At 49.4% G+C, this 70,932-nt stretch overlaps 1 protein-coding gene across 1 annotated transcript; it reads right to left on the bottom strand.

Annotated features, from left to right (window-relative positions):
- Positions 1–14,350: 14,350 nt before the first annotated feature.
- Positions 14,351–38,667, bottom strand: Loxl1 (lysyl oxidase like 1). Its single transcript, XM_026387770.2, has 7 exons — positions 37,202–38,667; positions 22,558–22,666; positions 19,511–19,648; positions 18,881–19,037; positions 18,438–18,533; positions 16,782–16,897; positions 14,351–14,658 (listed from the first exon to the last, which is right to left on the bottom strand). Exons 1-7 carry the CDS (start codon positions 38,361–38,363, stop codon positions 14,652–14,654), a joined length of 1,785 nt encoding a protein of 594 aa, XP_026243555.1. The 5' UTR covers positions 38,364–38,667; the 3' UTR covers positions 14,351–14,651.
- Positions 38,668–70,932: the final 32,265 nt, after the last annotated feature.

Raw genomic sequence — 70,932 nt, 5'->3', positions numbered from 1 at the left:
AGGATGGTGAGTTCAAAGCCAGCCTAAGCAAAAGCAAGGCGCTAAGCAACTCAGTGAGACCCTTTCTCTAAATAAAACACAAAAAAGGGCTGGAGATGTGGCTCAGTGGTCAAGTGCCCTGAGTTTAATCCCTGGTATACCCCACCCAAACCCTTCATCTACAGTAAATAGTCCACCCCAAAAAATTATTGTGCTGGGGCTGTAACTCAGTAGCAGAGCACTTGCCTAGCATGTGCAAAGCCCTGGGTTCAATCCCCAGCACTGAAAAACAAAACAAAACAAAAAAAGAAGGGTTAGGGGTTAGGTACTCACTCTGTGCCAGACAAGGCAATGATCTAGGTGGTAGTTCTGTAGCAGTGAACACACTCAATCTAAACAACTACTCTGGGGACTTTACATTCTAGTTGGGAGAACTAGACATAAACAATAAACATTAAAAATAAGAAAGCTCACACAGTATGTTAGGAGGTCATAAGAGTCTTGGGAGAGGGCCTGGCATGTTCCAGAACAGCCAGGAGTCCAGTGTGGTTAGAGCTGCAAAAGGTGGAGAGTGGCAGGTGAGGCCAGGGTTCGGTTGGGGGGATGGGGCCCTCTTCCTGTGAGGCCTTGTAGGCTATTATAAAGACTCTGTCCAATGGGGATTCACTGGAGGGTCCTGAGCAGAGGAATGTGAGAGGTTGAACATATGAAGGGAAAATATATAAAACAGAACCCACCACCTGCCACCACCTGCCTAGGAAACCAAACCCTTCATCTACAATAAAGAGTCCAGGAATCCAGGATGCTGTAAGTCAGACTCACAGAGGAAGCCAGATGCTGTCTCTAGCAATAATCTAGGGAGCAAAAAAACTTCTGTAGCATATAGTCCCAAATAGTAAGGACTTTATTAATAACTGGCAGCTTCCCTAATGTTTGTCCCTAATTCCAAGTTAGGACGAACCAGAGAAAGCCAAATTTGTACCCCCAATCCCATAAGGTACCACTCATAATTACCCTCTTCAGCTTCCCGATACCAATAGCCTCCTTCACACCTGAAACCCTCCTGTTTTTCCACTGTAAGATTTCCCACCCTTCTGTCTGTCTTCCAGTCGCTGTCAAAATGCAAGCTCTGGTGGTCAAGTCCCTTATGGCAATTTCTGAATAAATAGGTTTTATGTTTCTCATTTGATTGGTTTTTAGTTATTTCTGCAAATGAAAAACTCTGTCTTACATTTTTAAAATCTGCTCTCTTGAGAATAGATTGTAAAAACAGAAAGACCCACTGAGAATCTGTTACAATAGTTTAGACAAGAGACAAGAGGCAAGGGACAGGCTTGAAACAGGACAGGCTTTGTATTCTGGTTACACTTTTTTTTTTTACATGTGTGAGAGTCTCACTAAGTTGCTTAGGGCCTTGTTGAATTGCTGAGGCTGGCCTTGAATTTGTAATCCTTCTGCCTTAGCCTCCAAATTGGCTGGGATTATGTGCCACTGTGCCTGCCTCATTAAACATGTTTTAAATTTCTTACTTTGAAGTAATTATAGCTTCATGAAAGTTTGCAAAGGAATGCACAGAGAAGTCCCACTTGCTGGCTCATGCCAACATTCCTACAACCACAGTACAACAGCAAAACCACGGAATCAACATTGGCATAATCCACAGAGTTTATTCAGATTCATCAGTTGAATATGCACTGATTTGTGTGTGTTGTGATAAGCATGGAATATAAACCATACTTTGGATTTTGAATTTTGATCTTTTCCTGAGCTATTGATCTGCAGCCTGATAGTCTTATGATGCTGGACAATGGCAGCAAACCACAGCTCAGTCAGCCACCGGATCCTGAGAGGACAAGATTGATCCTCTACGGAGCACTCTGTGGCTAGGCAAGGATATTCAGTAGGTAGGATAATACACACATTTTCAATTTAATAATTTTTTATTTACAGTAAGTTTATTAGGATGAAACCCCCTTTGTTAGTAGAGAAATGTCTGGATATATTTGGTCTTTATCCTGGTTCCTGGCAGAGAGCTCCAAAACCCCTCCTAAAATTTCCTGAGTGATAGCGAAGTATCTTTAGTTCTTCACAAGCCCCTTTCAAACCCTCTGAGTTTATGCCAATGGTGTGTATTGCAGAACCCTAGATAGCACCAGGAGGCAGGCAGGTCACCAGGAAGACTAAGTCATAATGGTTAGAGCTAGAGGTTTCAGCCCAGTTCTACAGCCTCCCAGAGGGAGAGGAGCTGGAAATGAGTTCAATAGCCAATGACCAATGCTTTAATTAATCAAGCCTACATAAAGGAATTTCTGTAAATTCCTAACAATGGGTTTTGGAGTGTTTCTGGATTGGTGACCACATGGGGATGCTGGAAAGGGTTGTGGCTGGAGTAGGCAAGGAAGCCCCTCCTTGCCTTTGCATCTCTTACATTGGCTACTTCTGAGTGGTACCCTTTATAACAAGCCAGTGATAACAAGTTAAACGTTTTCTTGAATTCTGTGAATAATTCTGGTCAATAATCAAATCTGAGGAACAGGGATCATGGGAACCTCCAAATTTGTAGTTAGCCTGGAAGAAGTAGAGGTGATCTGTGTGCATGGTACTACTTGTGACTGACTTCTGAAATGGGAGCAGTCTTGCGGGGCATACATGAACTCTAGGTAGCTAGTAGTCAGAATAGAGATAAATCATCGAACATTCAGTTGGTGTCTGGGAAGCAGAAAACCGATTGGAGTTGGAAATGATACCACTTGCTTGGTGTCAGGCAAAGAGCACAGGGTCACTTTTGTGCAGCCTTGAGTTGCCTTCACAACAATCCAGTTTTCATTTGAACCATGACCACAAAATTCCCTGGCACTAACCCTTTAAACCATGCCCTCCCCTCCCATCCTTTGCCCTTGAAAATCACTTACCTGTTCTGTCTACAATTACATCATCTCACAATTGATACACAGATGGAATCATACAGCATGCATCCCTTTGAAATTGGCTTTTGTGGATACAGCATGTTCGTTACTTGGATCAACAGTTCATTTGTTTTCATTGCTAAGAAGCAGTCTATGGTATGCACAACAGTTTGTTTAACCGTTCACTTTTTTGAAGGGCATCTAAGTGTTTTCTGATTTGGGGCTGTTACAAATAAAGTTGCTCTGAAAATAAGTGTTTCATAAATTGCAGGAAAATAGTGTTTATTTCTCGGTGCAACAGTGCAATTTCTGGGTCCTATGAGTAAGTTCATTTTTTGTTTTGAAATGAACTGGTTCTGTTGAAGATAGAGTCTACCATGATCAGCTGCTAGATTGGATGTGGGTGAAAAAAAAAAAAAAGAAGTGTGTGTTTGTCTTGGGGGAAGATTCCAACCGTAGATGAACAAACATACTTGGAACCATGCTTGAGCCTGGTAAGGACTTGGTGAGCACCAGCCACACCAGAAGAAGCAAATGTGACTCAACATGGAGGAATGAGAAAAGCCAATAAATAAGACACTGTAAGCTGTGAACATTGCCCTGGAGGGTGTTAAGGGTCACTCAAAGGACACCTAGTGTATGGAAACTCCTTTGATTATTTGCATATGTTAAAAGTGAAAGGCACACATTGGCTTCCTCTAAGGATGTAGAAAGCCACAGGAGAATGTCACTCCCATTTTAACAATAAGATAATTTGCAAAACCCATAATTTCTTAAAGCTGGCAGAGAGCTGAGATCCAGACAACTAGAGAACTCAATTCCAGAGGGACAAGCCCCTCCCAGGAATGACTGGCAGGACCTGCTGTTTTGCCATGGTGGGCATGTGAGGGCAGGAGTGTGCCTCCCCAGTGGACTCTCTTGCATAGGTTTTCACTGAATGTAAAGGAGAAAGCCTGGGAGACAGTCAAGCCCCTGTGGTGGTGGGAAGAAGAGGTAAGAAGTGCTGCAGGGCAGGAGGACGGGCTCCACACCCCACCAGCTTCCCTAGCACGGAGCTCTCAAGCAAAGCCACAGCACACTGGCTGGCCCCAGGGCTGCAGGAAGAGAGGCAGAAACGAAGACCCACGGCTTCTGGGGCCGACGTAACACTATACACCACCCTGTGGAAGTGGCAGGAAAATTCTTGTCAGGTCTATCAGAGGTGGAGGGCACCAGCGACAGGGGTAGGCAAGCTGTGAATATCCCAACTTCCGAGACCCAGAACATACACTCCGCAGAACTGGGACTAGGAGAACCACGCAACACCCCACCAACCCAAACACGACCCACACGCGATGCAAACTGCCTCCATCGCCCACTTAACAGGGAGTATCAGCAACATCACTTACCACTAGGGGGCGAGCAAAAGCGCAGAGAATGCCCCGCCACAGAAGAGGCAGGCTGGGCGTTGAAAACAGGATGGAGCTGTAACCCAGCCTATGACAAACTCACCTTAAATTCAAAGATCTAGGCAGGCTAAAAGAAAAGGAAAGCGGGTGGGAGGAACATGTCATGCAAACACTAATCAAAAGAAAGCTCGAAGCTGGGCACGGCAGGGCATGCCTATAATCCCAATGACTTGGGAGGCTGAGGCAGGAGGAGGATCCCCAGTTCAAAGCCAGCCTCAGCAACTTAGCAAGGCCCTACACAACTCAGTGAGACCCTGTCTCTAATAAAATATTTTTTAAAAGGGCTGGGGATGTAGCTCATAGGTTTAGTGCCCCTGGGTTTAATCCCTGGTACCCCACTCCCACCCCCACCCCCCCAAAAAAAGAAAAGAAAACAAACCTCAAGTGCCTATATTAATTTCAGCCCAAGTAGTCTTCAGAGCTCAGAATATTCCCGGGAGTAAAGGACTTTACATAAAGGGGTCAGTTCATCAAGGAGATTTAACAATTCTCAATGGGTGTGCTCTGGAGAACAGAGTCTCAGGATTCAGACTGATAGAACAAGGGAAAGAAATGGACAAATCCACTTCTCAAAATCACACAGAACAAGCACATAAAATGCATCAGGAGGTTTCGGGTATAAGTCAGTAGTAGAGTGCTTGCTAGCGTGCGTTTGGCCTGGGGTTCTATCCCCAGGACCCAGGAGTCCGGGACAGGATGTAGGGAGAAGAGAAAAAGAAAAAAAAATCAGGCCTTATGTGGGACACTTGTACAATACCATTAGCCAACATGATCCTATTGACATTTATAGGATGCTCCACCCAACAACAGCAAAATTTACATTCTTTTCAAGTACACGAGGAACTTTACCAAGATAGACCACATTCTGCTCCACAAATCAAATCTTAACAAATTAAAAATAATTGAAATCATACAAAATACATTCTATCATCCTAATGAAATTAAATAATAAATCAGTAACAGAAAGATACCTGAAAAAATCTTCAAGTATTTAGAAACCAAACAACACACTTTTAAATAATTTATGGTTTTCAAAAAAGAAACCAGGAGGATAATGAGAGATATTTTATTTTTTTATTTTTTTTTAAGAGAGAGTGAGAGACGAGAGACAGAGAGAGAGAATTTTTAATATTTATTTTTTAGTTCTTGGTGGACACAACATCTTTGTTGGTATGTGGTGCTGAAGATCGAACCCGGGCCGCACGCATGCCAGGCGAGTGCGATACCACTTGAGCCACATCCCCAGCCCAATGAGAGATATTTTAATGAAATTAAAATAAAAACACAGAGCATCAAAATTGGTGAGACACAATTTAAAGCAGTGCTTACAGAAAATCTTGTGATCTTGTTTAGGTAAGGATTTTTTAGATGAGTTGAAAAGCATAAGCCATAAAAGAAAAAACTGATATATCAGCTCTCACCAAAATTAAAAACTTCTGCTCAAAAAGGGCTAGTAAGAAAATGAAAAGACAAACAACAGATTGGGAGAAACTATTTGCAAAATACATAACTGATAAAGAACTTGTATACAGAATAGATAAAGAACTCTTCCAACTCAATAATAAGACAAACAAGCCAATTAAAACTGGGCAAAGGATTTGAACAGAAACCTTGTTGGAGGACAGATGTGATAGCCATAAGCCCATAAACAGAGGCTCCATTTTATTATTCACTAAGGAAATGAAAATTAAAACCACAATGAAATACTACTACACACCTACTAGAAACTTAGAAAAGATGAGACAGTGATGCTGGAGAGCACAGTCATTGTATTTTGGAAAACAATTTTGCAGTTTCTTATGCAGTTAAACATATGCATATTGTGTGACTCAGTGACCTCATTTCTGGCTATTAAGCCAAGAAAAATAAAAACATATATGTCCACCACCCAGAGACCTGAGTGTGAATGTTTAGAGTGTTGTTGTTGTTTTCTGTGATGGCCTCAGACTGGGAACAACCCACATATTCATCTACTGGTAAATGGGAAAACAAACTGTGGTATGTCCAAGGCAGTGGGATAAAGGGACAAAGTACTGGTATGGCAACATGAACGAATCTTGAATGCATTATATCAGACAGGAGATATATACAAAAGCTTTGTGTTGCTGTGACCAAAATACCTGACAACAACTTAGAGGAGGAAAAGCTTATTTTGAATCACAGTATCTGAGATTCAGTACATGATGGGCAAGTTCCATTGCTCTGGGCCCCAGGTGAGGCAGAACATCATGGCGTAAGGGCATGGTGCAGGAAGGCTGCTCAGCACACGGCAGCAGAGAAGCAGAGAGCAATGTCAGGGATAAAATATAAACCCCACAGGCATACCATCAATGACCCACCTCCTCTAGTCACATCTTACCTGCCTTTAGTTATCACCCAAACAGTCCTTTCAAACTGGGTTGGACTGATTAGGTTACAGCTCTCACAATCCAGTCACCTCTGAATATTCTTGTATTAACACACAGGAGTTTGGAGGGACCAAACCACAACACATTGTCTCCTAAGCTTTTTTCTTTGAGGTAGCACAGCATAGAGAATAGAATAAATAATGTATGGTATGTTTCAAAATTCCAAGATAGTAAATTTCAAAAGTGCTTACCACACACACACACAAAAAAAATATTTGAGGTGAAGGTTATGTTAATTAGCTTGATTTAATTATTTCACATTATACCCATATATCATAATGTCACTTTGTACCCCATAAATATATATAACTATAATTTGTCAATTTCCAATTTAAAAATTAAAAGTTTAAATTAGAAAAAAAAGCATTGTGTTCAGTGAAAGAAGAGAGATACAAAAGATTACACCCTCTGTGATTCCATTTATGTGAAATTATGGAAAAGGCAAAACTACAGGGATAATAAACAGCTTTGTGGTTGCTAAGAGCCAGGGGTAGTGGATAGGAATTTGACTATGAAGAAGCATGAGGGGACTGCTAAGGGTGATGGGATTTTTCTCTACATCTTGATTGTGGGGCGATTTGTGTATTTCTAGCTTTGCATATATTTTTCAAAACATCACACTGTATACCTACAAGGGTGAATTTTGCTATATGGAAATTCTTCCTTCGTATACCTAAATTGTATTGAAAAAATGAAGGAGACAATGGCTGTGAATCAGAGATGAGATGGCCTCTGAAGTTACATAGCCTGGAAATAATCATGTATCCCTGAAATAGTCCAGGGGAACCAGAGACCTGCTCCCCCTGGTGGCCTTCCAGGAACAGCGACAGTTTGCTTCAGGCTGAGAAGCTCCCAGGCTGCTGGCATGGGTGCACTGACAGCTGGATCAGGTCCTCTGGGCTCAGAGTTTGGTTGCCCAGGGCACTTCAGGCTCTGTCGCCAAGTTTTGGGGGAGTATGACTACTGAGACAGCAAAGAGGGGCTTCTATTAGGATTTTATTTTGCAGCGTTGGGGCAGTGAGGACAAGGTCTCCCTGCTTCAGCCTTCCTGAGTAGCTGGAACCACAGGCACCTCATGTCTGGCTAAATGGACTTGATTTTTCAAAAATTTTTTTTGGGGGGATCAAGGGCTTTGTGCATGCTCTACAACTGAGCCACATCTCCAGCCCAAGAACTTAATTTTTAAAATCAGATGTTATCCAGTCCTGCGCAAGGAAGAGCACAAACTATTAAAAAGAAAAACAAACAAGCAAATAAGCAAAACCCCCACTTAAGTACTTCTCCAAAATAAGATAAATGTCAAATTATCATGCTCACAGGATATTCCAGCTAGCTACAGTTGTGAGCAAGCAGCAGCCATCCACCTGGTAGTCATTGCATGCAGTATTTTTGCTAGCCTTGCAGATTGGCTTCTTACTCTCTCTGCTTCCTGAGAGGGACACTTAGGACCACACAAAGTAGATGTTATGTCCAAATTACAAGGACCCAGATCTCAGCTCCCAGTTGTCCTAGCACAGATCCAAGTTACAGGAGACCCAAATGCCAGCTGGACCAGGCAATAGAGTGGTGTGGGTTCAGGTTGCCAACCTTTAATCCAGCACTTTCATATCCATGGCCAGAAGTAAGATTGGTCTATGGTCGTCAATGTGAAGGTGGGTGGGCTAAGATGGCTTATCTTCACCAGATTTGGTGTCAGGATTATATTAGCTTCATAAAATCAATGGAGACATGTAAAAATCAATTCTATATTTTTCCCTATATACTCTGGAAGAGTTTAAACAGCAGAGAAATTGCCTCTTCTTCCAGTTTGAAAGAAACTCATGCTAAACCTGTCTAGGTCTGATGTCTTTTTAGAGATGACAACTTTTAAATGTTCTTCTCTTTAATAGGTCTTTTAGTGTTGTTTACACCTCAAGTTAAACTTGGCAATTTATATATTCCTAGAAAAAATTATTTAATGTTGAAACACTCCAATTTATAAGCAGGCATGAGTTCTCTTGCATTTCAGAAGCCATCTCATGGCTGAGCTACATTCTCTTGGAATCCTACTTTTTGTATTATTACTACATTTATGACCAGCTGATGGCTTACTTTAATTTGCCTTTCCCCCTTTCACTAAGAACAGTCTAATTCTGAATTATACTACTTCCGGAAGGAATTATGCTTCTTCTTACCCATCCTCTTTTTTATTTTTTATTTTTTGTATCAGGGATTAAACCCAGGGTGCTTAACCACATCCCGGGCCCTTCTTTATTTTTTATTTTCAGATAGGGTCTTGATAAGTTGCTTAGGGCCTTGCTGAGTTGCTGAATTGAACTTTCAATTCTCCTGCCTCAGCCTTCCAAGCTGCTGGGATTATAGGCGCGTACCACTGCACTCAGCTGTCCATTCTCTTTTTGAGCCGCTGTTTCTGAGAGGAAGGGGATGAGAATTTGGACCGTGGTCTGGCTGTTCCCAAGTACAGATATCTGCCTTTTTTTCTGACCCCAAGATTCCTTTGAGGATCCGGGGAAACCATGCTCTTATCTCCAGAAATGTGCCTGTGTTTAAATCCTGACTCCCATCCTGAAGGAACCAGGAGAAGTCACATAACCTCTCTGTTCCTTAGGTTCCCCATCTGATGGGGGGAAAATAGTGCTTCCCTTATGGAGTCTCTGTGGGGATTACACCCCGTTTAACCTTTGCTTATAGCATTTAGAGCAGAGCCTGGCACATGCCAAGTGTAGGAGAAGTTTAGCTGTCATCGTCGTTATTATTCCTGGTGTTTTTCCTCTGTTGTATCTTTTTCTCTTCCCCATCCACAGGAGCCCCTTGTGCTTCCCCACCCCAAGGGCCGGAATCCAAACTGGCTTCTGTAATCTAAGGCACAGGGTGGGACGATGGAACGCTGGAACCTGGAACAGTGACCCAGAAGGGAAGGGAAAAGGAGGGAGTAGTTAGGGAGGGGAGGAGAAGCCCAGGAAAGAGGCTGGAAAGCTTCCCCAGACTTGGGCGGTGGCCTCATGGTTCTGCCAGCGGCGAGGACAGTGTCCAGCTCCTGGCAGTGCTCTGGGGAGGTGTGAACCTCGAGGGACATGGCTGTGTGATATCCTTGTTCCCAAGCTTTGCAGGAAGCAGAGACACAGGACACAGCCCTTGGAGGTTCAGTCAGCCAGTCTGTGCACAGTGATGGGGAACTGCGGACCACAGGGCCCCCTTCTGATGTGCCAGGCCACAGGGCCACCCTCTGGTAATATGGCCTTAAGGGTAGGAAGAAAATGACTCAGGACATTAAATGTCCCACTTGGTATCCAGGGGGCTCCAAACAGATTAAATCTGATTTTGAAAAAAATTTTGTAAGAAAAGCTATGTCATATAACCAGGGTCGGGGGGAACCCAAATCCATCTCTCTGCTTTCCAGGTGCGGCGTTTATCCTTACTGCTCTTCCAGGACTTTCTCATTCTTCTCATTCTCATTCTTCTCAGAGTCAGCTGCAACTTTCAGGGTGACATGTATCATGTGCACCCTTGTGTCCCGGTGAGCTGGCTGCTTACTCCCTCATGCGCAGGCTCCGGTGAGGCTCCTGGGATTCAGTCAGTGCCTCCCATTCTCTCTGCCAGCTGGTGCCAACCCTGGCCAGGCCTGCCCACAGCACGGCCTGCATGACTCAGCCTGGGAGTTGCAAGGTGTGCGGCCACTTTCCAACACACACTGTGGCTGTGGCATACTGGATACAGCCGTGGTGGAGAGCCACTGTGTAGGGCCCATCCCTGCGAGTGACCAGCTCAGAGATGGCATGTGGGAGTCTAAGAGGACCTTGATCTCTCTTGCCTTGATCCCAAAGGGCAGGAGATTACTGGCAGAGCTGGGAAGTAGCCCCCTACCCAAGGCTGGAAGGGTGTCCCCACTTAGGAAGTGCCAGCTAACACCAGCTGGTCCAGGGGCTGGGTGTCAGAGTGAGCCACACATGTGGGCCGGCACAGGACATCATGGAATCATGAAGAGATCTCCAGTGTGAGGGGGGCCTCAGACTAAGGAGCTGATGGGTCCTCTTTCTCCAGAGTCAAACTTTGAAGTCTCTTTTTTCATGGAGTCTGTGAACATCTTTTGTAGATCCCTCGCCCCTAACCAAGCAGCCTATTGAAGTCCCTCCTCGAAGTCACTTTGAGGATTATCAGACTCTTGGTCTAGCAGTCAGATGGCACATAGGGCCTTCCCTGCCATTCACACCTAAATTATGGAAGGTCTTCGTAACACTGGCCCAATTACAGCTTCTCACAATAGGGGGTTACGTGTGGCTCAAGAAGAGACAGGACGGGCCCTAGACGAGGAGTGCCTCTGCCCTGAGTAGAGGGGACACGGCCTGGTGCTGTGTCTGGGGCTGGGAGAGCAGAGAAGGTAAAGCAGTGGCCTGGATGGCCATCTGGTTCTAAGGTGTCCCATCATGCTGTTTTTGCAGACCACCTACCTTGTCCAAGGCAGCCAGGCACTCTGTCTCCTCCAGTGAGCTTTCCTGAATGTGCCAGGCTCAGCTCCTAGTTTGGGGTCTAATGTCCCTGCTTCAGACCCCAATAGTGGCATCCCACAAGCTGGGTGATGCCCCAGAGAGAACTAGGCCTCAGCCTTAGCAAACTCTCAGCCTGGCTGGCTACCAAGTCCAGCGGTGGCCCAGCAGCCTGCCTCCTGCCCCAGGATGGACCTTCCCTCTTGTTCTCCTTTTCTCCCTCCCTTTCCTTCTCTCCCCTCTCTTCTCTTATTCTTCCCTGTCCCCTTCCCTGCCAGACTAGGATGAGCATTGGGGGTCAAGGAGCTTGGCCCCTTCAAGATGCAGGTAGGGACACTGAGGCCCATTGGAGGGGAGAGTTAGGGCCACTGGCATTTTCTCTGCTCTTTCTGTCCTTTCCAATCTCCATGCGTGTCCATGCTATCCCTTAAGGGATTCTGTGGTTCACACCAAGGGAAAGCCATAGGAGGCCCCGCTGCACCTCATGGGGTTCCCACAGGCAGTACCAGGAGTGGTGGTGAGCCCCTCAACACTGGGGCAGAATGAGGAAAGGACAGGGAAGGATTCTGGGCACGTGACCTTGAGGGCCTTTATAGCCCAGGTTGAGTCCAGCACACCAGTGCCCAGAAGTGCTGATGGAGACCCCCTTGGTCTGTGAAGGCCAGAGGGAGGTGCCGCCTCAGGAATGGAGACCATACGAACCTGCACTTCCTGGCCTGGGGAAGCCTGGAAACCTTCTCCCACTCCATGTATGTCCACTGCAGGGGAAGGGGTGGGAAAGCCCTGGATGAGCTACATAGGGTACCCCAGTTTATGTGGGGAGAAGGAAAGGCTAAGGAAGGCTTCTAGGAATTGGGGTTTTTACTGGTCCTTGAAAGACAGATGGGAGACTAAGGGGGGGCAGGTGAGCCTGCTTCCTGTGGCCTGGCCTCCCATCGGATATCTGCACCTGGGTTGGGGAGGGGTCCAGGTGATCCACTTCTTCCCAGATGAGCATAAGAGAGGAGCCAAAACCAGGTGACAGCAGGGCCAGAGCAGAGGACGCTGTTCTCCCTGTGGTGGCAGAGGCAGGGAGAGACCTGGCTCCCACTCAGCTGAAGGCCTCCTGACTGCCCCGCACCTGCCAAGCCCACTGCCATCTTTACAACCTTCTCTCCCCTCCCCCAGACACAGACACTCCATCCTGTAGGGAGGCAGAATACCTCGTGAGCCCTGCCCTGAGGCAGTGCTGTGAGGGGGACAAGGGCCACCCAGGGTCCTCGTCATCATGGCTGTATTCCTTTTCTCTGGGTGGGAGCCCTCTTTCCTTTTCAGCCCCGACCCCAGAGATCTGTCTCAGGAGGTTCTGCTGACATGTGGAGACTGGCCCAGGTGTCCCCACCCCTAAGGGCCTGAACTTCAGGTAGAGGTTTGTATACACATGGGGACAATGTGTCAGGAAGTCTCCATGTCTGAGAGTCCCCCACTTCCCCATGGTTTGTATGTAATGTGCTTCTTTAAGGAAAAGCCCCCACTCTGCTCCCCTTCCACTCAGCCCTGTTTTCTGTGCCTGATACCCCCCCCCTAGAAAAGCGCACATGCCTGGCATTTGGCCCTGGCCCAGGCTCAGAGACATGGGTTCTGGCACCGTGACTGCCCTAAACTTGCCTGTGGCCCTACACAGGTTCCCATCTTGAGCCTGTTTTCTGGCTTAGGAATTGAGGACATTTGAATCTATCTCATAGGGGCCTTCTCAAAGTCTGAAATTGGGTGAGTTTGTCTGACTCCTTCCTGTTTACTCCTGGGGGTACCTAGAAAGGCAAGGGGGCAGGGCTGCAATAGGACAGTCACTCAGAGGCACTCATGGGCCACTGCTGTTTCCCAGCTCCCACAGTCTCCTGGGCCAGCCTCAGAGGAAAAGTGGCAGGCTGTGGCAACCATCCTATGCCAGGAGAGTCAATCCTAGCAAGACTTGGTTGGGGAAAAGCGGGGCGTAGCCATGCCTCTCTCCCCATCAGAGGACCTACTGCCAGGATCCCTGAGGCAAGGATAGTGTCAGAGCCCGGAACAGAATCTCCTTAGGGGATCTAAGTCCAAAGAGGCTAGTCTGAGGGTCGAGGGCCAGCACCTGGAGCTCACCCAGGGCCTCCCTACAGCAGCAGCCATTGGCTTTTCATGGCAGCATGTGAGCCAGGCGGAGAGCATTTCCATTTTATTGATGGGGAAACTGAGGTCCAGAGGTAAATAGCATGTCTGGCCAAAGTCATAACCAGAATTAGTCTGGATTCCAGAGACCTGGTTCTTGGCCCAAGTCTCTTTCCCTTTCTCACTAGCATTCCTCAGGTGGGAAGAAAGAGTCCTGGCAGAAGGCAGGGGGTGCAGAGAAGTTCTGAGGGATGGTGGGAAAGGAAGGAAGAGGGGCTGAACCCTCCTTTTGCTTCTTCCAGACCCAGCCCAGTGTTTAGGACTTCTGGGATGTTGCTAAGGCAAGAGAGCTTGCTTCGACTCTCTCCATCTCCCAATCCCACCTTCCTTGACTCTAGGACCCCCTTGTTGCCTTTGCTCAATGCTACACCCTCTGCCTCCTTTCTAGAAGGAGGCCTCCTTCCATGTGATGGCTCCCCCAGGCCTCTCAGGTACTATCTCCCTAGGTGTGGCATATACCCAGTCCCCATGTGGTTGTGTGAGTACCCTGGGGGCAGGAACTGTGATTCTCCTGTGTGTGCCCCAGCACCGCGCCTGACATTCAGCAGCTGAGCAAATACAAGGGAGCAAGTAGCTGGTGGGAAGAGTGATCATAAGAGGGCGCTCATGGGAAGGAGGCTGCAGGCTGCGGGGACGTGCAGATGAAGGGGTGGGCATCACAGCAGGGCCCAGGGGTTGCAGCCACCCCAAACCTGCTGGGGCCCTCACCCAGTGGGATGGGGTCCTTTTCCAGGGAAGTGGAGTTGGCCTTGGGCTAAACTCACAGGGTCTCCACCATGGCTTGACACCCTCAGACTCTGGGCACCTGACAGGTTGGTGGCTGGTCTTTCCACATTTTGCAAGAAGAAGGATGAAGCCTGAGGAGAGCCCCGGAGCCAACCCAGTGGTGGCCATCCTGACCAGCAAGCCACATGCAGAGCCCCAGAGTAGAAAAACCTTGTTTTATTCAGCCCCGACCTGGGCAATCTTGCTCTGTGGTATGGCCAAGATATAAAAAATAAAAACCAACAACTGGCAAAACAATGTTGTAGAGAAGAGTTAGGTACAAAATGGGGCCTGGCATCCAGAATCCCTGTGGTTTGGTCCACGTTTGCTCCCTGAGGCCGGCAGGGAGGGATGCCCCTGGCGTCTAGCTGCCCCGCCTGTTGGTTGGGGGACTGGGCTCCTCCTCCGTGAGAGGCTGCCTGGGGAGCAGGGTCTGCTTTGGAAGGGGAGAGGTTGTCTGTCTGTCCCTCTCGGAGATCAGGATCTAGAGGAAGAAAGAGAGCAGGTCAATGGTGGCTGCAATGTGGAGCCCCCAGGCCTCCCCAGCTGGGGCTTTCCTTCCACGCTCCAGACCCCTTGAGGAGAGCTCCTGAGGCGCAGGCTCCCTCAGGAATTTGGGTTCAGGGAAAAGGGGCTAAGTCCTCAGCCCAGGTCTAAAAGAAGAGGTTTCGTGGATTCCCACCCACCCAGGGCCCAGGGTCAGTATGCCCCCCGCCCTCACCCCAAGTCCAGATTGTTTTCTAGGCTGTGTCAGTAGAGCTGCTACTGTCTGGAAATACTTTTTGGCTTGTTTTTTCTAACTTAGCCCTTAAAAAAAAAAAAAAAGCCTTCTTTTTCCTCTTCAGAAACATGATGGAAACCCACAGGCGTCAGTCCCTTGGCCTTTCTGGGAATGCTCCATCCGGCTTCCTGTGCAGGCTGGCCCAGCAGCCGCCTGTGGTCAGGGTCACGGGGACGCTCTAATAAGACCTGGGCCTTTCCAAGCACTTATGTAAAGAGGCTTCGGAAGGAAGGGCCCCGGCCTCTTCAGCCCGCAGGCTCCCCTAGGAACAGAAGGGAGGCCCGGCTGCTTCTCTGTCTGCCTCCTGAGGGCCTCCTAGGTGCTCAAGGTGCTTCTGGGACATGGGACACTGCCCCAAAGCCCCTAGAGGGAGAAGCAGGCTCCCTGTCCGCCTTAGCCCTCAACAGCCTTCCTTCCTTCCAAGTTCCCTAGAGTTACTTCCCAGAAACCCTCTACCACAGGTTGCCCCAAAGGCTGAATGGCTGATTGAGGAAGCCCTGGGGAGCAGGAAGGTGCTGGAAACTCAGGCAAAAAACAAAACAAAACAAAAAACAAAACAAAACAAAAAAAACCCAACTGCTAGAGCTGAAGCAGGTGTCAGTGATTTCAAACACCCTCTGTGCCCTGGGTGATTGTGACCTGATCCTACTCATGAGGAACCCAATCTCCTTATTGAATTAGCGGCTGCTGTTTCCGTTTTTAATATTTCATGGTGTGGTGTGTGTGTGTGGCAACAGGGTGGAGGTGGGAGGTTGTAAACAGGTTAGAGGTAGCAGCCAAGGGTGAAAGAGCTGTTTCTAAATGAACTCTGACCTAGGCCACACAGACTGAACCCTGACCCTGGTGACATACTGAGCCTTGACCCTGGTCACAGATTAAAGCCTGATCCTCGTCACATGCTGATTTCTGACCCTAGTCACACACTGAGCCTTGACCCTGGTCACAGACAATCCACAGGCTTAACCTTTCATACCTACCTTCCATTAATGAGCATACACTTTTGGGGCAAAATGTTTCTCTGGGCCTTGGAATCTCCATCACCTGTCCCTATTTTATGGACTAAAGCTCAAATTTCCAGGGCTACTTTTTTTTTTTTTCCAATGGACAAACTGCTTTGATCTGATCAATTAAATTCCCATGGAAGGGGTGGGGTTCTTTGTGAGCTTGTCAGCAGGGGGTCCCTCTGCCAAGTGCTTCCTGTGAGGGGAGACACTGAGGACCCTGCTCAGCAGTCAGGTGACAAAGCCTAGGCCCAGATTTTATTCACTTCCTCCACAGTGCGCCTTAGGGACACACAATGGTCCATTCTAACCAGAATTACTTCTAATCTGGGCCTGTGTGATGGTCACAGCTGCCATTAATTGAGTGCTACAATGTGCTGGGCTCCTGAACATGCAGATGTCAGGCCTGTAAGTCATCATCCCAAGCTTAGGCCAGAGGTATCTGTTTATCCTTAAGAAAAGTAGCTCAGAGGGGAAAGGTGAATTATCCAGTATCACAGAGGGGAGAAGTCACAGAATTCTCTGCATGAGATCACATAGTCATGCCCTTGCACTGAACCACTCTTCCTTCTGCTGGTTTCCACTTGAAAAATCTTAGGGAGCCACATCACTGGGGCCTAGATCAGCACTCCACAGATGGAGCCCCACCATAAACACTCAGCTTGGGACTGGCTTGGTCTAGGCTCTTCCTGCTGGGCCCAGCTGTAGCTGTGTTCAGTGACCCCCCTCCCCCAAGTGCAGGTGTCTTAGGAATTTCATGTGGCTCTGCCTGTTCCCCAGGCAGGAAAGTGGCTGGGGTAGGAAGGATGCTGGGTAAGCACGTACTGAACAATTTTGCAGTTTGTTGTAGAAACATAGCGCCCTGTGTAGTGGATGTTGCATCTCACCACATTGTTGGTGAAGTCAGACTCCAAAACAATGTACTTTGGGTTCACGTGCACCTGGAGAGGAGAAAGAGAGAGAAAGAAACTTAATCAAGGAGGCTGCCCTTCACCTGGTCACCAGAGAAAATGGTGGAGAGGCAGGCTGACAGATAGACACGGAGGGGACAGAGGGAGACAGGGAGATGAAGAAAGACCACTAGAGACCAAGAGACAGGGAGAAGGAGGTACCTAGAATGACATGGAGAGGAAAGAGGCAGCTGGAAGTCCAAGAAAACATTATCCCATCTCCTTTCTTATCAGAAGATGGGAAGCTTCCCCAGAGCCAGAACCTGGACCAGGTGTACCCTGCACAGGACCTTTGGGGTCAGAGAGGCCAGGGCCTACCTCAGAGAATGCAGTAACGAGGGACTGAACAGTCAGTGTCTCCAAGGCTCACAGTCAATCATTGTGCATCCTTATCCAGATAACCCATGGTGGGGGCAGTCTGATGCCAGGTGGCATCTCCTGCCTTGGAGTCCAAGGAACTTGATATTCATTGAGATGATGGTCTGGGCATGACTTGTAATTTTTGTCTGGAAAGGAGCTACTGGGACATAACACTGACAGGTTGGATTAACTGGGGTAGGGACCTGCATTATTTGCAGAACACTGAAGAACATACAGTAGTGTTATTTTAAACCCTAGCATGCTCCTTATGGCCAGAAACTGAGTATTGCTATGGGGTCTGTATGCCCAGCATAAGAATGAACTCAGGTCTTCACTCATGTTTGATGAGAAGCTGAGGGAGGGATGGAGAAGAATATCCTGACATTCCCAGCCCAGGGAGAGGCCTGGCAGGGTCATGCGTTTGGAGCCCACTGTGAGGAGTTCAGATGGGGCTGCAGTGAGTTGCTTCTGGCTCTTGCTTTCTGGATGCAGCCTCTCTCCCAGTCTGTCTTTCTGCAGGGAAAGACACCTCCTGCAAGCCTGAACTCCACTGCCTCCCTGCACTGAACTTCTGCATAGAGTGGGTACAAGAGAACTGGCAGAGTGATCCCCAGCCTCGCTTAGTATCTGCACAGAGTAGGCTGAAATGGGGCTTCCCCAGGTGAGGCCTTGACAGAGTGGCCCTGCACAGCCTTTATGGATGTACCAAGTTGGGCTGTGTGTCCTGAGCATGCTTTTCTACTTGTCCCCCCAGCTAAGGGAAGGGGTGATGGAGTGAGTGACATCCTTCCCTGGAGCTGGAGGGGCTGCCTCTGGAAGGGCCTCTTGGTCACAGGAGCCCTCTCATCTCTTGCCCAGGTTGAATAAAGCCTGCCCAGCCAGCAGACAGGGGGATATATCGTTGGCACTTTATCACTCTGAGGGGATGGTGTCATCATTTTCCTAGCATCACTGAAGCTGGGCTGAAGGTTCCTTGGGGTCTTCAGAGAAAGCGATGCTTTGGGTGTCTGCCTGAGACCTAAACCCTCAGATGGGAAGTATAAAACCTCAGGTGGTGGCCCAGGTGGTGACTGCTTGGCAGCTGGGGAAGAGGGAACATGTCCGGGAGTTGAAGTTGGGCACTGGGCATGGCCATCAGGTTGGAGGGAATGTAGGAGACCACAGGGCTCACCTTGAGGATGTAGTTCCCAGGCTGCACATCGGTTATGTCAATCCATTGGCAGTCGATGTCCGCATTGTAGGTATCATAGCAGCCTGGGCTCAGGCCCTGGAAAAAGGGACCAGAGGAGAGGCTGTGGTGCTCGACCCTCTGAGCCACCGCATACCCACATGCAACAGTCAGGAGCCTCCTTCCTCTGGCTTCTCCCCGGACCCTGGTCCATGGTGGGTCTGCCCTTTAACCTGAGGTCACTGGATGGATGGACACAGAGAAGACAGAGCTACAATAGACACAGAGAGGAATGAAATGGAGTGGGGAGGATGCTTGGCAGGGATGGGTGGAGGAATGGATGAAAAGACAGACACGACAGACATTCTGTGGCCACTGGATGGACGGTTAGAAAGACAGCCCGATCCCTGTGTTCCCATGCCACCACCTAGTTGCCCTAGCCCAACCTGTGTGTGAGAGGTGCACGCATAGCGCTTGAGGTTGCCAAAGTCGCAGGTGCTGTCCTCCAGGCAGAAGCTGGCCTTGTGGCCCTCAGCCACCTTCTTGCCCGTGGCTGCGTCCAGCAGGTCATAGTGGCTGAATTCGTCCATGCTGTGGTAGTGTCTGGGGGCAGGGGAAAGGAGGAGAGGAAAGAGGTCTAGTCTTCCTGGATCTCCCAACCCGTCCCTTTGGGAGATGGGTCAGATGACATGTTGTGATGCAGTCTCCTGACCAGTCTGGGCTCTTCTGTGCCCCTGAATCCCACTCTGGTGCTCTCCACCTAGCCAGGTCACCCTCATATAATGCTGCCTCAAGATTCCTCACTTCCTTTTTAGGCTCCTTCCTGTACTGACTTCCACTGGGCAAGGCCCTGTATTCTAGACATTTCCATCCCTTACCAAGACCAATCATTCTATGGCCATCTTCCAGCCTAGTCTGGCTAAGGCTCCTCAGAGAAACTCGCCCAGTGATCGATTCTTGGCAGGAAACACCACGGTGAGGGGGGTGTACCTCCAGTGGGCACCTGTATGGAGCTCAGGTACCAAGGCCCCTGGCCCAGAGGAGGTGGAAGAGGCAGGTAAATCCTGCTCACTCACTGGTGGCAGCTGTGCCACTCCCAGGTATGCCGCGGCCGGTTGGGGAGGAAGTCTGCTGTGCCCTGGTTCTTCACACGCTGGGGGAAGCGCAGCAGTACCCGCAGGTCATAGTCAGTGGCCTCAGGGGCATAGGCTGTGCTGTGGGAACAAGTGGAGGGACAGGAGTGGGCCTGGGGCATAGGGACACTAAAACCCAGAATGGCTGCATCAGCCCCTGCCCCCAGCCCTTGGCCACTAGCCCTCCAGGCAGACCTCCAGCCTCTGAAAATCCTAGCATCTGATCCTGAACTACAGAGAGGCCCTGGCTTCTTCCTTTCTCCCAACTCCACAAAGGCCTGGCTCTCTCCTCCTGTCTGGCCTCCGCTGTGTGGCTGGAAGCTGCCCATGGGGTCTTACTAAAGTGACATTGGCCTAGCAATGAGCCTCTGAGGGTTCCTCATGCTTGTAGGTGACTCAGCTGGGGACAGCCCCTGGGGCCATTTAGAAATAAGCAACCCTACCCAGGAGATTCTTATAAGTCTTCCCTCCTCTGGACAGAGCCCTAACCTGTGACCCAAGAATGTGCTGTCTCCAGTATGAGCCTAAAAATCAGGCTTGAGCTCCTCGGATCAAATTCTTTGTACTTTGCCGCTTCCGTGTGTTGTCCTACTCCCACACACCCAGCTCCCTCTTTCTCCAGTTCACCCTTTGCCCATGCTCGTCATTCGGCCTAGAACTACAATGCACACCCAGCCCCCTAGGCCCACCTCAAGTCCCCTGCTCCCAGAAGTCTGCCATGATTGCCACACTTAGAGGAATCTGGACCGCCCCTGAGGTGCCACCTGCAGCACACCCTCATGCCACATGCATGCTGTGCTGGTTTAGGGGTAACCAGGCTACCTCTCCTTGATGGCATGGCTTCACGGCCAGCAACCTGCCCTTTTCCCTTCAGGGAGCATGGGTCTGGCACACACTGCCTGCTCACAATTCACTTGCTACTCCAAATTCCCAATGGAGGCAGGCTTTGTAGGAAGAGGAGAGAGGGCAGCAGTGAGAGGAGACGCACACATGCATGCACACATCCACACGCATGCGCACACACGTGCACATGGGGGCAGTAGGAACAAGAAGGTGGGCCGCCAGCTCCCCTCCCTGCAGCTGACTGCTGACAGCTGTCCTAGCTGGCCTCAGGGGCGCTTCCCTGGCAATCACTAAGGTCTGGGTTGTAAGGCCAGAGGCGAGAGGTGGCCAGTTGTAGGGATTAGCTCTCTCTGAGAGTATGTCTGGACAGCAGGCAGCTCAGACTCCGTCTGCCAGGACGTAAGGCCCTCGGCCTTGTCTGGGGGAGGCTTGGAATCCATCTGCGTCTGGGTTGAAACAAAACATCCTCCTTCTCTGTGTTCAGTTAAATCCTGCCCTTCTGTTCAGCTCAGCACATCGTGGGAAACCATCAGGATCTAGGTTCTAGGCCCAGCTTGGCTGCAAGCTCACAGCGAGACTTGGAGCACATCCCTCTCCTGCTCTGGGTCCGGCCTGCAGTATGACCTGGCCCAAGTCTACAGCCTACACCGCAGACGATCTTGGAGGGCCTGTCTGCTTCAGGGCTCCATCTCTGCAGTATTTTCTGGGTCTGTAACCCTGCTCCCAGCCTCCCTGCAAAACCTCCTCGCTCTGACCTTGCCAGCCCCAGCCTGGGAACCATGTGTCCCAGCTCTCACCCTGCTCCTGCTGCCACAGGGGCATAGGCAAGGGCATAGGCAAGGCACTCTCCAGCTAGACCAGGAGGTCCCTCAGGACAGAAGGCAGGCTACCTCTTCCTTCCTGTCTGGGAGCTCAGGTCTGGGCACCTGGGGTGCTCCCTGAAGGTTGGTTTTGACTAAAACCCTTCTGAACTGCAGGAGCTGCCACCGAGGCCATGAGTTCCTCATCACTGAGGGGACTGACAGCAGGAACATTATGCCCTCTTCCCTAGGACAACTGAATGAGAAAGACAAGACCTGAAGGGGCAGGCTGACTGTGTGGTCCTGGGACCAGGGCCAGTTTGATGTGAGTCTGTGATAAGAAACTTTCACCAGAATGTAAATCAACCACAACACTAATCACTCTGGTTAGTTCATCTGACACTTTTCTTTTTCTTTTTTATGCAAGTCTTTCTCAATGAAGAAAGCAATAAACTGAGTTATGTTCTGGGGCAAGCTCTTTATCCTGTCACAGACGGGTAACAGTTTGTGATCAGCCACTCTGAGCGTCAGTGAACTAGAAGTTCTAGAAATGAGATAATGTTGAGATTCCGAAGGATTTCCTAGATAGTAAAAAGCAAAGGGAGAGTTCAAATGTCAAAGTGAGTAATTCAAGGAAAACAGGTGCTTTCAACATGGATGTCAACAAAAACAATCTTTAGTTTTTAGCAGAGGAGATGCCCCCAAACTCATGGTTGAGCAGAACATGAACCATTAATGTAGACGCAAGTTTTGCAGGAGGCAGAATCACCCTTGAATAAAGCAGAGTGGGTCAAGCTCACTGCCTGGGCTCGTGTGAACTGGATTCCTTTCTTTCTCTTAGTACAACACATAACAGGCCTCTGTCCTTTGCCCCTGCTGTGACCAAGCAGAGACAGCCTGGGCCAACCATAGGACACAAGTGTCCTCTGTGGACATGCTCCATAATCCTGCATTCCTTCTTGCAGGCCTGTCCGCCCTACAGGACTTTCCTGATCCTGTGTGAGCATAGAAACTTGGCTGTCCTTTAAGGAGCCTTCCCATTGGGCAGCTCAGATCTGAATGGTTTAGTTGCTTTCTTTGTACCTCATTTTCCAGATGGGTCAACACATACAGCAAAAGCAAAGTTCTTTGTATAGTGATGCACAGGCAGGTTGGCTGTCTGCTCATACCCTTCCCTGCCTGAATTCTTGCAGTGGGTAAGGCTCACAAATAAAGAGGGCAAGGTCACTAGAGGCTAGGGCACTTGGTCAGGGTCATGAGTCTTGCAGGCAGCCTTGTGTGAGTGCTGGTTCTGGGTGATTCCCAGGGACTGTCCCGAGGCTCTACACTTCCTCTTTGTCTCCTTACCTGGCCAGACACTTCTCTTCTGCAGCACAGCGCAGGGAGTAAAGGTGGGCTCTCTGCACGTAAGTGGATGCCTGCACATAGTTGGGGTCCGGAACCAAGTCAGGGAGACCTGGAGTAGGCAGTGGGAGAGAGGGAGGAGGGAGGCATTGAGAAGGTCAGGCTGTCCACTGCTAATGCCCAGGGACCTACCCCACCCCAACCACCTGTTGCCATTCTCCCTGGGCAGAGGATCCTGGGTCCAGAAGGTGGGTCTGAGAATTTGGGCAGCAGGCGGTCACCCCTAGAGCTCTGTGTTGTGAGAGCCACTGAGATCTCCTAGAAGAACTGGGACACAGACAAGAACTGGGAGGCAGGGTGGAATTTGGATCGTTAGAAAAGGAAAAGGTGTTCTTGGCAGGGACAATGGCCTGGCATGAGCAAAGGCCTGGAGGCAGGACTGAACCAACCAAGTAATTTCCTGACAGAAGCACTCCTTCCATGTCCTTATTCCCCAGGCCTCAGAAACCAGCCCCCAAATGCCCTCTGCTTCTCTCACCTTTGCAGCCAGCTTCCTTTGTGAACCACCAGAACAGCCCTGGGCTTCTGGCCCAGAGTGAGCCCCAGAAGGCTTAGGGCCAGAGCCAGGTGGATGTTGGCTGGCAGCAGGTGGTGGGCAGGAAGGGACGGGTGGGAAGGAAAACAGTTCCCCAGAGCAAGCTGCTGACCAGGCGGGATTCTGAGCCACTCCAAGATGCTTCCCTCCTGGCATGGCCCCTGTTCCTGTCTCCCCTCACCTGCTACTACTCCTGGCCATCAGCCCCCCAGACCTGCCCACACCCTCCCCTGTCTGCAACATCTGGCTTCCAACTGAAGGAGGCCCCAGCTCCCTTCCTGTTCCAGCCCTTGTGACCACTCCTTCCTCAGGCTGTGCCAGAGCCAAGGGTCTGTGCTTCCTGCCCTGGCCCCCTCCACCTCCCCTGCCGTGCATGGATTAGTCCCAGTTAATCCAGTTATTATTAGGAACAAGTAGAAACCAAACTCAGGTGTCCAGACCCCATCTGGCAGTGGAATACAGAATGGTCTCTCTCTCTCTCTCTCTCTCTCTCTCTCTCTCTTTTTTTTTTCCTGTCCTGGGGTTGAATCCAGAGCCCTGCAAATGCTGGGAAAGTGCTCTACCACTAAGTTACATCCCAGTCCTTTTAAAATTTTTATTTTGAGACAGGGTCTCACTCAATTGTTCAGGCTGGCTTTAAAATTCTCTTGCCTCAGTCTCCTGAGTTGCTGGGATCACAGGTGGGCACCACTGTGCCCAGATAGAAAAAATGATCTTTTGATTTATTTTTGGTACTGGAGATTGAACTCAGGGGCACTCAACCATTGAGCCACATTCTCAGCCCATTTTATATTTTATTTAGAGACAGGGTCTTGCTAAGTTGCTTAGAGCCTCGCTAAGTTGCTGAGGCTGGCTTTGAGCTCACAATCCTCCTGCCTCAGCCTCCTGAGCTGCTGGGATTACAGGCGTATACCACCGTGCCTGATGATAAAACGATCTTAATGTTGGGAGGGATGGGTGGGGGCAGGTGGTCAGTGGGTTACTCCCAGAGCCATGCACTCTATTCTAGTTTGGCCACTGGCTTAAAAGGGAATGATCCTGGTACTTCCAAGTCCCTTTTCTCAGGCCTCAGGGACTCTGTCGGACTAGTGATGACAAGAGGCTGTAAGTCCTTCTTGGTTTCTTTGAGCTCTCTGCTCTTGGGCTTGAAATGGAAGGAGAGACCAGAAAGGGGATTTTTAGCATGTGGGGGGCTCTCAGTCCTCCTTCTTGCTGTCAAAACCCTCCCATCAGCTCAGGCTCAGACATTAAGGCCAAGGAAGGGAAGTCCTCTAAGCCTTTGACAGAGGTGTTTACCTGTGTGCACACAAACCCTGGGCTCCCAGACCCTAGCCCTGCTCTCCCTGGGGCCTGGGCCTCCTGGGGGAGCCCGAGCTAGGCAGCCAGGGTGATCTCACCTACTTGGAATGGAGAGGAAACTTGGAGTACAGGGTGGGTGAGGATGAGGTGGCTCCTGGCTATTGGGGGACCTCTTGGCTAGTCTAGGTCCCATTACTCGAGCCCCCTGGAATGTTTGCAGTCATTTCCCAAGGGATCCTCCTCAGGCTCTCAAACCAGCTGGGAGCTGGTTCTTACCCTCTGGTTCCTGGAAGCTTCTGGAGGAAGGGTGAGAGGGAGAGGGACGGTCCCCTTCTCTATTGTCCAGTGCCTCAGCAATAGACAGGGGTGGGGCAACTTGTGCTGGAGCCTCATGGGACCCAGCATTCAGCACCAGACAGTCTGCCGCCCCCACCCCAGGCCCGGTTTCAATAAATACTGCACAGATGGCTCCGCAAAGCTTTTCTGGCCTGACCCTTCCTCCCCAGGCTGTTTCATAAGCTGGCTCTGCAATCTGAGGGTGTTGGGAGAGACACAGGGAGAGGCCACCAGGGGTACTTAGGGCTTGTGATATCAGTCTCTGACCATGGTCATAGGCTAAACCCTGACTGTGGCCACACATGGAGCCCTGCCCCTGGTCCCACACCAAGGCCTGACCCTGGAGATACAACTGGGCCTTAACTCTGGCCACACACTGAGACCTGGCATCTACCAACAACTCTGAACATCAGTCTTACTATCCCCCGTCTCTGTCCACGGATCCTGGGCTAACGGCTCTGTATTTTTAAAAAAGAAGAAGAAAGAAAATGAAAAAACGAAACAAAACCTTAAAAAGGAATTTGCTTTAACATCTTCTGTCCTTTCTTATTAAACCAGAGTGGATGGATTTGTTGTAGGGGCCACAGCTGTCGGGGAGGGGGGCTTGTACAGTACTACATGTGGGGATTTGGGGGAGAGACCAAGGACACACAGCTCAGGGATGCTGGCCACAGTCTGAGCCCTAACCCTGGCCATAGACGGTCGTCTTCTTCCTCCCACTGTTGGGCAAACACAGGCTCAAGCAGAGGCCTCCTGCTCCAGGAAGTCTTCCCTGATTGGCAGTGACAGTCCAGGCCATACACATTTGTCCTCTCACTACCCATGGTATTGATCTATAATTAGATGTAATCATATTCACCCACGTCTCCTCCCCTCCAGACTGAGGGCTCCCTGAGGGCAGGGCCTCAGTGACAATTCACAGTGCTCAGGAACTCTGGCTTTGGGTATTAATGAGTGACCCGAGCCCCCTTGGCCTGTCAAGCAAGCTTCTTTAGTGATTAGGCTCCCTATGTTACTGTTCTAGGCATCCATAAGTGTGCTCCACCTGTAACCTCAAGATACCAGGGTACATGATGCTTTGGGGAATGTAAAGGAAACAGGCTCAGAGAGGGCAATGAATTTGCCCACAGTCACCCAGTCAGTCAGGGCAGCCCCAGGAGGAGATCCTAGGTCCTGACTCTCTTCCAGGACTCCAATTATTCTTTCTATAAAAATGAACATCTTTAAAGGTATAAGCTATACACAGTCAAATACACAGGTTTTAGGAGCACAGTTGGTAAGTTCTAGCAGATGTTTATGCTGTGTACCCACTATCTCTATAAAGCTAGGGATTGCCACCACCATCTCTATTGTTCTTTTCCAGGGAAACCCTCCCTCTCTGCCACCCAACGCCATCATTGATCTGCTTTCTAATGACCATATATTTTTCTAGTATCTAAACAAAATTACTCTAACCATTATCTGATCGTTTTCTTTCTGGCCACCACCAGGTCCTACTGTGATGCCCTCCCCTAAGTCCCCACATCATCCCTGTCATACCCTCATTGCCCTGGGAATTCAGGCTGAGTGCCCCCACCTCACCCTCTGATCCCCTGCTGAGGTCCCAGGGAACAACAGGCCCCCCTCCCTCTGCTGGTATGTTTTTCCAGGAGGGAACAATGCCTCCTTCTCCCTGCCGTTCTCCCCTGGGACATTCCGTCAGCAGCCAGGCCTGCGGGCTTGGGCTTGGGCGTGAGGTGGGGGGGCGGGTTGATGTTGGAAGGGGATGAGGGAAGGCTTGAGTGGCGCTGGTAGGCATAGGGCTGGGGGGAGCAGTCTGCTGTTGCTGGCTTGTGGGGACAACCACACCCTCCAGGCAGGACGGTCAATATGAAGTTGTAAACAGACTGTGTGATCAACCCTCATTCCAAGAAATGCACATTTTAAAGAAAAACCCTGTGGAGTTGGGGGGCTTTGCTTGCTCCAAACAGTGGAGGATCATCAGTCATCACGGTGTAATTTTGAGGAGGAGCTGGGATCACTTTTCCAGCATACAGAGTCATCCAACCCTCTGGCCTGGAACAGGAGACTGCAGAACTGTGGGTTCTGGGGAGTTCTTTTCCCTGAGACTCCTGTATTTATAAACGTAGAGAACTGAGTTAGTCATAGTTCTCAGTTCAGAGCAAACTAAGCAGTATCCATGGTCCACTCACGTAAGGCTTCCCTCTCATCTTACTGATTTTCGCCTTGACCCTCACCCTGACTCTCAGACATGCCCCCGAACACTGGTGGCTACATACGGATCTGTGGTGCATTTGAGATGAGCATGCATTTTTTTTTTGGAGAGGGGCTACTGGGAATTGAACTCAGGGGCACTCAACCACTGAGCCACATCCCCAGTCCTTTTTTTGCATTTTATTTAGAGACAGGGTCTCACTGGATTGCTTAGCAAATTGCTTTTGCTGAGACTGTCTTTGAAATCTTGATCCTCCTGCCTCAGCCTCCAAAGCCATTGGGATTATAGGCGTGCACCACCATGCCCAACTCAGATGGGCATGCATTTTTAAAGTCTATAAATGAGTCTCACAGAGCTCATGCTTTCTTGATTTTGCAGTCAATGTAAACTTTTGAGGCCTTTCAAGAAGGTTTGTGGCCTGTCATTGCTAAACAGGAGCCCACAGGGTGCCTCTCCATATTCCATCTAGTCAGTGTCCTGGAGGGACACCCAGGTGGCCTTTGACCCCCTGTTCTGCACTCAGGCTAAAGCAGCGAGCAGCTTGGCATGTGCCTCCTGGGCTGGTGAGGACAGATATCACTCTCTTCTTAACCCTGGGTCACGGTCAGCCTTGCTCAGCTTCCTTCCAAGCCCCCAGAACCACTGGTGGGGCAGGGTCAGATTGTCCAAAGGCTGGGAGATGGCCTAGCTCAAGCTCCCCAGGGAGGCCCTGGTTACCATCACCCAGGAGGGAGATTGAGCCTGGCTCTTACCTTCCTCTGTTGTAGACTTTCCATGTGGCCCTGGACTGTCAGGTCCCTTCCTAGGCCTCACGTCTGCGCACCTGCATTTTATCCACTTCTGATTGCCCCCTCCCCCATTTGTAGCCTGGAGCCCTGTGCTGGCCTCTCCTGGGCACTCTTTCCCAGAAGGAATGTGTTGGCCATAGGAATTCATGCTGCCCACAGCCTGGGCCAGAATGGTGGGGACACTGGGTCAGAGGGCAGCAAAGCTGCTTGGGATAGCCAAAGCCAGGTTGTTCTGCTGGGGAGGGGCAGAATATGAGATGATTGGGTCCCCAGGCCATTCTGCAGGCAGCGAGCCACTGGTATGGGGGACATCATCTGACCCTGGTGGGCACAGGCGGTGAAGATCCTAGCCAAGGGAAAAGGCCCAGCACTCTGCATTCCAGCTCTGACCCTGGAGCTTCCTCTGCAGGCCACCCAGGGTCCAGTGGGAGGACACACCATAGTGACTCTTAGGGCCAATGTGTACAGGACAAGCCCACCCTGCCATTCTGCCCAGGCTGGGCCCGTGACAGCCCTGTGAGCCTATGGGCAGCATCTATCAGTGTCTTCCCTGGCAAGTTCCAGTAGGGGCCCAAGACTCCAGAGGCAAGTTCACTCCCTTGTTCTGCCTATGTCCAATCTTTCTGTTGCCAAATTCCCTTACTCTTAGGCTCAGTTTCCCTATCTGGATGACAGGGAGATTGGACTAACTGGCCTTTGAGCACAGGTTGGATGGATCCATAAACACTTGGTGATTAAAATACTTTTTCGGAGCTATTCAGTCCATTCCCTAGCCTTGGGCAAGAGCCCGGGACCTCTCATGACCTCCACAGCCCATACTTCACCAGTCAGGAAATTCTCCCACTGTCTGACCTAAATCCTTCCTGCTTCATTAGAAATCTGTTCCCTCCTGCTTGGAGGGGAGGGCCCTGTGGCTACAAGCCTGTCACTGCCCACGCCTCACCTGCTTCCCTCTTGACTTCCCCTTTTCTGTGGGTTCAATCAACCTCCTCTCTGAAATCTGTCTTCACTTGGCCTCCTGCTCCCCAGGAGCAGATCACAGGAGGGGGAATGCAAAGGAGCCCTAATCTCTTGAGCCCAGGGCTGGAGGATAAACAAAGTCCAGCAGGAACCCATCAGTCAGTCGGTTGTGAAATATGTGCTGAGCGGGATGTTTTGGCTAGCGCCGCCAGACTCCAGAGGAGCCCCTAGGTGGGGGAAAGCAGCAAGCTCCACTGAGTACAGCACTGAATAAAGATGAGCCAGAAGAGGGCCTGCAGGGCAGAGCTGGCAGCCCTGAAACCTCAGAAATGATCATCTAATAATCGAAACACTGAGTTGTCCACATCAGCCCAGGGGTGCCACACCTTCCTGGGAGAGTGCACTTTGTTTCATCGTGAAGGGGCAATCCCTACCTGGGCCCAAGGGTTATGATGGCTACAAAGTCAGACCTAGAGCCTTTAATGGCTCCCAACTGCCTACAGAATCAAGTCTGGATGTTTCAGGGTGGTAGCTAGATCTGCTGTGGTCTGGTCTCTACCTGGCCTGCCAGACTCTTAACCCTAAGGATTGGGAGGCAGCTCTTTAGCCTGGTCCTTAGCACTGTGCCATGGTCCAGGATTTCCCTGCTACACAACACACACACACACACACACACACACACACACACACACTCATGCACGCATGCACGCACGCACGCACGCACGAGCATGCGCTCACACTCTCTTTTATGCTGCAAAACTAAAGCCCACCTGGTCAGTCTTGACCTCCCCTCGTCTACCACCCTCCACCTTCTTACTTGTCTCCTACCCCTCCACTGACTGGGAGACATCAGCAGCAGTGACGACCCTGCCCCTGTGTGTAGCATGGCCACCCGGTGAAGGGGAGGGGTATGTGTTCAATTGAAAGAACTGCCAGGGAAGCAGGCTGGGCCAAGCGAGGGGAGGGCCTTGGATGCTCAGCACCTCCTCTGACCTGCTGCCACCTCTTTGCACACCTCACTCAAATCTCTTCCCAGTGTGACCCAGCCCCTGCCCTCCAGCCCTCCTGTCCCTCACTTCCCAGGATGCTTCATTCAGTCCCCGTAGGTTCCCTCCCTGTCCCTGGAGGCTTTTCTCAGTGAACTGAAAATTTCACCTTTCTTACAAAACCAGTTCCATCCACAGTCTTCCCATCTCAGCTACTGTCATCCTTCCAGCAGCACAGACCATAAACCATTGTGCTCTCCCTGGCCCTTCTCTTTCTGTCACTACCCACATCAATCCATCAGGAAATTCCATAAGCTCCATCTCCAAAATAGATCCTAAATCTGGCCTCCCAGCACCCCCATGGTTCCCACTCTGCATGGGCCTCCGGGGTAGCTGCTCTCAATCTCTCTGCCTGACTCCTGACTGCCCACTCCCAGCATAGCAGTTGGACCCCTATTTAAATGCCACTGCCCAGCTCAAATTCTGCAGTGATTTCTGGGGCACAGAGAGTAAAAGCTAAAATCCTCACAGTGACCCCCTTGAACCCGTCTCCTTTTATTCCCCTAATTCTATTCCACTCTGTCCTAAGCAGACTGAAACACACTTGGAAACCCACAGAATTTCTGCCTCAGGGCCTCTGCACTGGAGATTCGCATCTCTGGAGTACTCTTCCTGCAGATAGCTGCACAGCTCACTCATATGCCTCCTTCAAGTCTTTGCTCAGATGTCACTCTGACCACCTGGGCAACCTGCCCCTTCCGCCTACTCTGATCTTCTTACCTACCTCCATGGCATCTATCATCTTCTATCACTCATCTATGTATTATGTTTACACATAAAAATACAGATCCGTAAGAGCAAGAATTTTGTCTTTTTTCACTAGTGAATACCCAGCTCTAAAGCAGTATCCAGAGCACAGGGAGGAACTAAAAAATATTTATTGAATGGCTTATTAATACATGATCTATGGATTATTGATATTGATATATGCCCTCTCAGCCAGACAAGAGCCCCTGAGGTCAGGGGTAGGGGTGGGTGGCACTGCCCTTTGTGCATACCCAACTGCCAGCCTGGTCCCACAGGTACACAGCAGGAACTGGGAGCTGGACACAATGAAGGGCTTGGGTCACTCTGCATCCTAGGAGCCTGAACTCTTCTTGCTAGTGGGTTCAGACCTTGGCAAGGGCAGGGATGGGCCTGGGGCACCTCTGAATCCCCTACACCCAGGTACCACCCTCAAGGACTGGTACCTGTATGTCCTCAGAAAGCACACGCCTGAACCCCCAAAGGGTCTGGTGACATGTAAGTCAGGCTTCACTCTCAGACAGAGGCTGCAATTGATTCCCAAAGTCCTTTCTTTTGAAAAAAGATTTGCTTTGGTTTTGGAAAACCCATGTTTCCAGTTGGCCTACAGTAGGGGGAAGGGCGGGCTGTCTCCCAAAGTTTTGATGGCAAAGGCCTCCATCCCTTCCCTCGCTGACATTCTGAGCCCCTCCCCCAACATTTCCAGGTGTTTGTGAAATGCTCAGTTTCTGGGGTGCCCATCACCAATGGGGAGAAAGACCCAGGCCCCACCCTCACTCGGTAATCCAGACTGCACACCCGAAGGCCCCTCTGTCCAGCTGCCTGTGGTGAGGAGGTGGTGAGGTCAGGGCCAGGGGAGGGAACAAGTCTGAGCCTCTCCTTCCAGCCCCCACCTCCCAGCCCTGCTGTTCCACAGGAATGCTGGGCACAGGAATTGGAAGCAGGTGTGGGCTGCCTAAGCCGACCTCCGCCTCCTCTCTGTTCTCTTCCTCTCCTGCCCATTGGAGCCATCGCCCTGGGGAGATTTCCATGTGTTCTTGGTTTGGAAAAGAAGTAGGGTGGACTCCGGCTGGGAGCTTTGGGGGAGGGTGCTCCTTCTGAGACCAGAGGACCGGGTAAGATGGGGATCCCTGGGGTCAGGAGAGAGGAAGGAGTGGGGACAAAAGGCCAGAACTCCCTAGCCAAGTCCAGCAGGATCCTGGTGCCAGCAAAGGCACTAATGACTTCCCACACTGTCTCCCCACCATGACTGGGAGGGAGATGTGTGTGAACTCGAAGGAAAAATCTGACTTCTGGTGGGGGGGAATATAAGAGGGACTATGATGAACAGAGACAGGTGACTCAAGATGTAAAATACTCTTTCTTGAGGGGCAGAGCAGAGGGAGAGCGGAGTCGTTAGATCCAAGCTTGACCACTCCTAGCCTTGTGACCTTGGGTGAGTTCCTTAGCCTCTCTGAGCCTGGTTCCTCATCTGTAAAGTGGGGATGATAATACTAGCTATTTCACAAGATGGTTGAGGGTATTAAATGAGAACAAGAGAATAAATACTTGGCACAGTGTCTGTCCCATAAATGGCAGATGCTACTGTTATTTCTATTATTTAAAGTAGGAGCTGTCTCCTCCCATAGGAATGGGCCAGGCTGAGGCCAGGGAAGGTACCTTATAAGTGGTTGATGAAAGAGGAGACAGAAAGTCTGACTAGAGGCCTCCTAAAGAGGCTGCTCAGGACACTGTTGTTTGTTCAGACCCCCAGACCCCCCTCTCTCTCCACTGCTCCCTTGTCAACTTTCTCAACCCAAAGGTTACATTTCTTTCTGAAGAAGAAACTGAGACCACTTCAGGGAAGGAAGGAGGGATGCGAGCTGTGACTCTGGCTCCAGGGAAAAGCACTTAAGCTTTTAGGGCCTCGGTTTTCTCACCTGCAAAATGGGGATGCTGGCAGTACCTTTCTTCTAGGGCTGTTATAAGGACTCCAACTATAGAGCTCCAAGAACAGTGAGAGGGCTTGGAAAGCCCCGTGGAAGTGTTTGCTAAACACATTTTGGAGCCTAGAGTGAGGATGCCAAGGCCTCACTCCAACCCACACTGAGGAGGGACTGTTCACCTCCCCAGTTTTTCATGTCCACTGTCCCATCTCACCCTGTTATAACCATGCCCAGAATATAGTAGCCAAATATCTACTGACAAGGAATACATGACCAAATGAATGAGGGAATAAACGAAATGTGCCAGATAAGCAATAATACACAGAAACAAAATTTAAATGGTGCATGGTTAAGAAAGCCAGATGGAGAGTCATGCAGACTCCAACCATGTTTTTCTCTGTTAAAAAGCAGCAAATGAGGGTTGGGATTGTGGCTTAGCGATACAGTGCTCGCCTAGCACGTGTGAGGCACTGGGTTTGATCCTCAGCACCACATAAAAAATAAATAAATAAAATAAAGGTATTGTGTCCAAGTACAACTAAAAAAAAAATTAATAAAAAAAAAATTGGGCAAGGGAGCCCATCACCTTAGCTACAGAATGGGCCAAACAGCAGTACCTGGCGTGGACCTGGGAATTAGAGGAGAAATGTATAAGAAGTTAAGTCAACCGGAGCGGAATTCTCTCCCTGGATGCAGAGAGAGCTGAGGTGCAGAGAGGGTCCCAGTTCACACGCGGCCTTGCCTGGCAGGCTGAGCCTGATGTCCTCCTGGGTCATCTCAGTGCAATGCAGAGAGTAGGCTTGGGCTCTCTGAATTCCAGCTTAGCTACACCCCACTGAGTCACCTCCTTAGGCCTCAGTCTTCTTTACCAGGAGCACTAGAATCTCCACATCACTAGGGGTTTGTGGGGATGAATGAAATCACACATTTAAGCCACTAAGCTCAGTAGGTGCTCTTCAGCAAATGGCCAAATTGTTACTATTTGTATCTTAGTGCTCTAACTCTAGGAATTTTTTGAGTGGAGGCCTGTTCTGTCCTTCCCTGAATCTATTCCAAGCCTTGTGGAGGAGGAGGTAGGTGACCCAGAGGGGCAGGCAGGCCCAAGTGAGCTAGGGGGTCCAGCAGTGGGAGTAGGGGTAGAGATCCAGGGCTGCTCTCAGGGACAGAGGGTCCCAGTTCGGCCTCTTGGGCACAGAACACTGGACAGAGAAAGGGGGTTATCTAGAAGCACCCCCAGGTATGGGTAGGGAAATGTGGCATGTGAGCCCAGGAGCAGTACAGTCCCCATGTGGGTTACAGAGACCTCTGAGAGGAAGGAGAAACAAAGGAAAGGAAGGAGATGCCTACACTGAGGTATTGAGATCTTGTCCTCAGGGTCCTAGGGAGCCACAGAATCTTCTTGAGCAGGGGAGTAAACTGGTCAGCACTACAAGGGTTTATGTGCCCTACATATAGGGTGGTCTGAAGAGAGAGAGGTTGAGACCAGGGGAGCAGGAAGGAGGCAGCTACGATTCCCTCCTGGCCTCTGACTGGCCAGGTGAGGAAGGGTGGAGGACACATGCTAGGCAAGGCCAGCACAGCCATCCAGATGGCCTGGGAGGTCACCTGGAGCAGCCTGCTCTGTGCTCTTTTCACAGGATGGCTGGAGTTGGTGAGTGAGGCCAGGTAGAAAGGGGAGGCTCTTGAGGAGAGCTGTAGTCTTGTGGGGCTCATCTCAGCACCAAGACCCCCAACTCAGAGAAACTGAGGTGAGGGGAGGCAGGAGCTGGGAGAGGATGTTGGGAAAGGAGGGACTGACAGCAGCAGAGTGCGAGGCCACGTGTGAGCCGGCTCCGTGCACGTTACACAATGGGCCTGGGAAGCAGTCGGCCACCCTCTAGTCCTCTCTGTGAGAATGTGCTCTGAGAGCTGGCTCTGGATGTGACCCTCTCAGAGTCTCTGTTTTCTCCTTTCATTCTTTCCAGCTACAAGTTTCAGAGTTGGAGACGATGGTACTGTAGGAAGCCCTGGATAGCCCCAGCACCAAGTGGGAAGGAAGAGGGTACAGGCGCCCAAGGCAGAAATAGGCGCAGGACAGCCACTTGGAAACCCACCCGCCCATGGAGGGACGTGGGCGATGCTCACATGTGTTTGGTGTTGTGAGGACACATCCACGCCCACACACACACACACAGTCTGCCAGCGCCGGGCCTCAGACCCCGGGGTGTGTGGCCAGGAGGAATGAAGTCAGTCTCAGAGAATCCGCCCTGGGCTCCCACACCAGGCCTGGGGGTCTGATCTCAAGTACAAGGCTTGGACTTCTTTGGGTTGGGATTTTCCACGGTCTCAGCCTAGTAGGGTGGGGAGGGAAGAACCAATGATGGGGGAGACTAATGTTCCTACACTGGCTTCTTTGCGGGCCCCAGACTAGCTTGTATCCCCCCATCTCATTTTCTCCATGATTAGGGGAGGGATCATTCTCTGAGAAGTCCTCCCTGAGCCCCAGCCTCTGACTGGGGAGGCCCCTCCTCCAGGTTCCCATAGTCCCTTGCTCCTGGTGCTCACCAAATCACAGCAACTTCTCTGCTATGCATCCCCCAGGACAGGGCCTGGATTTGATGCATCTCGGCCTGCTCAGCTTGACACCTAGGACACTGCCTTCAGGGGAGAAATGTCTTTGACCCAAAATAAACTGTGGGGCTCAGGAGTAGTGGCCAGAGGCCCTGCTCAGTACCCATCCCACCACTCCAGACATGGCCTTGTCCTGCCCAATCCTCCTTTGAACAAACTGACTTCCTTAAGAACCCATAGGCCAAGGAGGGGCCCTAGAAAACATATTGGCTTGAAGCCCAGATGCCTAGTCCCAGGCCTGGCTCTGCCTGTGTTGTGGCATTTGAGGCCTCAATTATCCCCTCTATCCAGAGGTGGGACCATTCTGGCTGAGCCTCACACTGAAGTCTTGAATTCTAAGAAAAGTTGACACAAAGATTGAGCACCTGATAGGTCAACATCTCCTCTAAGGTGCTCTTGGAGCAGTTGGTGCATAGCTGTAATATAGCCTGCTGCAGAATGCTTCAAGTTTCTGGTAACACCCAGGAGGGGTGGATGTACCCTTCAACACATTACATAAGGGCCCCTCATCTTATTCTGAGCTTCCGCAGTTCTCAAAGTGGGATTCAGCAACCAACTCATGTGCTGCACCTTGGATGTATGAGAAAGGGCACAACCTGGGAGATACTTCTCTCCCCTAGCTTTGGGCTCCACCTGCGCCCTTGGCAGCAGCCCTTCACTGAGGCCTTCTTGACTGGAGACTGAGCATCACTCCCATGCTGATAGGGGCTGAGGAGTGGAGACTGAGGTCAGCACTAGCACCAGCACCTTGGGTCATATATGGTTCAGCAACTGTGATGGGGAGCAAAGAATCATAGGCAGAGGGCACTGACAGCAGCCTGAAAGAGGCAGGGCAGAGTGGACTGAATATGCATCAAGGACTGAGCAGAAAACTTGGACCAAAGAGCTGAAACCCAGGGAGAGAAGTAGCAAGGGGATACCAGGACAGTGAGGATGGGCTCATGGCCATCCAGCCCTATCCAGACCCACCAGTTGGCCCTAGTCCAGCCTGCTAAGAGAACTGTGGAGTCTGTCCATCTGACACAGGAAGACTGGTTCCACCCCTGTGACCTTGTGTACAGCAAAATGGCTTGGCCTTTCCAAGAATAGGCCACATCTTCACTCCCTCTCCCTCCAAAGCCTCAGGGTGGCCTCTTTACAGTTGCCTCCCGGGACCTTTCCCTAGGGCTGGGACTAGGGTAAGGCTAGTGTGGCCCTGACCTAGGCTACAAAATTTAAGTGGGCACCAAAACAAAAACCCAAACAAAAAACCTCAGTAATAAAGATAAGTGATATTTAATACAATTTTTTTTCCAAAAAATCAAAATCAGTGCACAAAATCTGTGAACAAATATCCAAATAAAGACAGGACCCAAGTTGATTCTTGAATTTGCCTCAGGCACCCTAGGGCACCATTATTGATTCTATTTAAAATTTGGATACACTTGTTCATGGTGTATTTGGGAGCATTGTTTTTTCTTTAAAAAACAAAAACAAAAAACCCCTAGAATTATTACTTATCTCAATTTCCAAGTTTTTTGTGTCTCCTTAAATTTCGTGCCCAGGTCAGTGCCTCGGTGGCCTCTCCAGCATAAATCTCACACACTCCCCACCAGGGGTCTCTAAGTCATCTAGTCTGAATTCCTGCCTGGGGCAAAAACTTTCTCAGATCCGCTTAGCTGGAGCAAGCTCGTGCATGCCCAATGATAGGGAAACCGCACAACTAACGCCTTTCTGACCCTGAAGAGATGGCACAGGGGCATCTCCAGGAATGGAAGGAGGTACCCTGATTGGAATGAGAAAGAGTCAGGAAAAAAGGCTTCTTCCCTTTGTCCTCAGATGATCCAAGCTAGGTCTGAAAGGGGCCTCCTCCCAAAGCCTGGCTAGTGCTTCCACCCTTATCTCCAAAGCCTCGGTTGGAACCCAGGCCTGCCTGGCTAAGTCCTGACACTGATTGATGATGCCTGGCTGTTAGGCAGGCCGGAGGTGAAGCACCAAGGGGTTGCGGACTGGGGCTAGGTGTGGTGCGGGGTTCATACTTAGCAGCGCAGGGGAGGCCTCTGGAGAGGGATGGGGAAGGGGTCTGGGCGCCTGGAGTCATGAGGTCGGACAGCCGAGCCTTAGGCCGCGGGCGCGGGTACTGTACTCACCACGACCGTTCTGGTTAGGTCTGTACACGCTGCCCACGCTGAGGCGGCCCTGCTGTGCGCCGTTCCGCTCCCCACCCGGCGGGGGCGCGTCGGAGCTGCGCACGGGCAGGTAGGGCGGCTCCAGTACGCGGAAGGGTGGCTGCGGCTCCACCACACGCGGCGGGACATAGGCCTCGGGTGGCACATTGGAGTAGGGTGGATACCAGCCGAGGCGGGGGTCGCCGCCATAGGCCCCACCGCCGCCCGGGCTCTGCGCCGCATCCGGGCTGGGGTCGGGGTAGGCCTGCTCGAAGCCCGCAGTGCCCTCGTTGTTGTACAGGCTGTGCGAGTAGCGGCGGTCCAGGCCGTCGGGGGGCTGCGGCTGTGGTTGCGGCTGCGGTGCGTAGGGCCTCTCCAGAGCCGGGTAGAAGCCCTGGGCCGGATACTCCGGCTGCTCCTCTCCGCCGCCTCCGTACTCCTCGTAGCGCGCTCGGGGCTGGAAGGGGTAAATGACCCCCGCCGAGGCCACAGCTGCTGCCCCTGCACCCACGCCACCGCCCGCACTGCGGTAGTACACGTAGCCCTGGTCGTAGGTCCGCGACGCGGGGTCGTAGTTCTCGTACTGGCTGACGAAGGGCGCTTGCGGGTAGGGGAACTGCTGCGGATAAGAGGACGGCTGGCGGTAGGTGGTGGCGAAGGCCGAGGCCGAGACCGAGGAGGCGGAGCCCCCATGCCGTTGCTGGGAGACGGAGGTGCGGGCCCGGGCCATGCCGGTGCTGTCCCCGACGGCCACTTCGCGCCAGTTGTCGGGCACCTGTCCGAAACCGAATGGGTGCCGAGCTTGGCCGCGCACAGTGTCCGAGCCCACGCGCCCAGGCAGGGGCAGAGAGGGCGCCTGCCGACGCCGGAGGCCCCCCTGGCTGCGCCGCTGCGGGGCCTGGGGTGCGCCAGCCAGCAGCACCCGGGAGCTACTCTCCGCGCGCTGAGGCCCGGCAGGCACGTACTCTGAACCCGAGTTGAGCAGGCTGTACACCTGCCCGTTGTTCTCCCACTGAATCAGCTGCCGCCAGCGCCCAGGGTCCGAACCCTGCCCCGGCTGTGCCTGCTGCCCATGCACCAAGACGCACAGGCAGGCGCCCCACACTACGGCCCCCAGCTGCCAGCCGGCTCGGACCAGAGCCATGGTGGCCCCTCAGCAGAGGCCGGGTAGTCAGAGAGGCTCTCAGGAGTGGCCCCTTGTGCGTACTTCTCTTCCCACGGCCTCGAGGATAGGACGGTTCCTTGCCTGCCCCAGCTCTAGCTTTGTCCATCCTGGCCTTGTCCCGAGCGGGACGACTCCTCCGATGACACCATTTCGAGGCCAAGAGGTCAGGGCAGGGCAGGGGCGGTGCCCAGGGCTGCACGAGGCTCTCCGCAGGGCACGGGCGAGCAGGACCGCCTGGGGGCCTTACATGGCCAACCCCACACTGGCTGGCCGCTGGGCTGGCGCTTTCCCACTCTGAATGAATAAGCAACAGGCTGGGAGCGACGGGAGGTTTCGGGAGCCTGGTCCGCCTGCTGGGGCCTCCTCCGCGGGGCCCTATGGCCCGCCGGGTTTTAGCTATGTGGCCTGTCCCACAGCTGCAGTACTCCCCCGGTCCACTGAGCCAAGCCGCAGACCTGCCTCTGAGGAAGGGAGTGAGGCAGAGAGTGGGATTGGGGGCAGGCGCCCTCTGGGGACTCAGGCCTGGTAAGTGGGTCTCTGACAGGCAGGAAGGGACTGGGTGTCAGCCCTGCCCTGCCTGTTCCTCTCTGCTTTGGACATGGCATCCATGTTCTCAACCTTACCTACTGGTTTTGCCTTTCTCCAGGATTCCTGGGTTCCCTTTTCCCTTGTTCTCCAGAACCACTGCCAGGAGACACCCTTCTTGTTGATGGATCTCCTTGGGGGAGATGCTGAACAGGATCCACCCTCTAATTCTGGACCCCTGGTGCACCTTTTTCCTTGGGCCTGGGTATAAAGGTGATGGACCTTCAACTTTTCCTTCTTGGCACACCTTCCAGCCTTATTCTTTCACTCTGTAGGATGGGGTGTGTCCCTGTGCTCAATAGGGCTTGTGAACTCATGGAAGAGACCAACTCTTGCACACTCTGAGTGGTTTCTGTCTTGCTTCTCTTGATTCTGTATGGCCTGAGAATAATCTGAGTGTACACATGAGTAAAATGAAACCCAGCGGCTGTCTCTGCTATGGGATGGGGTCTTGATGAGGCAGAGAAGCCTATAAGCATTGAACAGCAAGGAGGAGGATTCAGGAGAATTGTGGCTGCGAGATCTTGGGTAAGTCCATTCCCCTGGTCTAGTTGCTGCTTCTGACCAATGGAGGATTAGCCCACATGGTCTCTAAAAGTGCTTTGGGAGGGCAGCACCTATGGGGTGCCATTACAAGAGTTCTGTTTCTATTTTTCATACTTGAATAAATCCTACTCCTTACACACACACACACACACACACACACACACACACATACACACACACACACACATGTGCTTTGGGAGAGTCTCTGTTTCCACTGGGGGATTGCAATGATAGGAGGAGTCCCAGAAGTTTGAACTTCTTGCTTTGGTGTCCAAGAAATCACACTCTGAATGCTGCTCTCAGGGCCCCACCCACTGGGCTCCCCTCTCTAGCCTTGCTCCTTGGAACTGGAGAGAAGAAATTGCCCCTTTGTGTTTATATACAATATAGGGAAGACCCTATTTTGGAAACTCTGAACCCACCTTGGGAGGAGACAGAGTGGACACTCCTCAGGGACACTCCATCCTTGCCAGGCAGTATTTTGTTGTTCTTGTTTATTTTATTGTATTTATTTATTTTTATCCATTGCTCTATTCTTCAGGACTGAGGCTTGATTCAGATGACTTGGGACATTAAATGCCCATAATCTAGCCAGGATGGTGGAGAGCTTCTAACACCATTCCTGGCCAGAGATCACTCAACACTTAGCTCCCCAGCATGTGGTTTGGTCTCAGACTCCAGATGGGATTCCTGAAAGGAGCCAGGACACCAAACAAGATCCTGAGGCCTGGGCTCACTTAGGGCCGGGACCTGGAGGGTTAAGCCTTCCCTCCCTCATGCCTGCCCCCTGCAGTGTTGGCCTCAGCTGCTTGGAATCCCTGGGGTCCTGTAGGGCCCTCCCGCCAGCCAGATGGGCAGCAGAGAGCAGGAGGAGGAATGGAAACAGGCCTCAGGGTACCCCTAGGCATGGAGGGGAAGGGAGGAGGAATTGAGGGAGGACAGAAAATGGTTGCCAGGTAAGGGAGCCTGTTGGCAGAAAGTGGAGAAGGCAGGTCCCCTCTCCATAAGCTAGATGGGGGCAGAGGCTTCCTCAGGGCTTTGGTGTGGGGAGATCAGGGCACAGGCCATCCCACTCAGCCGGCTCTGCTCTCGGAGCCAACTCTTGGCGTGAAACCCTACCCGGAGCTGGCTCCAGCTCCTCTTTCTTTTTTCTTAATAAGGTCGAATCAGCGTGAGTCAGAAGAGCCAAGTTTCCTGTTAGGCTCTGTTTGAATAAACTCTGCTCTGAACAGAGCTTGGGCCAGTACTGTGGCCCTGCCAGCCGTCCCTGCTGAGGCAGGAGAACTTGGGTCCACAGGATGACTTGAGCAATGGGCCTAGCCTGGCCAGACCACTCCCCAGAGAAGCTGTTAAGCTCTCAGAGCTTCAGTCTTGCCTCTGAGCCTGGGGGAAATAATACCTTTCTTGGGGCAGATATGGGAGGTTGGAATGAGAGGATTATGAGAAGTACCCAGCACATTGCCAGATCATGTGGCCACTATTTTCTTCTTTTCCCCTTGACTTGTGAGAGAAGGGAGGGGTTATATCTGGAGCCGGGGGTCCCCCATGCCATTTCCTCTGTCCCTTTCTTGTTTTTGTGTGTCTTTATTCTTCCTTGCCCAGGATGAAGCTTGTGCAGGGCAGGATCAATCCTCTTCCCTCCTCCCTTCTCTCAGAGTCCAACCTCCTTCTGTTTCCAGTCTAGGCCTCCTGCAGTATCTGACTGGGACCAGCTGGGCCATGGCCAGCAACTCTGGGAGCCCAGGAGTTTGCCTGCCTCTGCCTCTCAACACGCAGGGCAGAGCTTGCATCTGTAGCTTAGGTATCCTGGCATCCTTAGGTTGAAACCTGCAGAGTGGGGGTTCTAACAGAAACCATGGCAGAATATGGAGGGTATAGAGCATGGGTCAAATGAGGGCTTAGATTCACTGGGCTGGGCTGGGACAGCTGTCTTTGGGAGGACAGCTTCTCTTTCAGCCCTGTCCCTATAGACTGGGATTCACACCCACATTTTTAAGACCTAGATATGTGGTTGAGGCCAGATCCTGGCACTAGAAACCAGTCTCCAGGGATCTTGGAGGGCTGGTGATGTAAAGTTGAGTTCGTTGGTAGTACACATCTTTTTATAGCACCTACTTTGTGCTTAACTGTGTTGCTGGGGCTCCCATGGAGCAGCCAATATCCTGTGACCCTGAGATGGTCCTGAAAAATCCATGGGGAAGCAAGGAAGTGCGGACGGACCTCATCAGCAGAGGGGTGTGGGAACAGAGAGGGATAGGAACTGTGGATGCCCCTTTGCTTGGTAGACAAGGGCCATGAGGCCGACTGTGTGGGTCAGAATTTTCTGTGGTTGAAGGGAAGGGATGAGGGTAGGCACTGGGTCGCCTCTGCCCTCTGGCTCCCAGACTGGGCCTGACTGGGTTCCCCCTCTTCCCCATGGTCACTAACTTCTGAGGGCAGGTCTGGGCACCTGCACCACCAACTCAGGGAGGCCACTGATGGGATTCGTGCTGAATTGGGAATGAAGCCCCAGTCCCAGCAGTGGACTGTGTGGTCCCAGCTGCTGCCTCTGGAAAGTGGGCTGGAGGAAGTGCTGAGCGAGGAGGCTGGGCGAGCTGGCACAGAAAGCGCTGACTCCACAGGGAGAGGACCACCGAGTGACCACTGCCAGCTGGGCCCTGGGCCCACCCCTCCCCCGCAGCCACATCTGGTGGAATGGTGGGGGAGGCAGGGGGGACTTTGGTCCCCAGAGCCAAGGCAGTGGTGGAGGGGGCCCAAGGAAAGGGCTAGGGCATTTTGGTTTGGAAGTGTCTCTCTTAGGGGCTGGAGCTCCTAGAGAAGTCAAGGAGCGGGGGAGGGGAGGTCAGAGCATTTTTCAAGGGGCAGATGATAGGGGTGGAGGAACCTACCTTCTCCAAGACCCAGAGGAATTGGGGGCTCTGGCCACTTCCCCCTCCCTGGCTCTCCTGAACCCCTCCCCTAGGGTTCTGGGGAAATTGGAAAAATCAGAGTTGAGAAAACAGACTGGGCATGGAGGACAGACCCCAGGAGGGCAGGAGGCTCCCTCAGCCCCTTCAGGGCTTCTCCCCTCTGACCTCCCTGGACTCTGAGGTTTTCAGGGAATGGTAACATTCCCTGTCTCCACTCCCCACTTAGGGCCCTGGGTGATTGGAGGCAGAAGTGGGTCATTATTGCAGGAAGAGGGGCAAGTGAGGAGGATCTGCCTTGGGTGGTGGAGGGATTTTGCATGGTTGTTGGCTAGGGCCTGCTGGGTGGGAAGGCTCCCTATGACAAAGTTCTGGGAATGAACTTCAGCCAACAAGCAAATAGGGGAAGGAGGCACTAGCATCCACAGCCCCAGGGAGAGAACTAATAGAATCAAGCAGGGTGCCAACCCTTGAGGCTACAGTCCCACAGAGGCCTGCAGAACTAACCGGAAAACTAAGGCAGGAGCCCACTGTTTCTGATGGATAAAACTGTGGCAGGGCTAAGGGAAGCCCTTTCTGCCCAGCTCCACTTTAGTTTTTGCTTCTCTAATTTTCATTTGGATCTCCCTGGGTTTTGAAAAAATTGTTCAACACCCTCCCTGTCTTCTCATTCATTCATTTGTTGTCTCGGTCTCCCTTTCCGTGTCTTGCAGTCTTCATCTGTCTCCATCTGTTTCTGTTCTTTCCTGTCCCTCACTCGCTTTCTCTAGGTGCTGATATTTCCCCCTCTTACTGGAGTCCATTAGTTCATTCATGCCCGCAGACAGCATGTTCCCTGGCTGCCTGCTGAGGGCCAGGCCTTGTACTGGCCAATGGAGTTACAGAGAGTCACCAGACCTGCCAGGTTCCCAATAGCTCCCAGGGTGACACAAGTGACCTCCCATGTGGAGGAGAAGCCAAACATTGTATTGACTCTCTGACTGACCTTTGAGAGGCATTACTATTCTCCATCTCAATGTCTGTCTGTCCGTTCATCCATCCATCCATCTCTGTCCACTGGTGACTCTACCATTGTTCCATCTTTGTGAGGTGACTTTTTCTGCTTGCTGTAGGACACCTGGAGTTTACTTGCTTCCCCCTGGTGGAGGGAAGCAGTGGAGCCCGAAGAAGGGCAGGTGGTCTAGGCTGAGGGTGGGGTGGGTATTAGGAGAAGTGAGGACATGGGCCTGCCCATGTGAGGGACTGTACCCCCAGGACATAAGTTAGCTTGGGAGTCTACTCCAAGGGTTTCTTTAAAGGCAGTTGTTGGATGAGTTAAGATGATGGTCATACGTATGGGTTAAGCTCTACTGTGTGCTAACAGGATTAGACAAAGTAAGACTTTTTACTAGTGGTATTTCCTATAATTTCGTGTATGTGATCCCCACCCACACCCAACTCCACAAGTCCTCACTGAAGTCTAATTTTGCCCAGCTGGGGTCTGGGAAAGGAAGTGATGGAAGAAAGAGATGAGAAATCAGCAGTTTCTCCCTTCTGATTTTTTGTATAACTTTTTATTTCATATTATAAAAGAAATATGTTGGGCTGGGGATGTGGCTCAAGCGGTAGCGCGCTCGCCTGGCATGCGTGTGGCGCTGGGTTGGATCCTCAGCACCACATACCAACAAAGATGTTGTGTCCGCTGAAAACTAAAAACAATAAATATTAAAAATTCTCTCTCTCTCTTTAAAAAAAAGAAATATGTTAATTCTAGGAAATTGAGAATATATAATTAAAAAAAAAACAATTCTGTAAGCTTAATGGTTCTTTGCCTACTCGTTTAAAGAAACAATGGCATATGCCCTATAAAGGGCCTTTTGATGTTCACTGAGGAACAGTTCAGGGATCAGGGTAAGTGCCAATTCACCTTGATCACAGGGGCTTTGGCCTACCCAAACAGGAGGTCAAATCTTTCTTTCCCCACTACCTGCCTCCTACTGGGAGCTGAGGGGCTGGCTCAGGTGAGGCCTCAGCCCTTCCTCTGTTAGTACCTTGTCTTTTCCAGAACTGGACCTGGATCCTGAAAATACAGTCAGACCCCCAGGTCTGCTCTGAGAACTGAGGTCTGTAGCAGCTGTAAGCTTATCCTACTGGTTGAGATGGACGTGGGGAGCGGGTAGGTACCTTAATTTCTGTCTGCCCAAGTATCCAGCCATTTCCTGCTCATTTTCTTCCTGAAGTATCAGAAGAACCAGGCTTTCTCTGACTAGGAAAGTTTGTTAGCAAACTCCCATTGGAGCAAATAATGACTGTCAGTATATGTAACTGAGAAGGATCCCCAGGACCTGCTCCCTGAACCCAGTAGATCTGCTTCACAGACCTTCTATGTTCCCCTAGGAGAAGAAGCACCCAAAAATTTATTGAAGGAACTTGTAAAGAATGTTCGTATGACATACAGGAAAGTATACAAATCCTCCATGTACAGCCAGACGAATGATCCCAAAGGGAACGCTCTGCTGGAATTGCTGCCTGTATCAAGAAATGGAACAATCAAGCAGCTGGCGACTTCTAAAGAGATGCTCCTTGTCACGGCACCTGGCTACATTCAAAACTAGTTTTTTGAGACAAGGTTTTAAATGACTGAATTGTCTGGAAAAGTCATACTTGAATGAACAAGTTGTCTGTTGATTTCTTTGTACCGTCTTAGCTATCATAGGTGATGCTCTAGTGAGCACTTTTGAACAGAAATCTTGGCGTCTACCTCTGCTAGGTATCAGCGTCAGGGGGCCTGGGTTTGGTTCTAGCCCTCCTTGTGTGTAAGCAATGAGATTTCTGCCTTTTTTCTTTCTGTGAAATGGGAATGATAAGGATTTAAATGAAGTGGGTTTAGTCCAGAGCCTGGCGCATCTAAACACTTAATAAACACCAGCCATTGTTAGTCTAGTAGATTATTTTATGGAAAGTTGGATTTCTGGTGAGAGGATTTTAATGTTTTTAAGGCATTGGCACAAAATAACTAGCTTCCCCCAGAAGGATGATCCCCATTTCCTGTCCAGAGTGCTGTTACTTTTATCAATATAGGGGACTGCTTTTGTTTTTTAAAAGAAATATCATTAGCACAATAGCCAAACTGTGGAACCAGACCAAGTGTCCATCAACAGATGAATGGATAAAGAAAATGTGTGTTTTCTCTCATATGTGGAAGCTCGAGAGGAAAAAGGAAAAGAAAGGTGGGACAGATGGCATGAAAATCAAAGGGACATGACTAGAGGAAAGGGACCCTGGGGTGGGAGGTGGGAGGGAGGGGGGAAGTACTAGGAAGTGATATTGGCCAAACTATATTGTTATATTGTGTGCATGTATGAATATGTAACAACAAATCCTATCATTATGTACAACTATAACATACCAATAAAAATGCAGAAAAATAACATTAAAAGTTGGCTAGATTAAACAGAAAGTGAATAGTTAGCCCTTGGTGTCCACAGGAACTAGTTCCAGCACCACTCTCCCACCATGGATACCAAAATCTGCAGATGCTCAAGTTCCTTATATAAAATAGTGTACTATTTGCATCATTCTCCTGTGTTCTTTTATTTATATATTTATTTTAGAGACAGGGTCTCACTGAGTTGCTTAGGGGCTGGCTTTGAACTTTCGATTCTCCTGCCTCAGCCTCCTGAGCTGCTTGGATTACAGGCCTGCACCACTGTGCCCAGCCTCCTCCTGTGTTCTTTAAATCATCTCCAGATTATTTATCATTCCTATACAATGCGAATGCATTGTATAGTGGTTATACTGTATTATTTAGAGAACAGTGACAAGGAAAAATGTCTGTACATGATGCAACTTTTTAAACTTTTTCAACCTGTGGTTGGTTGAATTTATAGATGTGGAACCCAAGATATGGAGAACCAACTGTTTTTAGTTGCATTTTTTTTTTTTTTTTGGTTACCCATGAGAGTGAACCTTGTGTCTTATGTTTATTGACCTCCCTAATGGCCTTCTTGCTTCTCCTTTGTTCCCTTCAGCCTAGTCTCTTGAGAGAATGCTCCTTTTGAAACATAAGTCACAATTTCACTCTTGGGCTCAAAGCCCTTCAGTGGTACTCCATCTCACAAAGAATAGAAGAGAAAGTCATGTTTATGGCCTGGAGAGTCCTCACATTTGGTCCCTTGTTTTAGTTGCTCTAACCAACCAGTTTCTCGCCAGCTCTCCAGAACACTAAGACTGTCTGGTCCATGCCCTCAACTTGTTCCAGGTTTTACTCACCTCCCTACCCATGAGCTGCCCACCCTACTCCTGATTTCTTTTTTTAACCAATAGTATGTATCACCTTCTAAAAGACCTCATGTTTTACTTGTTTATTGTCTTTCTCTCTCCATTAGAATGTGAGCTCCCTGAAGGCAGGGACCTTTGTCTTCTTTATGGATGTGTTCCAAGTACCCAGAACAAGTATCTAGAACCTTTAGTCTGGCACATAAGAGGTGCTCAATAAATAATTGTTGAACAAATAGATGAATAGTGAGTTTCCTGTTCATATTCCTTGACTATTTTCTGTTCAGACTGTTGACCATTTTTGTATTGATTTGTAAGATGTAGAATATTTAGCAGCTTTTGGTGTATCACTCTTTATCATACATTAAGCAAGTAATTTGTCTTTGCATCAGACTTTTTGATGCTTTCTTTATGTACCAGAGCACATGATTTTTAAGCTGTCACATTGGTAATCTTTCCTTCAGGGTCTCAGACTTCATTGTTGTATAACCTTTGCTTTTGCTAAGAATTTGTGTATTTTCAGTAAAATTTTTGTCTATGATTTCATGGTTTCATTTTTTATACTTCATTTTTTGTTTGTCTTCATATGTGGTGAGGGAAGAACACAACTTTAAAGCAAATTAAGCAACAGTCTCAACATGAATCATAAACAACTTCATCATTTCTCAATGATCTGAAAGGCTATTTATCATAACCAAATATTTTTATATGTTTGACTGGGCCTGCTATTCTGGTCATTCTTACGCTAGGATTGAGTACTCTATTTTAGTCATTGTGTCTTTCTGTTGTTGTTTGTTGGTGCTGGGGATTGAACCCAGGGCCATACACATGGTAGTTAAGTGCTCTTCCATTGAGCTACATCCCGAGTTCCAATGATTGTGACTCTCGAATAATAACTAATAATTGACAGCACAAGTCCCCTTTATTTATTTTTAGAAATTGTCCTTTGTGGTGTTACCTATGTAATCTTTAAGATGAATTCTGGACTTTTCTTGGCCAACTTAGGCAAGCAAACAAAAATTTCTCTAGGATGTACAGTTGGATTAAATTTAGTGCCAATCAACTTCTTTGCAACACTGAGTATTTTCCTTAGGCCATCTTTATTGTAGTTTTTCAGTGATGTTTTATTTCATGGAGGAATATATGTGTTTGGTGCTCATTCTCATGAATTGCAATGGCATCTGCGGCAGGCAGCTTCTGAGCCCTGCCTACTAGAAGTTGCACTCTTGAGTGGTCCCCTCCCTTTGTGTGTGGCCTGCACCTGGGGACTGGCTTGTAATGGGCAGAATATAGCAAAAGTGATGGGCTGTTACTTCTGAGATTAGTTTATAAAGCATAGCCAGTCTCTCTCTGGGGTCCTGTCACTTGACTGCTCTGATGAAACCAGCTGTCACAATGTCAGCTGCCTTAGGGGAAGGCCATGTGGTAAGGGACTGGGGGTGGCCTCCTGCTAATAACCAGTGAGGAGCTGAGGTCCTCAGTCCTCAAGTGGGGACAAACTGAATCCAGCCAACACCCAAGTGACTAAACTTGAGAGCAAATCATTCCCGTTAAACCTTGGCTGACACTTGGTTGTTTGTAGCTTTGTGACAGAACTTTGAGTCAAAAACTCAGCTGTGCCATACCAGGATCCCTGACCCACAGAATATGTGAGATAATGGATGTTGTTGGTCTAAATAAGTTTTAACTTGTTACACAGCATTAGATAACAAATACAGCTTTTTTGGGGGGCGGGGGAGTACTAGGATTAAACCCAGCTCTTTTTATGCTTTTATTTTGAGACACAGTCTTGCTACGTTGTTTAGGACCACAAACTTGGGATCCTCCTGCCTCAACCTCCTGAGTCCCAGGAATTACAGGTGTGCTCCACTGTACCTGGCTACAGCCTCTTCAAAGTCATGTTTTTAAACAAGTTATTAGGAAGTGGGAAAGCTATTAACTTTTCTATAGTTGTTTTTTAACGACTACTTTACTTTTATTATTTTGTGTTTATTTTGTTAGTTTTTCTGGAAAGACAATTCTGAGGGTACACAGAGGCAAACAACTCAGTTTCTCCTACTAAACTCCCACAATACCGTACACCCCTGTGAGGTTTTCCTAAACACACACCAAACAATCAGTTCTGCAGGAGCTCTAATTCAGTTCAGTCAACTTCATCAAGCGCTATGTACCTGGAGTAGTATCATATCCCACAAGTTGAGAGCTCTGTCCCACGAGTCCACCCCCATATCTAAACCTATTGAAAGTGAGGGGCCCCGGAAACTTCTGGCCAACCTGGCTATAGATCATGGTTCTAGGACCCCCTCCCACACCTTCCCGGAACCTCCACGAGTCTGGCTATCGGAAACCCTCCCAACTCAGTCCCTGGTGGGTTTGATGGAGCAGCCCTATGGACAATAATCCTCCCCATTATTGCTGGATGGTGTGATCCTCACTGGACCCTGACAGATACACCCCACGTCATATGCATAACAGTTTTTTTATATTAAATTTTAATATTTATTTATTTATTTATTTATTTTTGTTTTCAGCGGACACAACATCTTTGTTTGTGTGTGGTGCTGAGGATCGAACCTGGGCTGCACGAATGCCAGGCGAGCACGCTACCACTTGTGCCACATCCCCAGCCTGCATAATAGGTTTTAAATGTCTACTTCCAAATCTTTTATACAATGACTTTCCTGCATTGATTTTACTATTTGGATTCTTGCTTGTTATGAGTATATCTCTGAGTAGATCTATAGAAGATATGGATGACATTTCCCCTCCCCATGAAAGGTAGAGCCATTCCTGGCAAATATCTTAAGTTCTGGCATGTTAGGAGAGTCTTTTTCACTTGTCTTCATGCATGAATACACCCGGCAAATTGTTAACATTTTAAGTCATAACAATGCTTTTTCAAAATTCCATAGAAATGTGATTCCCAAAGTATATTCCATTGAGCACCAGTATTTTCACATAATCTATGGAAAAGAGGTTCTTAGTTAAGTAAATTTGGAAAATGATGCTTCTTTATATTGCCAATTTAACAACATGCATGGACACTTTAAAAACTCTGAGAAAATTTCAGTGTAGGCTTTTGTCTTGTTTTGATTAATTTGGCTTTCCTCAAGTTAGTTGATTACAGAAGCCCACCCCCCATCACTTGCACAAGTACTTAATATTCACTGGGACCTCTCTTCAAATTAGACATTGTAGGAATGTTCTTGAAGATATTTCCCCTATGTTTCCTTCTACATAGATACTTACAGAGTTATTTCTTCTTTTGGGGGCAGGGTAGTACCAGGGATTTAACCTAGCAACGTTTAATAATTGAGCCACATCCTCAGCCCATTTTTATATATTTTTTATTTTTGAGACAGGGTCTTGCTAAGTTGTTTAGGGCTTTGCTAAGTTGTGAGCATGGCTTTGAACTTGAGATCCTCCTGCCTCAGCCTCCCGAGCAGCTGGGACTGGGCCAGGCAGAGTTTTTTCTTTACTGTTAAAATTGAAAAGATTCTGCTTGGAATTTCTAGGTCTTAATTTCTTTTTTCATTTTCCTTTTTATTTGGGCTGCACTGGTGATTGAATCCAGGAGTGTTTTACTTCGAGCTACATGCCCAGTCCTTTTTATGTTTTATTTTGAGACAGAGTCTCACTAAGTTGCTTAGGGCCTCACTAACTTGCTGAGGCTGCCTTTGAACTTGTGATCCTCCTGCTTCAGCCTCTTGAGCCGCTGGGATTACAGGCCTACACCATTTTACCCAGCCTTTTAAAACAATTTGTTTCAAGACAAGTTCTCCCTAAATTGCCCAGGCTGGACTTCATCTTGTGATCCTCCTGCCTCAGCTCCTGAGCTGCTGGGATTATAAGTGTATGCCACTGCACCTGGCCTGTGTTCATTTATTTTTGTTAATTTGGTTTAGAGAACAAGGAACTTTTTAAATATATATGCTCTGTCTTTTCATCAACTCAGGAATATTTTCTTCTCCTTTCTTTTGTCTTCTTTAGGTCCAGATACCAACTAGGTTCTCTGTGGTTTTGTTTTGTTTTTAATTCCTTTGCATTCCCAGAGAATGTCTCGTATTTGTACTCCACATTTCCTAATTCAATTTTCTGTGGTTTCTGTTCTTTATTTACGTACTAAAGCAAGTTAAAATTCTGCTACCTTTTTGGTTTCTTTATAGTCCTCCCCCATCCCCGTACTGGGAATTGAACCAAGGAACACTTAACCACTGAGCCACATCCCCATCTCTTTGTATTTTTGATTTTGAGACAGGATCTCACTAACTTGCTTAGGACCTCTCCAAGTTGCTGAGTCTGGCCTTGAACTTGAACTCCCACCTCAACCCTCTGAGTTGCTGGGATCACAGGCGTGTGCCACCACACACGGTCAGTCTTCCTTTCTCTTGTGTAGTTTGTTTTCTATTTCTACCTGTTTCTCATTTCAGTCATTCCATCTTGTTTTTCAACTCTCGTTTCTTAGCATTCATGATTTCATTAAACGAATTGAACACAAAGCAGATGTGGCCTGAAAGTTATTTATGTTTCTGTGATAAATCTTTTCAAATTAATTTTCTCTGCCCTTTAAGGGACACACTGGCTCTCACTCATGATGCAGAATGTTTTCAAAGGTGTGTGTGTTTGCAAGTGTACGTCTGTGCGTGCAGGGCTAGGCGTACAGGTATGTGGTTGATTTTCCGTGTACTCCTTTAAAAATGAGTGTTTCATAAAATCTTATTATTTTATCATCAGACTATTCAATAATAGTTATTATTTTACAATAATAATGAAGGCATGATAATAATGGATTCTTTTTTAGCTTCCCATCCACCTGGATGTTTTTGCCAATTGTCCTTTCACATTTTAGGCTGATGAACTGGTTAATACAATGTCACATCACAGATGGCTGTTGACGTATGTGACATGCATCTCCTCTACTCATTGCTGCTGTTGACCTACCGCAGCGCACGCATGCACGTATGGGTGCTTTCTCAAGCATTGTCCTGTTATTGCCTCACTGCAGCTAGAGCCTTCGAAGGCCATCACCAGCTCAGAGGTCTAGCAGGGCAAAAGGGTGGGGGGTGGCTGGGGCAGCCAAGCAGGGGACCTTACCTCTGCAGCAGAGTTGGCTCTACATGCACTGTTCAGGGTTTCCAGGTCGTTCCTCTAGGTAATTGTTGTATCCAAGATGTGACTTATGCCTTGGAGGAACATGTTCTCTGGGAGAGCCTGACTCAGGGAGGAAGCCCCCTGCCCCCTGCTTCCCTGGTCATCTACTTGGCAAAGCAACCATGTGGTTCCCTCTCTCAGGCCTCCCAATCAGCTCCCTCCAAACACAGTAGATCCACAGCACTAAGAGGGGTTTCCAAATGATGTATTCTCTGCAACCCCACGTCTCACAAACCGGCCTCCTAATCTGAGGGCAGTAAATTCTGCCCAAATTTCATCTGGTTACTTTTCATGGTATGATTCTGCTGTCTCAGAAATTGGAATTTGCAAATCCACCTTGGAATGTCCCTTCAATTTGGATCATGCACATTTCATAAGAGATCTCTGGCACTGCTGGCTCAGGAATGTGTCTTCCCTGGCTTCTGGGTCCGCTCAGTCTTCCCTGCTTGATAGGCTTTGATCAGTTCACTGGGATCTGGGAGGGAGGAGGCTCTTTGTAGCATAACAGGATGTTCTGTGGGACTCTTCCTCCTGTTCTGGAATTGCAGCTGAGACCCAAAGCTAAGTACAAAAGTCAGGAGAGCCTGAGGGACTCTGCACTTGGCATTCAGAGAGTTGCCTGAAGGTGGAGAGTATCACCTCCCAGAGGGATTAGCAGGGAACTAGGGGTGGGGAGCAGTTGTGGGCCAAGTGGAAAGGGCAGCTCAGGGTTTCAGGCAGAGGCTGCTTGCTGCCCTCTTCATGAGGTGGGGGTGATTTCCTCCCTGAAGCCACAGGGTATCTTTTATAAGGGGAGACAAGCCTGTCACCTTCCCCCTCCCTCCACTCCCTGTCATCTATAGACTCCATGATGCACATTTGAGCTGCTTGAGCAGGGGAAAGGAACTGGGGACAGGTGGCTGGGGCATGCTGAGTGAGGTGGCTGGGCTCAAGTGGACAGGCTGGTGAGGCCCTGTGTGACCTCCCTCCCAACCTTGGGAGAATGCACAGGCTTTCCAGAGAGTCACTGGGCAGAAAACACGGGAGGGACAACCAGAGAAGCAGTGACAGCCAGGTGAGCGTTGCTTCCACATCCCACTCTCGTCCCCCTCTCCAGTCCCAGAGAGGCCCAGAAGAAGCAGAGGAAGGGAGGGTCTAGAGCTGGATGCCTGGGCCTCTGGGCCATGCCGCTGGGGGTCACAGCTCTAGTCTGAGAGAAGGTGTGGATGGCAGGAGGGGACGAACAGGAGTCTTGGTGCCTGAGAGATTTCCAGTAGTTGAAAATGACATCAGAATTGTGGGATGTAATCATGATATCATTAGGATCCCCATTGCCCAGCTGGAGAGGGGATTTGAACACAGCGCCATTGGGAGGGGTCATTAGAAAACAATTTCACATTTATAGCAATAAATTGAGGCTCTACAATAGATACATTATACTCAGATTTTAAGAAAATCTTTCTTAAAGGCAAAGGAAGAAAACAGAGTCATGGAACCCTTTAGGGACAGAGAATGGACAAAAATGTCAGGTGAGAACATGCTGATGAAGGGGATGGAGGAGGCCATTGGCAGGGGACAGCGGATTGAGGAGCCTCATACTTTTGGTTACAAATGACAGAAGCTCAACTTGTACTAGCTTAAGCAAAAACAGGGATTTATTTAAAGAATCCTGGAGTATCTCATAGAATTCAAGTAAGAATCCAATAATGGAGACTGAGGGGGCCAGTGGTGCAGGTGGGTATCAGTGACACTGGAACCAGGGATCTGTGAGCCATAGGAGCCTCGCCAGGTTCTTGCTTTTGCTTTTTGCTATAGCCAGCCTATTAGGTCCTCTGCTTGCAGACTAGTTTAGTCCACAAGACAGACCACTGACAGCCTCTGAGTAACCCAGAGGCTCTGTCATGGGAGAGAAATGACTGTCAGAGGCCATCAGTCTAAATCACCAAAGGAGGGGCTCCTGGTGGAGCTCAGGCCATGTGCACAGCCCTGGACCATCAGCCTGGCCCAGGAGAGGAGCCTCGCCTGAGGAGGTGAGAGGGGAGCCCCAGAGGTGAGCCAGGAGGGGCTGCCCAGGAGAAAGAGAGTCAGGCAATTGTGACTGGTGTTTCCTGCAGGACTGTGACTTTCTGCAGGACTGACTCTAGCAAGAAGCAAAATACAAGAACTTGGGGAGGCTCATGTGGCCCTCTTCAGAGATGGCATTCTGACCACCCTGTCATTCTTCTACCTCCCAGGGTGTCATGTCAGCTGTAGAAGCTCTGATGAGACTATGCCCTTCATATCTTGTGAAGCCCATGGAAGAGAGTAGTAGTAATGATAATAGCCCGGCCAAGAGTAGTAATGGTAACCAGCATTTATTATCATTAGTAAATGTGCCAGGCCCAGGGCTGTGAGCCACATGAATTTTTATTTTATTTTCATGGCAACTATAATAATCCCTCTGTCTTGCAGATGAGGATGCAGAGGCTTGGAGAGGTTAGGAACACAAGGTCGTAGCCAGGCATGGTGTCACACACCCGTAATCTTAGCTACTTGAGAAATGGAAGCCAGAGGATCACAAGTTCAAGGTCAGTCTGGGCAATTTAGAGAGATCCTGTATCAAAGTAAAATAAAAAGTGCTGGAAATACAGCTCAGTGATGGAGCACCCCTGGGTTCAGTCCCCAGCGCTGCAAAAGATAGGAGTGAGGGGCAGCAGGGCACACTTCCTGAGTCAGTCTGGCTCCAAGTCCATGCTCTTCAACACCAAGCTCTCCTGCCTCCAGGAAGGAAGGTCTGGCTGGACCTTGGCCCTTCCAGGGGAGGTAGAAAAGGCTCCTGGCCCAGTATGTGGTTCTGTTGTGTAGATTAAAAGCATCACAGCCAGAGCCTGAAGGACCCCCCCCCCCGCAACCCCCTCTGGGGGCGGGGGGGGGGGGGAGAACCCTGTGCCTTTCCTACTAGTAGCTGTGCACCAGAGGTTTCCAGAGCTCATTGTGAGCTCCTGGGGAGGTGACTGCTGTAAGCAGCTGCTGTGGTTGGTGAGTGGCCACATAGCTGTATCTTCCATCTTGGTGGCTTTGGGTCCTGGTTGTCTTCTCCCTTCATTTCCCATCTGTTTTTTCCCTTTGCCTACCCTCTTCCCCAGGCTTCCCTGGGCTTGCCAAACCAGTTCCCGTGCTGGGTTCTCTGTGGGCTGCCGGCAGCACTGTGGTCAGCAGAGGGCGCCAAAGCCTCTTCACATACCAGGGCCCAGACCTGATTCAGGATGGGAGAGCCAGGTTTGAGGCAGGGCTGCAAGCTCTGGGCCCATTCTTCCACCTCTAGGGTCTCAGTCAGACAACTGGTCTGTGTGCCTGCACCCTGAGCCAGAAAATGTGCATGTGTTCTCGTGTGTGTGTGACTGCTTATAGCTGCCTGTGCATCTGATTGTGTACCTGTGTCTATAAGTCTGCAGAGCCTTGTGCACCAGTAGTTTAATTCACCTCTGGTGTGTGCATCTACATGTGAATTTGTGCATGGCTGGGTGTGTCTGTGCTGTGGGAGTACACCTCTGTGATGGTGAATATCTGGGAGTGCTCATGTGTTTGTATGAATAGGTATACTTTTGTATGTGTTCATGTATCTATTACGCACATCAGCTGTAAATATCTGAGTTTGCTTGGCTGTGTGTGTGTGTGTGTGTGTGTGTGTGTGTGTGTGTATGTGTGTTATCTTGTTCCCCTAGGAAGCACATCTGAGAGTCCCAGAGTATCAAAGAGGAAGGTCAGCGGTCAGAACATAGGGACAGATACTATCTATAACACACTACTCATTTTTATAGATCTCAATAAAAGCACTTTCTGGGGCAGGCATTGTAATTCTAGTTTCTATTCTACTGTGGGATAGGCACAGAATGATTTTCTATGAAGAGAACGGACAGTTATCTAATCCTTCCTCTACATGAGGCTGTAGTGAGAAGTTTTATATTTATTATCCTAGTTGGCCATGCTAACAGTCCTGTGAGCTAGGTAATATTAGCCCCATTGTACCGATGTGGACAATGAGGTTCAGTAACTTGCCTGAGGTCACATAGGTAGGAAGTGGCAAATCTAAGATTTGAACACTAATCTCTCTGAGTCCAAAGTTCATGCCAGTTTCTCACTTTCTAAAGCCGACCTCTCGTTTTCCTCACTTGCAGACCCCACCAAAGATGGGATTGAGAGCAGCCCAGGGAAGTTCCAGGAGCAGCAGCTGCTCATAGCTGGAATGACTGAGCTGAGAAATTAATGCTGATGGACAGTTTGTGGCTGATTCCTAGGAGTGAAAGAATAAGGGACTATATTTAGCTGTTTGCTGTGGGTGAGTTAGCTGGGAGGGAGTGAGGGCCCAGAGTGAGAGGAAGGAGAGGGAGAGGTCCAGTGTTGGCCCCTGGCCTAGGGTCCTCGCGCTCAGAGCTTGGTCTCTGATTTTGCATGGGACAGTGGTTGGTGGGTCTTTTGATGAAGGAAAGGCCTGATCATATCATCAGGCTGATGGGACAGAGACTCTTCCAGGTCTGATCAACCTCTCCACATAATGTAAGTTTGGTCTACAAGTCATTTTAAGCTTGGGAGCACTGGGGCCCTGTAGCCCAACCCTTGGCAAACCTTATATCCAAAGGACAGTTTCTCAGCACTGATAATACATCTTCTATGAGGTTAGGGGTTAGGTTTGTCCCTCTGATTAACTCAATCTCAGTTTCCCCTCCATTTTCTTCCTCATGAGGGGAGATCAAGGCACTTAGTCTGGGTAGACTCAGTCCTGGTTGGCCCAATCAAGCCAATCCCCAAAGGAACAGGGAGGCAAGGGCCTGCCTTCACCCTGGGCACCCACCCATCCCGTGGAGGTCTGTGGTTCTGCCTCAGCTGGCCCCACCTTCCTCCTCAACATACTTTGTCCCCTCCATGTGTAACCAGTGGAGCTGGGCCCTCATCTTCCTCTTCAAACTGCCACACTCCTCCCCACTCTAAATTCCACTCACTCAAAGACATCGGGAGCAAGGTCAAGTTGATTGACAGTTTGGGCATTGATGTAAATACTCCTAGAAGATCATGACAGGACAACCAAAGTTCTTCTGAGACATTTCTCTTCCCACCTCCCCAACTCCTCCTCTGCCATCTTTGCCTACCCCTATCCTTTTCCTCACTTGTAGACCCCACCAAAGACTGAGAGCAGGGATGGGATTGCTTCCTTGTAGCACAGAGAGCCACCAGCAACCAGGACTCCTGAGTAGGCCCTGGAGAATTATAAACTCATAACGACAAAAACTTTTTTATATGAAGAAGTAGCACAACAAAATTCCTAGCTTTCTCTACCTGGGTAGCTTTGACTCTGAGAAAGGACATCAAACTGGTGCCCAGGGATCCATCAAGTCTGCCCCATCCATGTCATAGATGAGCAAAAGCTGGTCCCCTCCCTTGCTGAGCCTGGGTTTTCTGGATTGTCACTCAGAGACATCTGAGTTTTTCTGATTCTCAGGCAGGTACACTTCCTTCCAGACCACACTATCTGGATGGGGAGGCATAGGATCCTTGGGACAGAGGCCAGGGAAGGGACCAACACCTGGTCTTTTCCCAAGTCTGCTGATTCTGCTCTGTTCCTTGAGACAGCCTCATAGCTGGGACCTGGAGCAAATGCTGGAAACCCACAAACAGGTTCAGGGACTCATCATACTGGTAGCAAGAAATTAGTAAGGGGGGCAAATGTTGGCTATGTGGCACTCTGAAGAAAAAAAAAATAAAGCTCCAGTTTGTAGGGGTTGCTTATTTCCATGATGTAAATACTCCTATGGGGACTCTGAAGAAAGTAAAACCCCTGATTTTTAGCATTTGCCAATTTCCATGATATAAATACTCTCAGATGGCTGATGTCAGACTATCAGCACGGTGGTCCTGGACACTGGACTGGGATGAGATTCAATTCCCTTGAGCCAACACAAGCTGAATTCAGCACCCCTCTGGACAAGGGAAGAGCCTCCTACCTGCCTGTGGGGTCTGTGGGGCCTACAGGGCCTGTAGGGGCTGCCCACAGGGCCAGCCACAGAATCCCACACTGTGGCCCATGGGGCTGAGCTCTGGGTCACCACCCCGCTCCAGTCTGGTTGGCTCTTCTTATAGCTGACTTCACAGCAATGCTCATCTAGGGTGGGGTGGGAGGCCCAAGGAGGACTGATTGTGATATCCAAGAAAAAAGGCTTCCTAGATGAAACACCAGGGCTGTCCTAGAGCAGAAGCTCGGGGTGGGAGGGAGGCAGAGGGCAGAGCCAGGATTAGAGGGTTCCACACTGTTATTGGGGCCGGTGTGTGTGTGTGTGTGTGTGTGTGTGTGTGTGTGTGTGTTAACAATAGGTAATTCAGTGTTGCCTGAACCCACGTCTAAGGCTGGAAAAGCAAGCGACGGTATTGAAGAGGCAGAAGGGACAGGACCACGGAGGATCTTGAATCCTGAGTGAAGGAGCCTGATCTTATGGGTGATGAGGAAAGAACTGGATCTGATGTGTTGCTTTTTTGGTTTTCCTGAAAACAAGCCCTTTGAGGAGGATTTGGATGAAGCTATTTGCTTGGGAGGTGATCCCAAGAAGCCTGTGAGGGAGCGGGGATGAGGGAGGGAAGAGGCCACAGGAAGGCTGCTGGTGCTTAGGCGACTGCTATAGACAGCGGGGCTCACTCCCTCTGGAGCCCCAACTCTGCAGAACAGGTTTCAGAGCTGTCCCATGGAGAGATGAGAAGCAGGTATTTACCCACCAGCTTCCATGCCTCCACGAGGAGGGCTGATCCTTGGTGTTAATACCCTTGACATTCCAGTCAAACTCCCATGTGGGCCAAGTTCAGTCCAAGGCCAGAGTGCCCTCATAAAGAGACCCAGGAAGCTGGAGGGCTGGGCCCAGGGAGGGAACAGCAGAGAACCTGTTATGGTAGGGACTGAGTGGTGTCCTTTGATGGGCAGTAGGGTGTTGTCTGAGGCTCTGGGAAGGGCAGCTGCAGTGGAATAGAAGGGCAGGAGCCAGAGAGAAGTAAGTTTATGGAGAGAATGGAGAGAAGGAAACAGTGACTACAGACTGTTGTGAAAAGCATGGAGAACAGAACTGTTGGAACCTGGGGCTGGAAAAAGGCAAACTGAGAGCTGATTATGGTATTGCTCTGAGCTGGGAAGAGCAAGCAGGTGATCCTGCAGGAGTGACAGCATGTCGCTCCACCTGCTGCCAGAACTGGATTGGTGGAGCGTAGGTGGGCCCCCCTGGGCACCCCAGCCTGCACCGATTCAGATAGAGCAGCCAAGGCACTCAGCTGCCACCTTGCTCTTCCATCTCACTCCTCCAGAGTTGTGGATCTGCTCGGCATGACCCAATTCTGCAAGTGTTTGATTGATTGGAAGCAGACAAGGCCCTGCTCTCCAGGGGAGCAGACCCCGTGCTAGGCATCACAGGGAGTAGGAAAATGAGAAAGACCTAACCTCATAGTTTAGGGGAGATGTAGGCATGCAAGAACAGATGCACACAGCAGGCTGTGGGGTGTGCCCCTGTGGTGGTGGGGAGGGTAATGAGCAAGGCCAGGGAGGAGGCAGCTATTCCAGCTGGGTGGGGAAGGCTTCTTGGAGTGGCAGAGCCTTGATAGATGGAGAAGAGGGGACTGGTATCCCTGGACCTCAAAGGTTTCCAACTTAAGCCTCCCTAATAGCTGACATCACACCTCCTTGGGACTAGGGTGTTTGCAGGTTCCAGATTAGGTCTGTGTGGAAAGATTAGGTCTGCATGCTCTGTCTGTCCTTGATGGAGTGAGACTGCCTCACTGCGGAGGTGTCAACAGAAGACACTTGGAGGGAGATGAACGGGCCCATAGCCAGCTGCTAGATTGGGTTCCTTGGTGTAGGAGGCTGAAGGACAGCCCTGGCCTTACCTCCTAATCCCCAGAGACTGTGTTACCTTATATGACAAAAGCGACTTTGCAGATGTGCTTGTCAGGATCTCAAAATGGAGGAATTATACGGGTTTCCTAAATGTAATCACAAGATCCTCATTTAGAGGGAGGCAGGAAGGTCAAAGAAGAAAGTAGGAGACATGACAGTGGCAGCAAGAGGTTGGGGTAATGTGAGCAAGGGGCCCTGGGCCAAGGAGTGCAGGCAGCACCCAGAGCCAGAAAAGGCAAGGAAGTAGATTCTCCCCAAGAGCTTCCAGAAGGAACCAGTCCAGTCAACACCTTAACTGTAGCCCAGTGAAACTGATGTCAGACTTCTAGCCTCCAGAACCAGAAATAAATGCCTCCTGCGGTAGGCAGCTGCCTAGGTTGCCCTGTACCCAGGCAAATGTTACACTGCTGGGAGAACAGCAGCCAGTAGCTGGTTGGCATTCTGGTCTTGGTTCATGCTGACCCTGTACTGTTAACTATACCAGGATGTCAGCATAGTTGAAAAAAAAATTGAAATTCATGTAATAAAATTAATTAAAGATCACACGTAGAAATCCACAAAGATTGAATGGCTCTGAATTAACCCAGCTCTTAGCTGATGCTAGCATTATGCTCAAAAAGATAGTTCTTGGAAACTTTTCATCTGGCCCAGCGGACCCAATGATGGCTGATGCCATTGATTTCATGGTGGACAGGCTAGAAAGTTTGGATCAGAGTGAACTGGCTTCAAGACTTACCCTGAATTGTCAGAATTCTTATGTGGAACCCAAACTCGGGACATCCTTGTAACCATTATGGTTGAATTTGACCAGAGTGCACTTTCAACTGAAGCTAAAGAAGAAATGTACAAACTGGATCCTAATGCCTGGAGAGCTCACTTTAAAACAGGAGGCAATTTTCCCTACCTGTGTAGAAGTGCACAGTGAGTCTTTATGTACAGATACATTTGCTGCAGTTCCATGCAACCAAATATGCTGCCATTGACCCATCTATGGTCAGTGCTGAGGAGCTTGAGGTGCAGAAAGGCAACCTCAGCGTCAGCCAGGAGGAGCAGTAGATGTGGCCTTTGCTGTTGCTGTGAGGTGACCCAGTGTGTTCTTGTACAATCAGTGGCGTCAGCACCACCAGTCGGCCTCTTCCTTCAGGCTCGTCAGGCTCAGCGGTTCTCACTGTGTTTTGGAAGTAGGACTGATTGTCATCTTGACAGGCAGCAGCTCTTCTATGCCAGTGTAACTAACTGTCCCCACTTCGATTTTTTTAGCTTTTGAAATTGAAAAAAATACTTTTGAAGACTCCCATTTTACAAATTGTGAAAATTTACTATCAAAAGTCTTCACCATTGTGTTAAGTGAATACTAATTTCTGAGGGTTGGGATTTTGTTTTTCCTTTTTCTGTTTCCTGTGTTCTTGATTTTTGTTCTTTGCTGTAAATGTTCACATCCAGGTTGTGTATCAGAAGGACATTGGTTGTTTTTATGCTTTCTTGGCATACCCATCATCAGAGTGCTAAGGCTGGCACTCTGCTGTTAGCTCTCCTGCACATCAACTGCTTTTAATTTCCAGTTAAGCACATTATTTGGAGTGTTAGATGTTTTCTTTCTAGACTTTGCGTTCATTTGGAATAAAAATTAAGTTTCAGAAAAAAGAAATGCATGCTGTTGTAAGCTATCAAGCAGCAATTTGCTACAGAAGCCAGAGAAAACTAATAGATCTGAGAAGAAGCTTGCCATGAAGATTTGTACCCAAGAATTTGAGTGGGGAGTGCCCCTCACCTGGGGGGATTGAAGGAGCAGATGGGAACATGGGAAACTGAACTGCTGTGAGGTTGCAATCAACTCCCTGGGGAGCTCTGGGGGCTGCAGTGGCCCTACAGGGTTGCCCCCAGATTGAGGCCAGAGAGCCTAGCCTAGGCACCCCCACAGACATTGGACAGGGCTTCCCTGAGCAGGGGTTGAGACATGGACTAAACTGTTCCTTTTGGCCAAGGGCAGTTCATGGGGAGGGACTAGGCCGTGAGCCCTCAGCAGGCCATGCTCAGCCTGGTCCTGAGGGTGTCCAGTGGTTCTGCTCAGCATCCCTCAAGCCATGGGAGGTGCCTGTCCCTGAGCCTTCTTCCTTTGGTCAATTGGCCCAGTATTTTGACAACTTTGTAGCATCCCAGACTTCCTCCTTATGGATCTCTGTAATGTACCCACATCTTTTCCTAAGCAAGGAATTCAGGGTTTTCATTCCAATTTCTATAATTGTCAATAAATACTTCCCATATGTTTCTGTCTTTAGCCCTAGCTATTATTATTTTCATTTTATAGATGAGAAAACTGGTACTCAGAAAGATGAAATGACTGTCCAAGGTCAGGGCCAGGACCCTCCCTAGGCCGCCTGGCACCCTTATGCAGCACTGACTTTTCCTCCCATCGCCCACCATTACCTGTTGGCAATGTGCTCTTAAGCAGGTCACTCTGGACTTGGTGTTTTTTTTTGTTTTGTTTTGTTTTTAAGAAAACAGGACTCTAATCTCTGCCTCTCCTAGGGCCTGAGGACAGATGACCTGTACCCAGGCTTTGTACCTGGACCTGGTCCTCTGCTTTGCTGACCCCCTGGGCCCACCAAGTTTGCCACTATCTGTGTCTCCTTCGTGTCAGCCCCTGGGAGCTCTGAGCCTCTGGTTATAGGGGAGGAGGAGGAAACAGGAAGGGAGGTGTCTCATCCAAAGGTCTCATCACTGGCGGTTTGTGACCTTGACCCTGGGAATTATACAGAACTGCCGTGTATGGCCATATGGTCTGTGTGGTGGTACTTCAGGGAGGGAATGTGGGGCTTGAAATCCAGCCCACACTGGGCACTACTGCTTGGCACAAAGGCACCTTCTTCCCGGGAGGCAGCTTTATTTAATGTTCATAAAATCCTGCATCAGTTCTCAGAGGTCTGGGAATTGTGAGCTGGCTTTGTAGGAGCCCTGGGTTAGCAGCTCAGCCCTCAGATCCTGGCATTCAGAGGAACAGAAGGGGCAGGAAGGGGTGTGTGGGAACGAGAAGCAGTCAAATTCTGATTCATAGTCCCATCTCCCAAAGAAACCAATCCTGTAAATCCCTCTGTGGGAGCTTCTTGAACCCTCCAAGAGGCACACAGAGGGAGCCCCAGGAATCTTGATCATTCACCCCAACACCTTTGGCCCACTTAACCTATGTAGACCCTTGGTGGTGCCAGATGGCAATTTTCTGTGAGCTGGAAGGCCCTCACCCCTACCACACAGGAACTGACTGCCCATTCTGCTATGAGCTAAGGGCCTGGAGCTGATTCCCAAGGAGGTTCTAAACATTTCTCACTGGAAGAACTAAGGGTTGAGACTCAGAGACCCCCTCAAACATAGCTACCACTGGATTCCTGGGAAACCCATCAGCCTGCAGGCAGTCAGCAAAGACTAGTGAGTCCCTACTGACAGAAGATAACAAGTATGAGTGACTGTCCCAAACAGGAGCCACTAGGCATATGCAGTTACTAAGCATTTGAAATGTGGCTGGTCCCAATTAAGATATACTAAAAACAAAGTATATACCAGATTTTGAAAACATATTACTCAAAAAATTGTAAAAAGTTCATTAATATTTTATATTATGTGTTGAAACAATCATATTATGGATATATGGGTTAAATAATTTTTTACCTGCTTTTACTTTTTTCATGTGGCTATTCAAGTATTTAGAAATACCCTGGTGGCTCACATTTTATTGCTATTGAACATCACTGGTCTTGGGTGTAGAAAGACGTAGGAGAGGTTCTTGGATGGTTTTTCACTGTGAAACAGGTCATGTTTAGAAATTGGCTAGAGATACAGAGATGGTCTCTGACTCCAGCTCACACAGAACCTCGACCTTGGCCAGTGACCAGCACTGGTTCCATGGCTGCCCTGTGGCCAGAGGGCATGGCTAATGCAGCTGCTCCCAGTGCTTCTGAGCAGAGCCCCAGCTGGTGAGAACAGTAGCTCCCTGGGTGTATCTGTGCATGGTGTGTGTGGGTGATGATCAGTGGGCCCAGGGAGGAGACCCGAGGACACATCCTCTCCAGCCACCCTCATTACCATACTAAGAGATGACTCAGCGCAAGTCTTGGCTCTCCTTAGGCCACCCTGGGTAAGCACAGGCCATCATTTGGGCCACTAGGGTGATTATTGTCATTCACCGTGAATCACAATGGACTAGTGTGTATGTGTGTGTGTGTGTGTGTGTGTGTGTGTGTGTGTGTGTATTGGGGGAAGAATCTGAACTGAGCCAAGGAAGGGGATGTGGAGGCAGGGCATGGTCTTCACCACACTTGCCTGTGGGACTCTGGGGCTCCCAAGAGTTACTTCCAGGGAGATCCCCAGGGTTCCCCAAGCCCCGAGTTTCCTTCTCAGCCAGAATGGAAGGCTTAGGATCCCTGAGAATCATGAACAGAATCCTTCCCCCATCTTCCCAAAGAGCTCTTAACCCAGGCAGTTGGGCTCGCTCCTTCCCTTCATCCCTTCCACCCCAGTCAGGGCACAGGGATTGCCCAGGGACTCTCACAACCTGGGCAGGGTGCCTCCTCCCTGGGGCAGGGCCGCTTCCCGTGGAGTTCTAGGTTATTTGTGGAGGAGCGCCCTCTGCAGTGCGCAATGTGCAAATACAGGTTCTTCAGGATAGAGGCAGCATCATTCTTGCCTGCAGTTATTTTGGGATTGTGGGAAGCCACAGGCCCTGGAGAGCTCCTCAACTATTGCTTCTTGGGTTAAAGAATAAACGATAATGGTGCACCGGACTCCTGGCAGTGTCTTTCTGGCTGTGATGGTTAAATTTAGGTGTCAACTTGACTGTATTAAGGAATACCTAGAACTCTGTAAAGCATTATTTGTGTGTCTGTGAAGATGTTTCCGGAGGAGATTAACATGTAAGTCTGAGTGGACCAGGTGAGAAAGATCCCTGCCTCCAATGTGGATGGCATCGGCTAATTGGTTGTTACCCAGAGAGAACAAATACAGAAGACAAAAATGGTGTTTTGGGGGGGGCTTTTTTTCTGCTGGTCTTTGGGTTCTAGGACTTAGACCAGCAGCCCCCTGGTCTCAGACTTTCAGCCTTGCAATGAGAGATACACCATCAACTACTCCAGTTCTGTGGACTTTGGACCTGAACTGAGCCTGAACTTTGGACCTGGAACTAGCATCCCAGAGTCTCCCAGCTTACGGATGGCCTGTGGGACTTGGCAGCTGCCATAATCATATGAGCCAATCCCCCTAATAAATCTCCTCTCATGTATTTGCTTGCATTGTTATTGTTTCTGCCTCTTTGGAGAACCCTGAGCTAATATACACTGAAATACTCTCCTCCTCCTCCTCCTCCTCCTCCTCTTCCTCCTCCTCCTCCTCCTCTTCCTCCTCCTCCTCCTCCTCCTCTTCCTCCTCCTCCTCCTCCTCCTCCTCCTCCTCCTCCTCCTCCTCCTCATGACTTCCACCACCCTCACCTCTTCTTTGGCATCCTTTCCACAATGACTGTAATTAACATTGCCTCTGTCATCTTTTTACCCACAGGATCACAACCAGTATCACCTCCTCCATGACTGTAATCACAACCAGTACCTCCATTGCAATGTCCCCACCATTACAGAGATTATTGTCTCTCACAAGCCCATTTTTCACCTCTTGTCACCATTATCTCTTGTTCACATCACCACTATTACCAGAAACTTCACTACTTCCACCTCCACCTTTGTCATCTTCTCAACTATATAACTTCTCCTTGACTTTTGATGGAGCTTCATCTGGATAAATCCATCATAAATTGAAAATGTCCTAAGTTGAAAATGTTGGTGTCCCCCTAAAACTCATACAATAAATGTGACCTACCGCACATCATACCTCAGCTACACGGTACACTGTGAAGCATTTGTTCTTTCCCCTCACAACTCCAGGCTGACTGGGAGCCATAGCTCATGGCCACTACCCAGTATCACAGGAGAGTACTGTACTGTGTATGGCTAGGTCCAAATTAAAAATTGAGAGTATAGTTTCTATTGAATGTGTATCACTTTTGTACCATTGTGAAGTTGAAATGATATATTGAACCATCATGAGTTGGGGATTGTATTTCCAACTCCACAATTTCCATCATTAACTTACCCATTACCCCCACCATCTCCACATCCCTATCACCACCGTTCTGTCTGCTCAGTGCTTACCACTGAAACTGGGATTTGGACAAGGAGCCCAGTCAGAGAATACTCTGCATGGCTGATAGACACCCCCACTCAATTTTCTCAGAGCAGAGCATCAGCAAGCCAGGTGTCCAAACAATCCCTCTCTTGACCTGAGAGTTGACCCTTCCTCAGGATGTTTCTGACAGGAATCAATTCAGTTCTCCCTGTCATCCATGCCTCTACCTAAAGAGACAGCTGCTGTCTGGTTGAAGGATGGAGGCCACTAATCGGTGCCTGCCCTTGTTTGCATAATGATTGCATACATTTGCATTCCATTTGCTTCCAGCTTCTGAATGCTGTACTGTGGGTGTTTGGGTACCATTGCATATCACTGCAGGTGAGGGTCAGGCCTTTGAGACTTGGAGGCTTATTAATTCCCTAAAGATTCTTTTATGTGCTGGTTCTGAAAAGAACCTGGAATGCTTAATTCTAGAGTTATTCAGCTAAAGGCTCTAAGTTGGGGGTCAGGGGGGAGCAGTTCAGAATCACCAGGAGATGGCACGAGGTACTTTGGTGCAGTCCAGAGGGAAGTACTAGTAGGGGCTAGAGGTGCCTCCAGAGATAGCTCTACTTCTCAGGGCAGTGCCCTGCACAGACACTCCTGTCTCCTCTGCACCAAAGTCCACTTGCTGTGAGACCTTGGGCAAGTCCCTCCCCATCCCAGGCAGACCTGGGACGCCCTGTGTGTGGAAAGAAGGGGTCTGAACAGATGCTCTCTAATCTTCCATTAGGCTCTTGCTCTTTCCTCAAGTGTTCTCATCCCTGGCTGCACTTGAGAATCACCTGGGGAGCTTTTTAAAAACACCAGCAGTCTGGCCCACCCCCAGCTATTCTGATTAATTGGTGGGCCCTGGGCAATGGTTATTTTTAAAAGGCTCCTCTGGTGCTTTTCAGGTATAGCCCAGACTAAAAGCCACTGCTGGAGACTCTACCCTCCTACCCCGGTTAATAGCTTCCATCATTTTCAGTTGCTGGTCTCTTCCCCAGTGTGGACTCCCTAGTCCTCAGCCTCTGGAAGGACAGGTGGAGCTAGTGCTCTTGTTTCAGGTCTCAGAAATCAATTGTTTCCCTCCTGGGCAGGTGCCTGATAGCTGGCCTGCGGCAGGGCAGCCCTTGGCATTAAGCAGGAAATCCCTTCTTTCTGCCTAGGCCTTGCCCCACCCTACCTCCCTGCCATTGAAGCAGGTTCAGAGAGGGCTCTGCAAGGGGAGGGTCAGGGAAGGGAGGCAAACCCTGGTCTGCTCTCCTCCACCCCTCGCCTCCCAGAGCTAGTGCTCCCCATTCCCTTTCCCCATCACACACGTGGCCAGTTCCAGTCTCCCAGGCTCTGCTATTGCCATTTCTGGGCCAGGACTACCAGACTATCTCGGCTTCTTCCCTCCCATCCCTGCAGGCTGATTTTCTTGTAACCCCAGAGCTTCAGCCTGACCTTGGTCCTGAAGAAGGAAAGTAAAAAAAAAAAAAAAAAAAAAAAAGTCAAATGCATTTTTTTTTTTTTGTTTCAAAAGAAGTTGTAGTGGACATGGCTGTATTTTGTCCTTTCTGAAACTTAACAGGCTTAAAGAAGGATAAAGGAAGTTAGGATGGAGTCTCCTACAACAGGCCCTGCCCCCAACAGTCCAGCCCTAGAACATTTCAGTCTACCTGAGAGTCATCAGTTGCCAAGAATAGGGTGGCTTGTGAGATGAGGGTCTGCCCTGCAAAGGACCAGACAGGAGACTGAGTATAGGCTGTGGGGGTGATGGCAGACCCCATAAATTTCATAAACAAAAATTTATTGCTCACTGTTCTTCAGGCTATGAAGTCCAAAATCAAGGCATCAGCAGATTCAGTGGTAAAGTATTCCTGGACTTAATCCCCAGGCTGTGGGCAGGTAAAAAGGCTGACAGAGTACGAGCAGGCCCAGGACCGTCACTGCAGTGATAACTGGTCCCCATTCAACTCTCAAGTGTCACAGGAACAGGGTTTATGTCTTTTTAATTCTTTTTCATTTACTTTTTGGTACCAGGGATTGAACCCAGGAGTTCTTAGCCTCTGATTCATATCCCCAACTCTTTTATTTAATTAATTAATTTGAGACAGTTGCTTAGGGCCTGGCTAAGTTGCTGAGGCTGGTTTTGAACTTGCAATCCTCCTGCCTCAGCATCTGGAATAGCTGGGATTACAGTGTGTGTTACTGCGCCCGACTTGTGTCTTTTTTTGTCCAAACTGTTGAATCTCCATACTTGAACAGCAGGCAGCTCAGTTAGTACTTGTCATAGTCTGAATGTTGGTGTCCCCTAAAACTCAGTGTGATAATATTAAGAGGTGGGTCTCTGGAGAAGTGATTGTCATGAGGGCCCCACCCTACTGAATGGGATTAATGATCTTATAAAAGAGGATGAAGGGAGTGGTCTTGCCTCTGTTTTGCCATGTGAGGATACAGCAACAAGCTCCCTTCTGGAAGCAGAGCAAACCCTCCCCAGACACTGAATCTGCTGGTGCCTTGATTTTGGACTTCATAGCCTGAAGAACAGTGAGCAAGACATTTCTGTTTATGAATTACTTAGTTTAAGGCATTTTATTACCACAGTATAAACATAACAGATAGTACTCAATAAATGTGCATTAAAATAAGCTATTTAGACCCACATAGTTTCCATAATAAAGCAAACTTAGGCTTTAGGAGTCCAGAAGTGTGTCCCTGGCTGGCCCTTACTAAAAGAAACCCGACACAGGGCTATAATGATAAACTAAGCAAGCAGAAACTCCATGCTGGCTTCAGGCTATGCACAAGGCTCAGAGGTGATCTTAATCTACAACCTGCTGGGCCAGGAGTGTGGCAGATGAGGGTGGGCTCTTCTCAGATCTTTTCCTTCATCATTTTGTCACCGGGGATTCTTCAGAAGCTGGATTGATTTGGTGTCAATATTTGATCCTCCTCATCTTAAAGACCTAATAGAAAATTTCAAACATGCTCCCTAGTTGGCCAGAGGTTCCTTGGTGGTACCATAGGGAAGGACATGAGGTTCAACAGGGGACCACAGAGGTCCACTCAAACTTCTTCCCTGGGGCTCCTGGGGAGTGTACTCACAGGCCTCAAGTGATTTAAAAACAGGCTTGGAAACCATAGATTTAGTAGTGAGTTCTTGGATCTTTTTAGTTGTGAGATAACTAGATGTTTGGCATTGTGTATAGACTCCAACCCCAAATTATAGGTCAACAAGTGCCACCAGGCCAAAAAGACCATAAGAAAATGTACATCTATGTTTCTATTGACTCTTCTCATCCCAAGTCCAAAGCTAGTTTAGCAAGATGTCTTTTACTCTGCTTCTCTGGTTGTTTGGTAAAACACAAACATGGATTCATTCTTGGAGAACTGAATTGTAGGTAGGAACCTCATTTAAAGAAACTGTCTTGGGAACCCAAAGCTAAGGACAAAACAGGATACGAATTTACCATCAGGCGTGGCGGCATACACCTGTAATTCTAGCTTTTAGGAAGCTGAGGAGACCCCAGAGGATTGCAAGTTCAAGGACAGCCTCAGCAATTTAGTATGACCCTAAGCAATTTAGTGAGACCTTTCTCAAAATAAAAACCAAAAAGGGCTGGGAGTGTAACTCAGTGGTAAAGTATTCCTGGACTTAATCCCCAGTATCAAAAAAAAAAAAAAAAAAAGAGAGAGAGAGATGAATTTTTACCAATATATAAATATCGGTAAAATGCTAGCTCTTTAATCCCGCAAAGAAGATGTTATAGATGGGACAGGGCCCCCTTCTTCAACACCCCCTACCTCCCTGCACAGACAAACAGCTAAGAGATTCAGAGAGCCACGAATGGAAAGGAGACCAGATAATAATTAGGGACACGGTACATTTTACATGATGGTCACTGAGAATGACAGGATGGGAGCAGGAGGGAGGGGTGGTTGACTAGAGCTTAAGCAGTATGATTTATGCTTTACCTGCAACGACAAGTCTATAGAAAAACCAATGGCTCCCTCCTGTTCATCCATCAGCCCTACTGTGTAGGGTAGGGCTCTGTGTGTGTGTGTGTGTGTGTGTGTGTGTGTGTGTGTGTGTTGCTGAGCAGCTGGTGGGGGGCACCCAGCCACCTCAGTTCTTTTTTTAAAATATTTATTCTTAAGTTTTAGGTAGACACAATATCTTTATTTTACACTTACGTGGTGCTGAGGATGGAACCCAGTGCCTCGTGCATGCTAGGCGAGCACTCTACCTCTGAGCCCCAACCCCAGTTCTTTTATAGGTTCAGCCCCTTCTGGTGTTTCTCCATGTCTGTGCTCAGGGTACCCCAGAGAGAGGTCAGACAGAGCATGGACAGGCTGGGCAGTGGGGCTTGGGGCTGTGCATGGCATATGGGAGCAGGTGAGACATGCCTCTGACCCAAGTAGAGACTGGCTGCCTGGGCAAGAGCAGGCAGCACTCCCCAGAAGAACAAGTAAGGCTGAGAAATACTTAACTTGAGGAAACATTTGTAGGCTGAGAAATGAAGGTGCAGTTGTGAAGGGGCTTTGAAACCAGGAGGGGGATTGCCTGCTGGTCTTTCTACTGACAGTGAAGAAGCCTGGGAAAATAACTTAGTTGTGTGATTGATGGGTGTGTTAAGAATAAGGGGAGCAATGGGGGTGAGGAGAGCAATGTCTGGGGTCACCTTGTTGGGACTTGAGTCCCAGGTGCAGACTAATCCCCGTGAGATATGTTTAGTATTGTCTTGCACAAGTGCCTGGAAGTGTGTCAAGGTTGGCACTGCCCTTAACCATTTGCTTCCAGATATGGATCTACTGCAGCCCTGGAAAACCCTCAGTTGGGGACATGTTGCTGGCCCACATAATCTCATCCCAGCACATCTCTAGCCTCACAGTGATCTGCCCATCAGGCTCTCTTATTGTGCAGTCCCATGTGTCCCCAGCTCCTAATGTCAAAGGAGACATACTGCCACCACAAACCATTACTCAAAGGCTGTTTGTTTCATGACTGTATTACCTGCTCCCTCACCCCATCACCCTGCCGGCCTTT

Source organism: Urocitellus parryii, chromosome 6 (assembly GCF_045843805.1).
Source record: "Urocitellus parryii isolate mUroPar1 chromosome 6, mUroPar1.hap1, whole genome shotgun sequence".
Classification (NCBI taxonomy): domain Eukaryota; kingdom Metazoa; phylum Chordata; class Mammalia; order Rodentia; family Sciuridae; genus Urocitellus; species Urocitellus parryii.
Note: the sequence above shows the minus strand (reverse complement) of the source record. Positions and strands in the feature narration are given on the sequence as shown.

Excerpts from the sequence above, each read along its gene's own strand:
- Loxl1 (XM_026387770.2), bottom strand. The coding sequence starts at position 38,363 with ATGGCTCTGGTCCGAGCCGGCTGGCAGCTGGGGGCCGTAGTGTGGGGC. Across the intron at positions 19,649-22,557 it reads GAAGAGAAGTGTCTGGCCAG|CACAGCCTATGCCCCTGAGG; the intron begins GTAAGGAGACAA and ends TTGTTCCCACAG. Across the intron at positions 19,038-19,510 it reads GAGTGGCACAGCTGCCACCA|ACACTACCACAGCATGGACG; the intron begins GTGAGTGAGCAG and ends CCCTGCCCCCAG.